We start from the raw sequence: 72,089 nt of genomic DNA on the forward strand, positions 1-72,089 counted from the left end.
TAATACATTTTTTCTGTTCAGAGTCCACCCAGAATAACGTGGGTCCTAGTACAAATAACACCAATATGCTACATCCCCCCCTTTGTTAAATATTAATGACAGACATACATAAAATCACATCATCTCGATTAGTCGGCAAGGCGCTCACACTTGTTGGCCAACTCGGGTGATCTGAGGTGATCGAGGTCCACCCTGATCAGGTAGCGGCGACATAGGCTCAGGCGCTTCAGGTGGACCTGCTGGCCGGGTCGCCCATGCATGGTTTCAGGACTTAACAAGTATCGCAGTAGCTGTTTAACATGTGATGTGTCTCGAGTGATGGATTGTTCCGTACAATATGCTGTCACCATAGGTCCCTTGCACGCAAAGCGACAAAAGGAGTGTTAATTTGTTTGTCTTTGTCTCTGCTTAACCAGTACCCAGTGTCCTTTGTCAAAGACTGTCTCCTCATTTGCATACGGGTTCATTTTCCTTTTCAAAGTCTCATCTCTGTCTCGAACTTTGTCAGTATTCATTGATTGATCCGGTGTCCATTGAAGTAGTTTTGTTATGACGGCTCTTCCAAATAGCAAGGTGGCTAGACTCTCACTAGTTGTGGAATCAGTAGTTGATCAATAGGCCCGGAGGCCAGATCAATTCCCTCCATGAATGCTCGTTGAATGACCCTCTTGAGGGTGCCCATGAATCATTCAACTTCACTATTGGCTTGGGGCCAGAGGGCTGTACTCTTTTGGTGATTAACGTTGAGTCAGACAAGAAATTCTTTGTGCTCTTTGCTGTTGAAGGGCAGGCCGTTATCAGATTTAAGGATTCTAGGGATACCCCACGTTGCAAAGATGTCATCAAGCTGATCTCTCAGAAAATGGATGGAGACAAAAGGGCTTGTCAAAAATAAGACTTTAAGACTATCAGGGACAAGCCCTACAGACTCTGTGCCATCTTCCGGTACTTCTTTACGCCACCCTGCCCCCGAGATCAATTTATTAAGCGCTTCACCAAACTTAGCTCCAGTTCAATTAGATAAATCCGAGTCTACACTGCATGAACCAAATGAACAAGTAGCTGTGTCTAGGCCTGGACTCGAGGGTGGTATTTCTCCGTCTAATGTACTAACAACGAATACCAATTCGAAAATGCCAACAACCAGTATAGATGGACCCACACTAGAGGGGGGGGACAAACCGGGGCCGGATCCCTCTCAACTGAATATTATTCTGCAATTACTAACTAGCCAACGGGCAGAAGCACAGGAACACTATTTACAACTTCGGGGAGATAATAACAAACTCCAGACCTCCCTTTCTGAATTAACCTCTAACCTCAGTGGGGTCTCGCAGGACATTGAGGAGGAGGAGGCTACACGTATGAATTCTGTAGTGAGTCAACACGATGCTCAGCTGCCACTACTACAGATAAAAGTCGAGGATTTGGAAAATCGGCGGCGTCGGTCTAACTTAAAACTTTTTGGGATATCGGAGGGATCCGAAGGCTCTGACCCAAGGGCTTTTCTGGTCAATTTACTATCCAAAGCTTTCCCAGGCCTATCAGATTGGGATTGGGATTCCCAAATCCAACGGGCGCACCGTCTACCCCTCGTTCAAAAGAACAAAGAGAATAAATTCCCTCGACCCTTTCTTATCTATTTTGGCAATTTTTTATTACGACCAGCTATCTGTCAGAAAGCACGACCTAACACTCCAGTAACTATAGGGTACCTTTCTTTGTTCGCGTGCTCCGACCTTAGCAAATCCACTATAGATAGAAGGTGGGAAATGCGTAAATTGATGGACCCTATCAAGTCCGTTGGGGGTCAAGTTTTTCTTCAGGAACCTGCTCGCCTTAAGGTCATCAGGAATGGTCGCACGCACTTTTTTAATGATATCCGAGAGGCCGAGCTGTTTGTATCCAGCTTAACCAAGAGCTAATCTTTAACCATGATAGTACTATAAACTGAAACTTCATTAGGCTTATACAGTAACATGAAATGTTAGAAGGGTTTCTCTTTTTCTTTCTTTTTTTTTCAGAGGGGGTGGGGGGTCAAACCAGGTACCCTATCGTAGGTGCTGCCACAACAGCGGCAGCGGAAACTCAAGGGGGGTCTCCTCCCGGGGGGGTGCGAGACTGGGGGGTGGAGGGCGGAGGTTCTTTGTTCTCCGTAGGGTGGGGGGTGTTGGTGGTGCTGGGGGGGTAAAAAAATGAAAAATTGCTTTGACAACCTGATGGAGGAGCATGCTACTAAAGATAAAATATTGAGCAAACGTCCATTCTTTTGTGGTTTTTGGATATCTGTTTTCCACTTGTCGAATCCCCTTTTTTTTTAATGTATAAACTAAGGTGCTTGGCATGGAATGTTTCGGGACTAAATAGCAAAAAAAAAAGATGTCTTGTTTCAGAGGAACTGAGACTACATAATCCCCATTCAGTGTTACTTTCAGAGATGCATATCGCTGGTAAGGATAAAAAACTGCTGAAACAACTTGGCTATGATATTTTAACATGTACCACCATGGGGGCCTCTATTAGAGGGGTAGCTATTCTTAAGGACAAAAGACTAAGGGCAGAAACTCTCCAAACTGCTCACGACAAGGACGGCAGATGGGCTGTCGCTCAATGCTTATTGACAACAAAAAATATGTCATATGTGCGGTGTATGGTTCCAACCAAGATGAACCGAAGACTTTTGACTACCTAAAGATAAAACTTTTAGATTGGGAGGGGGAACTAATCATAATGGGAGACTTCAATTGTATCTTAGATTATCAACAAGACTCTACCAGACCTAGAAGCTCTCAAAGGATGCGTAAAACTAGAGCTTCTATCTTAGATCTATGTCGCACTCACAATATCAAAGATATTTGGCGGTGTTTATATCCAAATATCCCCGGGTATACATACTACTCTACACCCCATAAATCATGCTCCCGGTTGGACCTGGCTTTAGCTAATGATAACCTATTGAACTCCTGCTCTATGATGGTATGCCCTCAAATTACCTCGGACCATAACCCCATAATGATGATATTCCCTTCCTCACATATTCGTACCGGTCCTAGACCTTTTTCTTTTCCCAGACATTTGGTAGCAGACTCTGTTTATATTACTCAATTAAAAACCCATCTCATTGACTTTATAAATCATAAGCAAAATTCTACAACATGCAACATGGTTTGGGACGCTTGTAAAGCTAGTATACGGGGTTTTACTCAGGCTTATGTGCTCAGACTAAACGCTGAGCGGCGTAAACATGACGAAACCCTGATATCTAATATTGCTGTTCAGGAAGCACTACTAGCTGCCGCACTTCGAGCAGACATGTCAGCGGTAACTGAAATATGTATTAAGCTCAGCCAATTAAAGTTTGAAACCAAGGCTAAATTATTTCAAAAAAATAGTGCTAACATACATAAATTTAAGATTGCGCAATACGATGGAGGGGACAAAATAGGGAAAATTTTGGCATATAAGGTCACCGAGGATAGAGTTAATACTACAATCACGAATATCCGAGGCTCTGATAACAAACTCTATGACCAATCATGTGACATATTAGAACAGTTTGCTGACTTTTATAGGTCCTTATATACTCCGGAAGCTACTCCTAATACTGCCTTAATTCAAAATTACTTAGAAGAGAATTTAATCAACCGTAGTAACTTTACAGAAATCAATATGCTATCTGACGATATAACCAAGCTTGAACTCTGTCAAGCTATTACATCTTTGCCTACAGGGAAGGCTGCCGGGGCGGATACCATCCCTATCGAGATTTATAAAATCTGTCTAGAGGAACTCTTACCTCTTTTACTACAAGTTATACAAACTGTAGGGCTAACAGGAATAGCTCCTCGCTCATGGACCAAGGCTAAAATAATATTTTTTTCTCAAAAAAGGAAAACCAAAGGAAGAGAGGGGGTCTTACAGACCTATCTCACTGATTAATTCTGATGCCAACATTTTCTCGAAAATCTTGGCAACAAGGCTGGCTCCTCTGATGCCCAAAATTGTGAACCCACAGCAACACGGGTTTGTGACCGGGAGAGATACCACTACCCATGTCAATATGGCCATAACCGCTTTTGACGTGGCCGAGACAGAGTCCACCCCACTCGCTATGATTTTGTTGGATGCCGAAAAGGCTTTTGATCGAGTGGGGTGGGACAATCTCTGGCTGGCTATGGCAAAAATGGGGTTTGGCGGGCATTTTTTAAAGGGGATACAAGCATTGTATGACAACCCCAGTGCCTGTATCAGTTATTGGGGGGCTGACGTCGTCAGACTTTTTGTTTACCCGGGGCACTCGTCAAGGCTGCCCCCTTTCACCTTTACTATTTGCCCTATCACTCGAGCCTTTCCTTCATGCACTTCAGGTACATCCACGAATTATACCCTTTAAGTCTGATACACAGACACTGAAAATCACAGCTTATGCCGACGATATCGCCATTTATTCATCTGATGTCACAGAGGCATTGAGAGGAATCTTCATAGAGGCTTGTAAATTTGGGACAGCATCCGGCTATAGGTTAAACATAAATAAGACGCAAATTATAGCTAATTACGCACCGGCAGTAGCAACCCCTGAGATTTGTAAAGTCGCTACATATCTAGGCGTGAAAATAACATCTAAAATACGGGAAATTAACAACATTAATTATAGTGAACTGATTAAATCTACCACTGTAATTTTGAAGAAGTGGCATAGACTCCCCCTGAACTTAATCAGCAGAATAAATTTAATCAAAATGAAGGTACTTCCCAATTTTTTTTATTTATTCCGCTCTGTTCCTTTGGCACTAAATAATCTTTTTTTCAAACAACTAGACGGAATATTCAGCAGTTTTATTTGAGGCTATAAAAAATCTAGAAGATAGTTGAAATTTCTCAAGAACGGAACCGACAGGGGCGGGCTCAATTTCCCTGATGTCAAGTTATATTTTTGGTCCTCGTTTATTAGGCGTATCCGTTCTCTGCTTAACAATGAAGACACTTTTTTTTTTCATTTATTCATGCTAAAAGCTGACTCAAATTTGTTTTTATTTCGAGTAAACGACCCTAACTACTTTAAAAGGGTTATATTTAAGACTGCAAGGGATATAGGGCCAGATGTAGGTAGGACTCAGTTACCGATTCTTAATTACCGAATTTTACCGATTCGGTAATTAAGAATCGGTAAATAAGAATGGGGGACATGTAGGAACATCCAGATGTTCCTTTTACCGAATCGGTAAAAATCTGTATTTACCGATTCGGTAAATACCGACCGGTAATGCCCATTCATTCCTATGGGCTTTGCAGCCCATAGGAATGAATGGGCATTACCGATTCGGTATTTACCGAATCGGTAAATACCGAATTCCACAGGGGTGCAGGGGGTGTCACTTTGACACCCCCTGGCACCCCCAAAAGAGGCTCGGGAGCCATGTGGCAGGCATACCTGCCCTAAGGGCAGGTCTGCCTGTCATATGGCACAGGTGTGCATGCACACATGTGCATGCACACTGGAATCGGTATTTTACCATCAAATATATTTGATGGTAAAATACAGATTCGGTAAGGGTTGTGGGACTCAGAAGAGTCCCACCTACATATCAAATTTATCGAATAGGTAAAAATAACGATTCGGTATTTTACAGATTCGGTAAATTTACCGATCGGTAAATTTACCGAATCTGTAAAATATGTGGCCCTACATACCATTTTGTAAATATCGGTCGGTAACGGCCGAAAATACCGATTTTCGGCCGTTACCGACCGACCTACATCCGGCCCTGTGTGAGGATTTGGACAAATATATTAGCATTCTGTAAGACCACAGTCTTTCATCCGAAACTACAACTATGGGGTAATCCGGGTCTTCCTGGAATCTTTAATGATGGAGCAGCTCTAAGATGGGCTACGCAGGGAGTTAATGTTCTGGGGGACTTATACGGTGCACAAGGGTTCTTAGATTTCCACACACTTAAAATTTTGTATGGTCTGCCGGAAACGTGTAGGTTTAAATATCTTCAAATTCACAACTTTCTGATACGAAAAAAACAAATTTACAACATCTTAGACTGCGATATTTGGAATTGCCTATATTCAACTAAAAACAAATCTATAAAAAGTGATGCGTATAGAAATCTCTGTGCCTTTACATCTGATGATTGCCCAAAACTGGCAAGGAAATGAAGCATTAAAACTGGCTTAAATATTACTCCAAAACAGATAACTCAATCTTTATCTAATATCAACAACTCAGTCAGATAATCTAGTTTAAGGCTGCAACAGTTTAGAACAACATGCATGCTATATTACACACCAGAGAGGATTTCGAAATGGTCCCCCAACAGCAGTTATGGCGACCGTACTAAATGCCCTAAATGTCCAGAGTACGCAGCTGATTTGGAACACATGTTGTTTTCTTGTCCTACTCTGAGGGAATTTTGGGGGGAAGTACATAAAGTTCTGGAAACCAAGAAGATCTATCCACCTCACATCACAGCGGTTACAGTTCTACTTGATGTACATTCCTCCCCTCCACTTTACCCTGCTCTGGTTATGATTCTCTTATCTTGTGCTAAACTGACATTGGCCAGAGCCTGGACTTGCCCCAACCCTCCTAACATCTCGGAATGGTGGTCTTTAGTACTCGAAATACACTCTATGGAGTCAGCTCTGGCAAACTAAGAGGAGCTCGGTCGCAAAAAAATTTGAGAAAATTTGGAGAAACTTTATATGATGTATGTATAATTATTGCAACACTGTTCATTTGGTCAAACTCTGATTGCTTCGTTTACCAATTTTTATGTTTAATACGAATTACTATTTATTTAATTTATTTTATGTGGAAGTTAGAAACTGAATACGAAAATGTAACAAGTTTTGTATGGACAATATAATTTGGCATGTTTCTTCTCATCAGTTTGTCAATAAAAAAATTTTTTTTTAAAAAGAAACAAAAAAATAGAAACAAAAAAGAATAATAAAAAAAAAATCAAAGTCTCATCTGTGTCTTGAACTTTGTCAGTATTCATTGATTGATCCGGTGTCCATTGAAGTCGTTTTGTTATGACGGCTCTTCCAAATAGCAAGGTGGCTAGACTCTCACTAGTTGTGGAATCAGTAGTTGATCAATAGGCCCGGAGGCCAGATCAATTCCCTCCATGAATGCTCGTTGAATGACCCTCTTGAGGGAGCCCATGAATCATTCAACCTCACTATTGGCTTGGGGCCAGAGGGCTGTACTCTTTTGGTGATTAACGTTGAGTCAGACAAGAAATTCTTTGTGCTCTTTGCTGTTGAAGGGCAGGCCGTTATCAGATTTAAGGATTCTAGGGATACCCCACGTTGCAAAGATGTCATCAAGCTGTTCTTTTACTTTGTCATGGGTTGTCAAAGATAGGTCTTCCACCAAAGATGAACGCAAATATTTGTCTTTGACTACTATGAGATGATGTCCATTTTTTGAATGTCCAAAAAAGTCAACTGCATCCCTCTCCCAGGCAGGGGCAGCAAGGTCAGACATTGTCAATGGGTGCTGCGTCACCTTGGGGGACGAACAATTGCAAATGTGGCACATCTTCAGCTCCTTCTCGACTCGCTCATCTAGCCGAAAGAACCATACTCCATCTCTTAAGGCTCTTTTGGTGGCTATGATACTATTGTGTCCTTCATGGGCCAGCGCGATGACCTACTGTCATACGCTTCCAGGTATGACGATTCTCAACCCTTGCCGTATTACACCTTCTTGGGTGACTGCTAGCTGTACATTTTTGAACTTTTGGAATTAAACATCATCAGCAAGGGGCCACTGAGCAACAGGGTAAATGTCTTCATTGATATAAAACTGTACTTTCATTCTCTTGAGGTTTCTCATGCCATGGAACAATGAAGGGAATCAGCTTGTGATCTCAGACTGAGCACAGAAGTTGTCGTTGAGGGATATTAACCCATTACCCTTGGTGAGGTGTAGATCTGCGATTAAATGCAGTGCACGGAACAAGGCGCCAGGCCCCAATGGAGTTCCAACTGATCTTTTTATAGATACTATGAGCTAATGAGCTTCTTTAATTGTTAACGTATTAAGGAGTGCAGTTTCTGTAGGTTCACCCAAGTCTTGGACGAATTCCAAAATTGTTCCAATTTATAAGAAGGGTGACAGAACCGTCCCTCGATGTTATTGACCCATCTCCTTAACTGATTCAACAGCAAAGATATTGGCTAGGATCATACTGGACCGACTGGAGACTTGGGTTACCAAAAAAAGGGCATCCTTACCACCGTTCAGTATGATTTCAGGAAAGGCCTAGGGACTGTTGACCAGTGGCTGAATCTACACCTAATCATCAGCGAATACACACTGGCGAAGAAGGGCTGTCTCTATCTAGCATTCATGGACCTCAGCTCAGCATTTGATTGTGTTAATGGAGGGAAGATCTGGGGAAAAATGCTGGAAATGGGAGTGGAGGCCCCATTAGTGCACTTATTAGAGAATTTGGGTTTGGAACTTAAAAAAAGCAATTTTGCGTTAGAAAGTCTCTGATTTTAAGAATTGGAGCCTTATAGACCGTAAAATAATTTCATACATGTGGGCCTAACTTTTTACCCTCCTATGGAATCTTGAATGATTGTCTTCCATCTATAAAAGGTTGGGAAGAGAATTCCATAACTTCAGTGTTAGGTAGGGAAAGGCTCTGGCCTCCTGTCTAGAATAATATAATCTTGGGATCACAGCCAAGTTCTTTCCATCTAAATGTATGGCGTGCTTTGGAAAATATTGCCTAGCTCTTTCTTAAATAGTCATCTGCCCATTCTCATGGAAAGCTCAATAACACAATCAAAGAGTCTTCAACCAAATTAATTTCTGAACCGGACAACAATGTAAGGTCTTTCTGATCTGACATGTTGCATCCCTGGGATAGGTTTAGTAACAGATTAGCTGCAATGTTTTGTGTCTGTACCTGGCTTGTAACTGCTTTCTTCGGGATCCCTTAATACAAAGGGTTGCAGTAGTCTATGTGGGATAAGATAAGAGCACAAATCACTGCTATTCTACACTCTTCCGGGAGCATGGGGAGCACTTTCTGAAGCAGGAGGACCTGATAGGTAACAAAAGGTCGGGAACAGCCATATAACATAATTGTACAAAATTTCAAAATACTATTTAAAATCATAATTTTATCTATCAAATCATTATCATAATAAATGATAAAATGTGATTTTCGAAATAAACCATGTAGAAAGACTACTCTATCTATCTTGCTTTGCGTGGAGAAATGGGACCCTTGGAGGACACACCTAACTCAGAGGTACTGGACAGCCCTTGCCGATCATCCTCATCTTCATCTTCTCCCTCTTGCATGGGAATAAGCGAGATATCATCCAAACTGCTATTTATGGGGGATCTCTTTAGGAACAGTGGGGTTGCTGCTCATAAAACCTGGTCAGATATGTCAACATGTGATTGATGTATGTACAATGCATGTCCTCCCTTCCCTTGTTCATTCTCCGTTTCCATATGCTTTTTTTGGTATAAAACTAAATAAATATATTTATTTTTTTAAACCCCAACTTTGCTTCTTCAAAGCAATTCATAGCCACATTCATGTTCGACCTATTACCTTGAAATGCAGAACACGTGGTGACACAAGAAATGAAAGAAGAAATACAATAAAGCAAACAATTTGATACACATACCAAAAATGAACACCCAACAATGCTGCTGAGAAGCACTCCCGCGGGAGTATAGGCAAAGAAAATAGCTCATTTTCGTTCGTTAGACTGAACAGTATTAACGCTGGAAAAACGCAATTTACAAATCCCACATTTTCTAATGGCTGACAATTGCAAAGTGTTTTCCCTTACAGTCGAATTTTTAACCCAAAATTGTTTTTAGTTGTCTCATGATTTTACTTAATGCAAAAAATAAGAAATTCCAATTTTCTAAAGTTTTACCACAAAGTTTCAGTCTGAACTTTTATGTCTGCAGAACCACGTTTCAAGGACCCTTATCTTTCATTAACGGCTTCGCTGTGGCCTTGCAATTATACTAATGCAATCCTATAATGGCATTTCACTGTTGTGATAAATTGAACACGTGTAAAACCGTGACAGATGCTTCGCCTTTGTTTCCGACTATCTATCTGCTTCGTGACTCACTTCCAGCGCCTGGTAGCTGTTGCCATTATATATTTGTTCTATGTTTTATCTCACTCTGAGGCCCTCTTCCTGACAAACGCTGTCCGCATCAGTGGTCAACGCTCAGAATTATCAGGGCCGGACTGGGAACCCAAAGCAGCACCGCAACTAAACTACCCCCCAGTAACAAAACAGACCCCCAATGGTGCAAAACCAGCCCCCTCCCATTCAGCCTCCCGGGGGAAAGCCCAATGCCCGCTGGGGCCAGTCCGGCCGGAGTATTATACTGAGGATGCCGGTAATTCTGGAGCATGCAACTGTCACACAAATACAACCTTCCCCCTATAGAATGGGGGTTTACTGTACAAATCTCTGTTTCTGTATGTATATCCGTAGGTTATTCCCGAATTCTGAGCCATTTCTCAGGAAACATATTCGGAATGAGGTCCTTATTATTTTGGAATTCCTGTCAACATCTGAAGAAAGATGGGATAGACTGGACAGTCTTAAGGAGAAAGTGTAGTCCTTTAACTATTTGATAAAACAGCGCCCACATGCCAGAATCATATCGCGGCAAACCTTGGAAGCAGGGGGCGGCAACAGTATTGGGAAAAAGTTACTTTGGGGTCCGGTAACATTTGGGGTCGAGACATGGCAAGTGCCAACACAAAGGGGGTGGAGTCACAAGGGGCAGAGTCTGAGAGACAATGTATACATTTCATTTTTAAAAACTCTACTGCAAAGAAATTGGCCTCAAGGACAAATGTGACTGAAAGACGGTAATTCTGGTGGGTAATGCACTTGCTGGAAAGATCTGTGTTTTGTCTTGTTGCAGTTCTGACTCATCATAAAGTAGCATGGAGGGTTATTGGGCACGGGGAAAAAGCAGTCGAAGTGTATTAAAAAAATATGGGAATTGTTATAGTGAGTGCAATGGAGGTGGGGTGAGTGAACATGGGGGCATGGTCAAAGGAGTGGCTGAAAAAACATTTTCTGTAACTTTTTCGGGTTTTCACCTTCAGTTAATTACATATACAATAAAGTACAGCTTAAATGAAAAATAAATGAAAGTTAAGTTAATCAGTGGGAAATATACTATTGTACATTATGAGCCCTCTGTTAGTCAATTCACTGCAGAGGTCTGTGTCTGTAACCAGATAGCAACAAAATTGAATCCTGGTTTGTGCAGTGCAGAATAGTGACTTGTATATGTTTAGTGCTACGAGGTCCCAGTCTGTGACAGACAGGCCCGGACTGACTGTTGTATAGCATAGCTGCATATTCGGCCCTGTAACAAAATCGGCCGAAAACCGGCCCTGGCAAAGAGCTCGGTCGCACTCCCAGGGGGGCCGGCCGAGCACTTTGCCGGGGCCGGTTTTTGTTCCCAGTCCGGCCCTGGAGACAGAAAGCACTGTGAATATGTAAGTCATTATTTTAGATTAGCAGTACACACAGTATAAAATGGCCTGCTACAAAATGTGTTGAAAGGTTTAAGATAAAAAAGTGCTCCCAAAATATAGATTTTAGTAATACCCAGGCTTTTTGTAGTGCAACTATTTTCTATATCTGTCTTTTAAAAGCACACACTTCACATCTCAGCTGGTAACTCCCTCGCAAATCATGCCAAAAGAATAAATCCCTCTCACCAGGAAGCTTCAAGTGCTTCCGTCATCTAGGTTCCAGGCTCCCTATACAGTTACAGATTAACCAGTTGTGCACTTTTACATTTCTTTCAGGCAAGCAGGCACCCTGGCAAGGAGGATTGTTTAGCTGTCTTTCCCTCCCTCGGTTTCACAGTACAGGAGATTCACTGTCTTACAGAGATTCACTGTCTTACACTTCAGCTGAAGCATTTCAACTCTCGCAATTAACCGTCCAGGGACGGGTGTCTTCTCACAAAAAGTAGGGGAACTGTTTTTCTTAAAGTAAAAAAGTATGGGCACCAGGCACGGCCCGTGCAGGGCGTTATACCGGGGCGGTGACGTCAGGTGGGGGAGGGTCAAGGTGGGGGTTGTAAAATGAGGGATATGGACCATTACAGGTAAGTACCGAAAAAAGTTATTAAAACGAATTTCGTTACCTGAGCTGCATCGCCAAATGTGGTGCAGCGCGGGCAACAAAATATATATATATTTTTTTCCGGTACTTACCTGTAATGGTCCATATCCCTCATTTTACAACCCCCCACCCTGACCCTCCCCCGCCTGACATCATCGCCCCGGTATAACGCCCTGCACGGGCCGTGCCTGATGGGCACCTCGTGCCCCTAAGATCCCACTTACTTCGACCACTGGGTGAAAATAACAAGCAACATGTAAATCACAGATTTGTATTTTATCTAGTTAGCTCAGTGGCTTAAAGGTTTTGTCACAGAGAACCTTTTGTTACCTGCAGTTAATTATTTACAATCCTTCTAATACAGCAGTGTGACCCATGAACTAACATCAAGGAGATGTATAATCCTTTTAATCAGCGCAGGGAGCTATGACCCAACATCAAGGAGCTGCATGCAAACTGCAAGGCATAATCCTGACTTTGTGCTTCTCCAGACCAAGCACTTTTGCATGTATAACACCTACCAGTATGGATGATATGTGATCCTCATTGTCTTATGTAACATTTGCTGTACATTGATTTACACACCTGTATGATCCCTTCTCTCTGTATTTGTGTGTGATGTAAAGCGCTCTGACATCCTACATTGGGATAAGTAGTGCTATAAAATCAACTAAATAACTTTACAAAAGTAAATTAGTGAGCGCTATTAAATTGCTATTAGTCTAATTACTCATACAGACAGATGCATTAGTCATTCTTTCAGTGCATGCATCCCACAGAGGTTACAAAATGTCAAAAACCTGACTCGAAATCATAGGTACTCTAAATCATTTGTGTTGTGATAACAAGATGAGTGCCTTTAGTTTCCTCCATTGCATTGGCATGAACTGTTAGCTTACAGAGAGGTCCAGCCAGGATGAGTCTCCCAAAAAAAGGAAGGCTCAAGGCCGTTAAGTGAGGCCTTTGTTTTGAGTCCAGATGGAAGAGAAAATAATAAAAACATGCTGCCTTCTGTAGGTTGCTCTTCTAAATGGACAGCAGACAACGTTCACGGAGACGCTGAAGCTGTCCTGGTGTGAACAAATGACACCAGGATGAATTCAGCATATTTTACTGGGAGCAGCCCAGATCTGGCACAATAATTGTTTCCGGATCCACCTGGATCCCTTTCATTTTCTGAACTAGCCAGCACATACATAAATTGTACTCCAGTGCAAAAAAACAGAACAAACGCTGTTTTGCACAACTGTTGCAATTGTATAATAGAGACTAGCTCCAGCCCAGCCTACATCACTACTGTGATTTTGCACCAGAGTACAAATAGCAAAATTCATTGATAAAGTTACAAAACATGTATTGCCCAGCTGGCCAAATATAAACCTTTGTTTTCAAAATCAAGTAAACTAGTTTGTATTATTTATGCAACTCTTATAATAGTAAAAATAGAGCAAACTGATTTTGCCTGAATCCTATATTCATCTTTCATATTTTAAACTGTCAGAAATGTATTTACTTTATTGGTGACTGCGCAAACAAGTAAAACAAGAAAGAATTTGCTTAAGATTTTTATCCTTATTTAAAAAGCCATATCAAACGTGGGCTAGAGCAAATCCTGTTTGCTCCATTATCAATTATGCATATGTGTTGGCAGTTTGGTGGAGCAGGGATCTCAGTTAAGTTATCGGTTTACCATATATCAAAGAGAAAATCTCTGCTGTTTAATTCTAAAGTCAATAGGTCTTTGACGTTGGCGGAGATTAACCAGGATTTGCACATCACATTAAAATAAAATTTCAATGGCTAATCTGCTTCAGTTTAGTATGAATTACATGTTTTTTATTAATCAAATCGATTAGTAATTCATCTTTATTGTATTGTATTGCAAGTTAAATTCATCAATCTCAATTATTAGAATCTCATTAGAAATCAATATTCAATAGGTACTTGATAATTGCAGTAAAAGTGAATTAAGCAAGTTCCATAGAGGAAAGAATCCCTATTCTAGTAATAGGAATGAAATAACATGACATTAAGACTTCTAACTTCGAGAGAGGTCAGAAAGCATAAAGCCTTATTTATTTATTTATTTGCGTGTTTGTAAAGCGCTTGAATAGACTCCCGAAGGAGTATCTCCGCGCTGAGAGACAACAGAAGCAAAACCGGGACAGTATAATCGTACAGGGCCAAGACTCACAAAGTAGCAGATCATTAAGTTCTTATTAACTTAACTGATTAGACCTGAAAGAAAAAAGTTTTCAATTGTTTTCTGAAAACAGAGTGGTCAGAACACTGTCTTAATTGGAGAGGGAGGCTGTTCCACAAAGTGGGACCAACCACTGACAGGGCCTTGCCGCCCATTCTAGTCCTGCCAACCCTAGGTATCCTTAGCAGCAACTGCTCACTTGACCTAAGGGAGCGTGTGGGAACATAAGGGACACATTTATTAGCTAAATAGGCAGGGCCTAGATCATGTAGTCCTTTATGTACAATACAGCAAGTCTTGAATTTCACTCTTTGGCGGATGGATAACCAGTGACGTTTCTGCAACAGAGGTTTAGATGAGGATCTGGGGGGAGCATTTAGGACTAGCCTAGCTGCAGTGTTTTGTACCACTTGCAGTCGGTCCAACACCTCTTCGTTTGCAGACACCAGAAGACCATTACAGTAATCAAGTCGGCTGATCACTAGAGCCTGAACCAGAGTCTTTCTAATGGAGTCCGGAAGGAGCGAGAATATCTTACGGAGGAGCCCTATCACATGGAAACAGGACCCCACCGTATTATTTCCATGTTGTTTCATAGTCAGCTCCGGCTCCAGACGTACCCAGAGGTTCTTGATTACTAGTTTTAGTTCGGGGACGGGTCCTAAATCTAAAGGCCACCAGTCAGGGGACCATAACATCTTGGCCTCACCGAAAAGCATCATCTCAGTCTTACCAACGTTACACTGAAGGAAGTTGGAAGACATCCACTGGGATACTGCTTTCATCCCCTCGGAGAAAGATAGTATGACCTCCGGGGTCAATGATTTAAAAGGAAAAAGCAGCTGAGTATCATCAGCATAAGACACTGGACAGAAACCAAAGGCTCTAGTTATATCTGCCAGGGGTGCCACATAGGTGTTAAAAAGAGTTGGGCTCAAACATGAGCCCTGTGGCACCCCTTTGGTGATCTTAACCTCATCCGGCCGAAAATCACCCATGGTGACACTTTGGGTGCGGTCGGAGAGAAAGATCTTTATCCAGTCCAGTGCCTTACCCCCCAGTCCCTTCGCAGTCAGGCGTTCGATCAGGATCTTATGGGAGATGGTATCGAACGCTGCCGATAAATCTAGCAGCACCAGGACAACGGAAATACCTCTGTCCTGGCACATACGAAGATCGTCAGTTATCGACAGCAGGGCCGTTTTGGTACTAAATTTCGGCCTAAAACCAGACTGTGAAGGATCAAGGCTTCCCGATAGTTCCAGGAAGTTGGACAAATGCTTGTTAGTATGCTTTTCAATGATTTTACCCAAAAATGGTAGCAGGGAGATGGGTCTGAGATTGGACAGGTTAGTCCAAGGGATGGCGGTGTTCTTCCGGATAGGTCTAACTAGAGCCTTTTTCCACTCCCGTGGGACACGTCCTGTTTTCAACGAGAGGTTCACCAGGCTCTGAATATCTGGACCAAGCACTTTCCCCACCTCTCCCATTGATCTTGCTGGTAATAGATCAGAAGAGCTCCCACTTTTGATGTTATTGATCAACATCTCTACCTCTGGCAGAGTGATATTCGGAAAGTTAAGAAACAAATCAGAGTTAAAGTCAGCTCAAATAAAGAAATAATTCCTAAAGCAGCACTTCTCATAAAGATAAGATCAAGGAACTCAGTAGGGTCTCAGAGCAACGCAAGCAAGCGTAAAATGGTGCACGCTGGGTCCGGGGAAAAAAAGTATTCCAGGTCTACTCTAGGAACACGCACTTACATAAACAACACATAATTTCACTGTTGCCTTTCATCGTCTTTTCTTCTTAAGACAGTCAATCATCTTTCTAACATCTCATAGGAATAGGATCACTCCTTGTCTTCTCACCAAGAATACAATGAGCTTAAGCAACAGTGTTAAGTGAAACATTTCTTATCAACTACAATGTTATTTATTCATTTTCTCACACAATTCTTATTCTTTAAAAATGCTGCATCTTCGTATGTTAACTTCTCCATTACCCACCAAATGACAATGCTCCATTCGTTATTCAACAGTGATCGTTGTGTAAGTAGAAACATTTGCAGAGTTAGCTGAAAACATTTTTTTGCAAATACTATTTTTTGCAAAAAATCATGTTAATTGAAAAGTCAGAAAATAAACATTTTAGATTATGTCAGCATTCATTAGTCATGTAAGCTTTGGTCAAGCAATGTCCTTTTAGGTTCAGGCCCAGTACAAGTGAGTAGGGTTGTCTAGTACAATTTTCACATTTAAAAACATTTATTTATTAAACCTACATGTTAATTATACACGCTATTGCATTTTTGTTTCTCGTTATTTAAAAGGCGTCTGGAGTAGTCTTGCTATCTTTTGGAATAATTACTCCTATGAAAACAGCAAGAGTCTCTTGGTTACTCCACATGATCTCTTATGGTCTCAGGCAGTTAGATTCTGAAGATACCATGCTCTAGGAGCCTCCTGGAAGGAACAATGATGTAAATATGGATACCAAAGGCCCAATTCACAAACTGCATTTAGTAATATGTGAAATACAAAATGCAATTCATAATCTTCCGCTTCTCTTGTCTTTTTTGTGCATGCACGTAAGTATACATTTCAGAAGTAAATGTGGGAGGGACCAGGCAAGTAAAAGGAAAATAGAAATAATTACTTCTAAATAGGAGGGGGTTAAGGACATTTTAAAAGGTGGTTTGCGAAGGACATGCCAATACAAAACAGACACCCATTATAGAATATGACAATTGCAAATCACAAAATTCACTACTAAAGTTACTACAGCCTTGAAGGTGTCTATACCTATCCCAGCTCAGCCTTGGAGTTAAGTCAAGTACCACACATGGCCACCCGCTGGTGACACAACACACTGACATAGAAATAATGGAAGCAGGGAATTCAAATAAAACCCCAGAGTAGTTAATATTGAATACATTCATTTAGTTTGACATTTAAAATTATATATGTATTTAAGTGATAAAACTATACATATAAATGATGATTCTTTTTCTTAATGTAATAAGGAATGCATTTAAAAACATGAAACATTTTAACTTTAAAAAACATTAATTTAATTTAATATATAATGTGTAAGCAATTTTGCTTAATGTTAACTAAAAAATTAAAAATGTTGGTGAGATGCGTATTTTCTAACATTGTTTTAAAAGTAATATTTATACATAAATATATTTCAACTATTTCATAAATAAATACACATTTAATCTGCTGAGGTGATGTGCTGTAAAATTGTATGTTACTATTTCAACATTAATAATGAATATTTAAAACGTATTAATGTACTATATATTAAAATATTTGTATTGCTTCCTTAATAATAAAATGCAATAATCTTCCATATACTTTCCCATGGGGAGATGTCAACCAACAGGAGAAAAGTTGCTAATAGTAACTTTACACTTATAAATTCTGTTGTAGAAGGCTCCACTTCCTTACTTTAGGAGGGGGAGATATGTAAGTCTACACGTAGGTGCAAATCTTATAGAAGAAATCTGAATAGCAAAAAGGAAAGGAGTTACACCTAAATATAGGACTACATATATATGTGAGTTAATATACGTCTGTATATTTACCTTTGTGAATCTAGCCCCATGTGTGCAGAGGTCATGATGTTCTGAAGCATTCCAGTGGCCATATAGTGTTAGAGGGGGAACTTCACCACTTTCCACCCAGTCCATTTCTTTGGCTGGAGCCACACAGTTGCATTGGGTCTATGTTAGGAATTCCACACTCTTTTAAATTGTAATCCACCCCTTCAGTTTTCTTATAGTCCATCTGAAATCTCAGGAACTGAAAACTGAATTACCAGTCAGCAGGAGAATGTGTAGCTTTCAAGCCCTAGAGTGAACCTATACTGAAGGAAATGGGATCTGTTGAGCAGGATATAAATCAGCTCTGGACACAAGCCAATGTCCTGCTTCCACAGTCATAAGGCAAGAAATTTAATTAGAGTGATGCTGCAAGTAGCGGTGTTGTAGAAATGAGAGCACCAGAATTGACAGGACATGATACGTGTACTAAAGAGACAGCGGTTCATGTGGACAACATACAGAATACTTAATATTATCGATGCACAAGGGCAGTTGCCATTGGTATAATAATCAGAGTCCATCAGCCGAATGAAATAGGCTGACTGTGGCCCTTTCTCCACCAGTGGATAGAACATGACTCAAACAACCACTGCAAACAGCTGACTAATTGTAGCTCTTTTCTCTTGAATGAAGGTGATGATTATTTGTAGTTTCCCGTCTCTCGTGACATGAAGTGGAGCTTGCATTAGTGCTCCAGTATTCACCTATATTTTGGCAGTGCAAAATTGTGAGACACCATAAAAATTGTCAGCTCTTACTCACTGGGTGCCCAGTTGGGCCCCATGTGACGGATCACTCCCTTTGTTTTCACTCACAGGACTGGTATGCACAACTATCCGACAATTCATTACTCATCTATTTTCAGATGTCCCTCATTGTTAGGTCCCGATGAGACCGCTTGCTGGACGTGGGGTCGAAACGCAGCCACACATTTACACGAACCAGTTTACAGCCTTCACAAATGTTGTACAATGCTAGGAATAATAACTATGTATTCAATAATGGTTGTTTTCGCTGATTTTGAAATCTCAATATATGTTATAAATTGCAACTCTGGTGATATAGGTTCTAAGTTTACTTGGGATAATAAGCACCTATTTTCTATGGTTCTACAATACAAATATATTATTTGCACAAATATTACTGTCCTGTGTATTGCATTCTGTGTGATTGGTCTTCTTTTTCAGCGTCACTTTACTAATGGTAACTGCTATTGCACATCAATAATATTAAGTATCCTGTACATTGTCGACATGAACCGCTGTCTCTTTAGTACATCATCAATCACTGTTTTCTTCCCCTACATTTTCATCTCCCTGTCTGTGCTCTCTCCTGCACAGGCTTTCTCCCTCTCTTCCTACCTTTCCAACTCTTCCACCCCATTTCTTCAGATTCAAGTTTGCCCCATGTTGCATATTTGAAATTCACTGACTCCAGCTTTTCCTTTGCATTCTGGTCTGTGTGGTAATTTATTTATTACAAAAATACAAAACTCCAAAAGACAAGATGCAATTAAACACATATTTGAAAAACTCTCCCTTTTTTGCTCCAGTGTTCCCTCTGTTCGTCAGTAACTTCCCTCTTGCTCCCTGACAGTTCTTCGTTCCCTATCATACTCCTCTCTCCCACCATTTCCCTGTTTCTCTTGCCTATCTGTTTCGATGTATCCTCACTAACCTTTCTTTCTCGGTTCCTTCTCAGTACTCTGCTTCCACCTCCTCTACATCAATCTCTCTCTCCCTTTGTCCCCTCTTCTTCAATTTGCCTGTCTCCTTTAATCTATTTTCTCAGTCTCACATTCTCCTTTCTCCTAGTAAAGCACACTGAGAAATTGCATCTTCTGGTAGATTTTCTCTGGCCCCACACCTGTGGACACTGCATCTAAGCCAGTGAAGCTCAGAAAACAGACAGAACTCTCACTGTCCTATCCTAGGCTATTCCATGAGGAGGGTCTGGCCTGGTGATTGCATCAGACTGCTACACCAGGTTCATCTTATGTGGTCTCCTCCACGAAGTTTTTAGGAGTCAAGGAACACAACAAAGGTGTTTCTACAAATCTTTATGAAAAGTTAACCTACTGTATAGAAAATGGCAAGCAATTATTGCAACGAAAAGGTGAATGATAGGAAATTGTACTCTGAAAAATATAAAACTTTAAAAACCACAAACACAACTATAGTAACAACTTACTAGAATCCTACAATATTGCTTTCAGTGCTGAGGAAATGTACCCAGCCCCACACACTTCAGCTGGCTTGCATGTGTGCAGCCCTTGACTTGTTAGTAGTTCATACATGAAAGATGCAAGCATATAAAACTATCATAAGATTGCAAGATTTTATAACATCGAGAAATAAACCCATATCATGCTACCCTACAAAGAGGCAGAGGTTAAGGTCATATGTCATAAATCACCAAAGCCCACAAGACTACCATTCCCCTTCCCAGAGATCTTAAGGTGTCATGTATCAGGTCTAAGAATCGAGTCCACTCCTGATTTTCTTTGAAATAAGAGACATTTAGTTGTGGATATATAACAGAAAATGCATACCTATAAAAAACAGGATGCAGGGAAACCAATCTCACATCTGAATTGGTGCACGTTCAGATGGCTTCTCCACTGACTACTTTCTCTCATTTCATCAATATTAGACCAGCCATCCTTGGTGTGGTATTACCCTATTTTTCTTTCTCTCCTCCTAGTTTGTTGATATTATATTGTGTGCTTTATGGCTGTGCACTTTACCACAGCTACCAGTGCTAATGTATTCGTGCTCTCTCCTTCAAACACAGTAAAATTGGCCTTCACCAAATTGTCACATTTAATTTACTTGAAAGTCCCTAGTAAAGGTTACTACATGTACCCAGTGCCTGTAAATTAAATGCTGCTACACACATTGTACTACACATTAAATTTGCCTTTTAAAATATGTCTCAGACCTGCCACTGCCCCTGTAGTACAGTTTTAAACTTCCATTTCGACCTGGCTAAATAACCCTTTTGCCAGGACAAAGCCTTCCTTTTTAATACATAAATGCCACCACTACGGTAGGCCTTAAGGGTTCATAGGGCAGGGTGCATTGTATTTAAAAACTGGGATATGCGTACTTCAGTTTTGCATGTCTTGGCAGTGAAAAACTCCTAGTCTTTTTTTTACTGTTGTAAGGCCGATCTCTCACATTGACTAGCACTGGACCATTTTATTACATTTTAAAGCAGTAATTTTGGATTGGGAGAAGATAGAGATATGCTGTTTACACACAAATGAACTGTATTTTAAAATTCTCTTCCTTGATAAAGTCAGATTTTAAGTCACAATTCTGAAAATGCGTCGGCAGGTATAATCAATTTATGATATCAAATATACTTTTTCACAAATTAGGCTAATTGAATTTGGATATCAAATACTTGTTTATACATATATACATGCACTAGTAAGATGATGTGCTTTGTGGTATATATATATATATGTGATGAATATGGGTCAAAAATGTCTTTAAGTCATTGGCATATTGTGTATATTATGAGGTTTTTTGTAAAAGATAATAATGTTTCACGTTGTCTAAACACTGTAATGCCATGAATGTTGAATGTTTATTTTTGTTCAACATATGTGTTGTCCTGGGAAAAAAAGAGAATTTCCATAAATAATTCATAAAAGTATTGGAAATATAGGGTGAATAAATAACCCCAGACACCACAAAACTTACCTTGACGCCATCGGGCGCTGCCGTGAGGGGAACGGCGGCTGTAGCCACACGAACCGGACCACACTTCCCAGCAGCCTCTGGGGCAGCGCGCCCGTGACGCACCAGGAGCGCCCGGAGGCGCTACTAAAAGGCTGACCCCCGCGAGGCCAGGGGGGACACCAGACACCGCAAAACTTACCTTGACGCCATCGGGCGGTGCCGTGAGGGGAACGGCGGCTGTAGCCACACGAACCGGACCACACTTCCCAGCAGCCTCTGGGGCAGCGCGCCCGTGACGTGCCAGGAGCGCCCGGAGGCGCTACTAAAAGGAGGACACCCCTCTCGCCCCGCGAGTCGCGCGCGGGAGGCGCCAGGGAGAAGCCCGGGACAAGGGTGGGGCCGTCTGTGGCCGTCCGGGGACGACCAGGGACGGGACGGGCCACCCCCCTTGTCTCCACGTGTGAGTATTACGAGGATTGAACCCCATTGTTTTTATATTTGTTGATTGAGTCCTCTGCATTACCACCCATCATGTCTATCCAATCCACCTTACCAGATAACTACCTACTGAAAGTAGTTAACAGAATTAATACAGACAGAAGGAAGTCGCTAGGGAAAAGTATCATGCAAGATTCCCCCTTGGTTGTGCCTTTGGACCCCAATATTGTTGTTATCAATACGTCTAAGGATACTGACGCTACCATCATAGCAGTTGAGACTGATAACACCAGTATTAACATTGACCCTAAAGAGGTACCGGAGATAATGACTGTACTGGAAGATGATCAGAGTGAAACCTGTGAAGGTACTCCTAAACAGTCTATCAGGGCTACAAGACTTATGAGAGCATGTAGGAAAACGGCTCCCAAACGGGGAAATCATCATTCTGGCAGGAACAATAAAAAGGTTATCACTGACAAGGAGAACATTGAGAACACAGGGGCACTAATGGAAGACAGTTGTGTTTCTATTAAGTCTGACCAAATTGACCTACTAGTTAGTAATTTCGATGATAAACTTAAAATGATTGTAGAGCCCTTGATAATTAAAATTGAGGGTCTATGTACGGAAGTTTTGAGATTGAGGGATGTGGTGGACCGACAATCTGTTACTTTGGATAAAGCCTTATCAATTATTAAAGATTCAACGCGCCCAATTGTAGTTCCAACACAGGAAAGGGTGCAACTACATAATACAAATAGCTCCCCTGTCATCGCGACCTCTAGGAAACAATCATCTAAAGAGTTACCTGCATTGACATGCCCATTAGTTCAGGACATGGGTCAACCATCTCAGCTGCAGGGAGCAGGGTCAACTAGTGTAGTGAAGGCTATCCCAAACCAGACTGTTGGATCATCTTCTTCTTTAAGTAGGGTGAAGACTGTTCGGGGACCAGCTCCGTCAACCATACCAGCTGTTACTGGGGGGACCAATAGGGCACCTGTGAGGACAAGTAAGCGCCCCGTAGATCTTCCTCCCGAATGTGTACCCTATGTTGTAGTACTAACAAATGTTCCGACTATAACTCAGGCCCCATATACCCAAGAGTCGGCGGACTCCTTAAAAAATAAAGCTATCTCCTGGCTTCATCGACACTGTGGTTACCCGGTTGGCTACTCTGATCAAATTATTTCTATCAGAAGAGTCAACTGGATTGGAAACACAAGAAAGACCTGTGGGGGTGACTGCGTGATTATTAATTTTAAACATCCGCAACACGTTGCAACGGTCCTACTTAGAGCGGCCTCAATCACGCAGTCCGATACAGATGTTGTTGCAAGGCCATTGGGATATTTTTATAATCATCTCAATAGGTTGCCATCCGTAAATAGTGGGGAGGGGTCAAAGAATTTTAACAATTACCATCCCAATCACCAACCCACTGTGAACAGACCCGGGTTACCTACCTTTTGTTATGGTCCCCAGGAGGGCACACCTATTACGCCGATGTTTATGCTGAACTCGGTACCCGGAGGGAATAGATTTGTAACACATGCCCCGAATTTTCCATCTGTATGTGAAAGTACCTTGTCACCAGTTAATGGGATGTTTTACCAAGTCCCAACCCAGAATAGATATCAGTCGTTGAGTTGTCTAGATCAAAACGACTGACATAAGATCAATTCAGTTCATGTGAGAGGTGATACTGGAGAATTAACTATGCCTGTAATTGTATTGGATAATCATGCGACTGTGGATTGTATAACTACAGGGGGAGCGGAGGCGAATCTTAATAACATAGAGCTTTTAAATTCAGATGTCAACATGTCCGCTTTTAATGACGAAATGCCTATAGCTAATCATGATAGGGATAGGGTAACTTGCTATATTGCTAGCTGGAATATTGCAGGGTTGATAGCCAAGGTGGAATTGCTGGGATGGAAGGATTTTATTGATTTATTTGACATCATCTGCCTACAAGAAACTTGGTGTAAAAATTTTAAGGGCTGTGATGGCTATGTATCCTATGAGCTCCCTGCCTTGGCTTCACCGCATGGCAGATCTAAAGGAGGTCTGCTAGTTTTGATCTCCGTTAAATTACCAGTTCTGGTGAAAAAGTATGTAAAAGTGGGGGTTCACTCACAAATCCTATGGCTATCACAAGAAGCGGGTAGAAATATACTTTTGATTAATTTCTACAATAATATATTTGATGGCACTAGGCACAAAGCCATTAATGATTTGGAAAAAGCTGTATGTAATTTTGTGGAAAATTTTAATGGTGTTTTTGAATTTATTTTTGTGGGGGATTTTAATGTTTCAGTTTGCCCCTTGTCATCCCAGAAGTTATGTGGTGTGTATAATCATTCAGGGGAGGCAGAGGTACATTTCCCTCATCATATGTAGAGACCCTGAATAACTTTCTGATAGATCATGACATGAAAATCATGGAAAATGTAAAGGATGATCTAGGAGAAAGTATACCGACATTCAAAGGGAGGGGGGCTAACACGGTTATTGATTTTATATGCATGTCTTCCAATCTAATCCCCATGTGCTCTGAGCCCAAGGTGGTTGATGTAATGCTTAGTGACCACAATTGTTTAACTACTGAAACCAAATTTTGGAAACCTGCCACCACAACCAACATTGGAAGTGTTGTTAACATCGAACCCCACAGGATAAATGGAGTTAGGTTGAGGTGGAAAGGAGAAAGAGCCGCTGTAACATCAGATTCCATCATTAACAGCTGTTTGACGGAAATTTCGGCAATTCTCGAACAAGATGAAATTGCGGTTGTCAGTATTGTTCATTTTGATAGAATTAACTCAACTATAAGAAGTTTACAATAGAGGTAGGGCACAAGATTAAACAAAATAGGGGGTGGTTTGACCATGCCTGTTCTAATGCCCGGAGTAATCTTAAAGAAGCTTTAGCAGCTAAACCAAGAGACAAAAGTCTAGTGATTCAACTCAGGCAGGATTTTAAATATGTCCTTAAATGCAGAAAGGCAGAATTGCAGCAGGAAGCATGGGACAAGTTAAGCCAAGCAGCTGAATTAAGGGATTGTACGTTGTTTTGGTCTACGGTCAATAGCCCATTCCTCAAGGACGAGAAGGTGCCAGAGCTCACATCTAATGTGAGCATGGAGTCATGGATTCAACATTTTTCTAATATATTTGACTCCGGTAATAGATTAGTTCCCGTTAAAAAAGGTTGGCCTATCGCGGCCTTAAACATTACTTTAGATGAGGTTATGGCTAGCATAAGAGCCAGTAAGGGAGGGAAGGCCCAAAGACCCGATGGGGTACCCATTGATGTTTATAAGACTGCCCCTGAGATCTGGGGCACACTGCTGGTTAAGATTTTTAATACAGCTGTGAGTTCTAATATACCATCTACCTGGGCAGAATCAATAATTATCCCTATCTATAAGAAAGGTGACCGGTGTGATGCGAAAAATTATCGTCCAATATCCCTACTGGACTCATCGGTTAAAGTTATGAGCCGGGTCCTTTTAGTCAGACTAGAGGAATTGTCTGAGACTAATGACATATTAACCATCAGTCAGTTTGGGTTCAGAAAAGGTCGTGGCACAATAGAACAGTGCCTGAATTTAGAACTCTTGGTCGGGAAATATAGCCAGGCCAAGAAAGGGTCTCTATATCTTTGCTTTGCTGATCTAAGCAGTGCTTTTGATATGGTAGACCATGCCATATTGTGGGCTAAACTGATTGAAATGGGAGCTCCCGACAGTATAGTTTATTTTTTGGCCCGCCTGTATGAAAAACTTAGTACCAGTGTCCGGTTTGGACCTAATGGGGAATGTACGAGTAAATTTAGGATCAGGAGAGGAATCAGGCAGGGGTGTGTTTTAGCACCCCTACTGTTTACACTCTTCATTAATGAGGTGGATTCTGTCCTGAAAACAGTTACGGCAGACGTACCTAGAGTTAACAACCTTAACATCCCTGTGTTACTCTATGCGGACGACGCTGTGTTGCTGTCCAGGACTCCCCTGGGTCTCCAACGCTTGATGGATAAGTTTGTGCATTTCATCAAAAACAGGAAGCTGGTAATTAATAGGTCTAAAACCTATGTGATGGAGTGTGGGCCAGGTCGAGCTAAACCAAAAGTTAACTCTTATTATTATATCGAAGGCGAACAGGTCCTAAAAGTTGACAATTTCTGCTATCTAGGTATTAATTTCTCTAAAAATGGTAGCTGGGATATTGAACATAAAGCAGTAAAAACTAAGATGACTAGGAGTGCCAATGGGGTTTTTGTATTTGCCAAGAAGCTGGGGAATAGACGCATCATGGACATGTTAAAAATCTTTCAATCCAGATGCTTATCTGCTGCACTGTATGGGGCAGGAGTTTGGGGTGTGACATCAGCCGGGTGCCTCCAGGTGGAGGAGAATAATTTCTTGAAAAGGCTCATGTGCTTACCCAAATCTACCTCCAACATCTTGGTTCATAAGGAAACAGGCATTCATTTTTTGAATGACCTAATTATGCTAAGACCCCTATTATTGTGGCGCTCTGTTTGGCTGAACAAAGGCACCTCATTGAATAGAGCTATTATTGAGGATTGCCTTTCTTTGGACCAGCACCTGATGATCCCTTGGATCAAATACAATATCGATAATTTCCAAAATGTTTTAGGATTAAATGTGATCGACGATCGGTATTGTGCCTCTGATATCCCCAAGTCAAATCTGAAAACTATATTTCTGAACTTTTGTGTGGAGAAGCGTGCTTTGGAAGAATTAAATCTATCTACCTGTAAGCTGTACAATAGCATGAATGAGTTTAGTGGATTTCATCCATATTTGACACAGGTGACCAGAGTCTCGCACCAGTTTGTGCTAACCAGACTGAGGATGGGAACTGTACATTATCTGGTTGCGTGCCCAAATGTAAAAATACGCCCTACTGGTCCCTGTGCCGGCGATAATAACACAGAACAGAGCACTATGCACTTTCTCTTGTCTTGCCAACTGTATAGCGAATTACGGAAAATCTTCCTTAAGCCCATCTTAAAAAGATTTGGAGTAAGAACAATCACTGACTCGATGAAACTGCTTTTTAATTTGCATCATCCGGACATTTGCTTTTTTACGGCAACCTTTCTACTTAAGGCCATAAGTGCAAGGAAAAGCATGTGTTTTTAACCATTTTAATTATTTATTCCATCCCGCACTGGATAATAAATGTATTATGTGTTTTCTGTTATTTTATTTTAAAAACTATGAAATGTATGCATATGAAATCATTTGTGCTTTTATGGACATGTTTTTTTCTATGTTCCGAATAAAGCTTTATGAAACTGAAACCCCAACCACCAAAGCATATAGTGTGGTTATTAAAATTAAAGAAATAGGATTCCAGGTTTTTTCTTGTTAATCCATTGATAAATGGCCCTACCTGGGTCCTGTACATTGGACCTAACCCCTATCTCAGTTTAACTTTTACAAAGTTGGCATTTTCTTGTTCTAGCCATTTGTTCCTTCAGCCAGTGTCCTGGCTCACATGACTGTGAAGGGTTCTGCTTTTGGGGTTGTGTGTTGCTTCCAGACAGTAATGCAAAGGCCTTAGGTGTTGCTGAAGACTGGGTGGGGGTGTAACCAGCCCCACTTACATTTCAAAGGGCTTTGGCTCCTGCGCACATCTGACATCAGGCCTGCCCTGACTTTTATCACCCCAGACAGTTTGAAGCCTTAACAGGGGAAGGGCAATACCTTTTCAGAACCAGATGTGGAGGCAAAACAGGGAATCCCCCCACACAAAGACTGGCACCAGGTATAAACATTGGACCCCCAAAAACACTCTTGAGAACACTCCTGGACCGTTGGAAGTTACAGAAAAGTACTTCCTTGCTGCCAAATAACTGCTCTGCTGCTAAATGATTGTCTTGCTGTCTGAGAAGGAAGATTGGACCAGATTGCCATCATCCCAGGCTATCCAGAGTGACTTCAATGGTCTGTTGGCTGACCTCCTATGTGAGCTACAATGATACAACAAGCTTTAGAGACTTATCTGGAACTCCTCAACTGACCTGCTGCACTGGACCTACAACTTGATGACCTGCCTGAGCCCTGCTGCTGGCCTCTACCTGGAGTGATTCTTGATCCCCAAGAGGTGTCCCCCATTTCCTGGACCCTGGCATCAACGTGTACTCCTCCCTGCCAAACTGTTGGTTCCATCTAATCCAAAGCAGTGCAACATAACCTGATGGGGCACCCCACAGCTCCTGATCGATGGTTTCATCATAACTGACACATAGCGATGCATCTCGATGTAGGACCTCATATCTCAGCACCTTCTAGCTCAGAATCGACAGCTTCATCGGAAGTGAAGTAGCAAAATGGAACTCTATGTTGGACCTTGCATCGTAGCCTTCGCATCTCCTCATTGACACTGACACTGTGTGGCACCACATGATGCAGGTCCTCGCATCACAGCCCTTACAGCTCCTGAACCTGAACTGAAGTAGCACGAAACTGAGCTTCACACCAAGGACATTAAGTACAAATTTCAGCAAGATTAACCAGGTCCTTGTATTCGGCCTGTGCTTCATTGGGTCAGCCTGAACTTGTGACATTGTCCCGGGCCAGCGAGACCAGATAACCACTGTTTGCTCTTTGAGCTTTTAGGTGCTACTTTCAATCAAAGCTCTTAAATGGAATATCCCCGGTTCTACTGATTGGAGTTTTGTTGTTCTGGTATCAATTTATTAATTGAAATTTACTCTATTTTCTAAATTAGTTCAGAGTTATCTTGTGTTGTGTTTCCACTTTATTATTGTTTGTGTGCTGCATACGTACTTTACATATTGCCTCTAAGTTAAGCCTAACTGCTTTTGTGCCAAGCCACCAGAGAGTTAAGCACAGGTTAATTTAGTGACTGTTGTGGTTCACCTTACAAGGATTGTGGTTGCTGCCTGAGTGGGCCTTCCACTTCCCTCAACCAATATCCCAATTTCTTACTATCGCCATTCCTTCTGTCAATCACCTTATCTGTGTCTCTCCTCATTTTCCCTCTTGAATCCTCATAGTTCTCAGACTAGCTCTCTTCAGTTCCAATATTTCCTATTTCACTTACAATCTACATCTCTACCCTTCTCCATCATCTCTATTCTGTTGCTTCCTCTTTCTGGCCCTCCATATTTGCCCCTTATCTCCTCTCACTTCTCTTCCTTCACCCTCTCCTGCTCCTCTTTCAATCCTTTCTGAATAGGGCCTGTCATATCCTTTGCACTGGAAACTAGGATGTCCTGTGGGTGAATAGAGGGGATCTACTACACAGACCTCTAATTACAAAAGAAAAAGCAAGCAAGGAGATGTTACAGGACACATGTTTGAGCAAAAGAAAGAGGTAATGACCAGTCTACTGAAAGCAAGTTCCACACAGTAGTAGCCCACTGTAGTTTAGCAAGCCAATAAAGATCCTTCACCTTGACCATGAAGCCATATGCACAAGGCTCAAGAGGATGAGGAATGGTTGCCGAAACAACAACTGCTATTTAATACTGGCTCCTAGTTTGAAGGTGATTTAAGCAACAGCCCAACGTCAGGCTCTGGTTGGAGAACCCTTCCTTCCAAATGGGGAATGGTGCATTTGCCCCCCAGTTTCTTTTCTGGGTTTGGAGAAATCGATCTGCCCCCAGGAGACAGCACCATAGGGAAGAGCACCCATGTAGAAGACACCAAAATATGAGCAGGTGCTCATGGGCAGTAGGATCTGGCAAACAAATCTGATATATGAATCTCCTCGTGTAAGCCTGGTAGAGCCCTGATTGTGTGATTGTTCGGCCAGGAAACATACTAGTGCACTCTGATTGGTCTTCTTTTTGGCATGTTAAGCCCTAACTTCACTTACATTTCCTGATAAATAAACCTGACTCAGAAAAGCAACATGGCACTCTTAATCATCCATCTAATGACAAGTATGAAGGCTGAGGGCAGCCTTCTAAAACCAACCTTTTTTTCAGAATAGCTGAGGAGCCCACGAAGGGATATAGAGCGTGCGACAGAACAAGAGAGGCAGAGAGAGAGAGAGACTATCTTTCCACAACCTGCACATTCAGCAAACCCACATACTCACGACCTCAACATCTCAGGACTATTTCCTTCTCTTAGATCGGCACAAGGGTTGTAGCTAAGAGGCTGGTGAGGAACGCTCGCCATCAACCCGCTGCGATAGACCCCTGCTGACGATGTCACAGCCATTAGTAGTTTATGGAGTTATGTCCTTTTGTGATTTTGCCCTTATTATCTATCCAATTATTTGAATATTAAAGATACTTTTACTGTTCCCACCTGGATGGACATCATTAAACCTAGAGATGGATCTATTTGCAACAGCCAGATAGACTCACTGCTGACTGCAGCTCTTCAGCTCTTAGTTAACAGGACACATGGAGGACATGCAAGATTTGATAACAATACGGCAGATTTCATTTTGATAATTTTAAATGGTGATATTAGATAAGTAAAGAAAACGCTAAGTATTGTAGGATATGTTTGGCATGCAACACTGAAATAGGTAAGCATTAATAAGCATTTGCTGTGTCAATACGTTTGAATTTTTTATAGCTTTTGCATAGAGGCACGCAACATTTGTGCCTACCCACACACAGCCCACATGCACATACAAACAGGCCAACACACTTGCAGATATACTTTTTTGATAAGCCAAGAAACATACGGGCACCTGGTCTATGGAGCATGGATTTAAGTGTAGCAGGGGACACACTGTATGTCATATTCGAGCACAAGCTATTGTGCAGCAAAGGACCCCTGAGTGATATGGACCAGGAGACTACAGAATTACGTGGTGATTCACACCAGCAAATCATTAGGCGGACACCTCGTAGGAGCAATGGGTAATACACCTCAGGGGAGCACTAGTTGATATAGCTCAGGACTGCACTGGGTAATTCATTTAAAGGGGCACTTGTGTGATGTACCTCACTGGAAGATGAGGTGAGGAACCTCAAGAGAACACTGTTTTGGGCGCAAAGGAGTGTAATAATCATTAGAGCATTGGAGTGTTGGGAGCTACACTGAAAGCAATGGAATTCTCAGGCTTTTAATGGCCGGTAGAAGCCCAGATCTCCAGCATTCTAAAGATGCTGTTCACAGCTGTTACTATGGACAAAGGCCTCACAGACCCGAGGGGATTGATGCCTTTGTTTTATTTGTTAGAACATTCTGCCCTCTGGTGGCGGAATGTTCAAATAGCCTTATAGCCCTCCGTAGTTGGGCTATACCAGTGTTAAAGTCCGGTTCCCTTGTTAAAGACCCTCATCTTCGGCTCAGGCCTTTAACACTGGAGCAGGCCTTTAATGGTGCTATAAGGCTATGTTGAATCATCCGTTGCAGTAACCTACCCTGATTTGTCTGGTAGGCCACTGCTGCTATGTGTCTGATGTATCACACGTTTACTGCTGAGCATGGTTTCAAAAGCGTATTGGGTCACATATCTAGCCATGTCCCTGAGGAGTTGAAAATAAGCTTTATTCGATATCACAAAGTGAATCATAAAAGCATACACAATAAAAGAAAATATACAAGATTCAGATTAAAAACTAATAAAACTGTTAAAAACAAATGCAGTTCAGATAAGACAGATGGTGGTCTATTCCCACTAAAGCAGCTTCCTCGTGTGATAACAGCCCATAAAAATCGTGATGGAACAGCGCATGTATACACATCTGGAAGCAATTGTAAATATAAAAAAGCTGGTTGATATTACATAAAATGTAAAGGCTTTAACAATGGCTTAATTAATCAGTTCCTCAAATCTAAGTAAAATGTGCAGAAAAACGCAATGTGAATATTAGTCTGCTTGGATACGTTGTCGCAGGGACAATGCACTGAGTCAAGTGACCAATTATTTATGCTGGGAAAACTAGTTTAACACTGGAAAACATCCAGCCTAAAGCGTGTCAGTACGAATCTATGTTGTGCATTAGGTCCATTTGTTAAATGGGGTTGCATATCAAAGGTGCTCATAATCAGGTGATTTTTAAGTACAGATGGTTCAATCCTTTCAGTAGACAACCTCAGTTACTCAAGCAGTGTTAGACACTCCAATTTTAGTTCTTTCCTTGAAATACTGGTCAGAGTTACTGGATGATCGTAATACTCAGGATGACCAATATTTGTCAGGAATTGGTTAACATACTTTATCCAACTGATTTTGGAAGCATGCATCCCTTGCAATAGCTCGGTTGAGCTCTGTGTGCTCAGAGGACCAGATTTTGTGCCAGAGCAGAACCGGCTGAACCTTAATCAGATCTATGAGGTATGGAACACCCAATTCAGAAGGACAGACAAAGGTGGAACAGCTTTTAGGAAGGGCAAGCAGCTTTCTTAAAAAAAACATTTTCTATCAGCTGCAGAGAATCAACATTTGCATAGCCCCACAACTCAGATCCGTACATAGCAATAGGCCAGCATTTTGAATTATATATGGTCATCTCTCTTGGTTGTTTAATGCTCAGGTTCATGAGAAGTTGAGCAAAGCCGTAATGTATTTAACAAATTGGAGTCTTCTAAAATTCACTGCATTTCTCCAGTTCACCTTCTGATCAAATAATATCCCTAAGTAAGAAAAAGATGGTGTGTGTGTGTTATGGTGGTACTCTCAATTAAAATGTCACTGCATTTTATTACTCCTTTCCCCACTTTGATAAAAAAGGTTTTACTTATGTTGGTTTGCAGGCCCAAGTTCTTCATATAATGAACAAATTCAGTAAGCAAACACTGTAGGGCCAACGGGGTACGAGCCATGAGCCCAGCGTTGTCTGCATAGAGGAGGGACGGTATGGGTCAATGTCCAGGCTGGGGAAGATCAAAACATTTACTTACTAAAGTACTGCCCAAGCTATTGATATACAGGTTAAACAAAAAAGGGGCAAGTGCGCACATTTGTTGGACCCCTCTCTCTATGCTAAACGGCTGAGTGCATTCACCTTTTAGGACATAACATTCCCTAGCTCTGCCAGGCGAATATAATTATCTAAAGACGTTAACTATGGTAGTATCCACACCCATGGTAAGCATGATGGTCCAGAGATTTTCATGCACGACGCAGTCAAAACGGAATACAAATCGACAAATACCATAATCAGATTGCCAAGTTTAATATGCATGTATTTTTCTATCAGTAAATTCATTTTAATTGCCAGCTCAATTGTCCATACTCGTGGTCAGAATCCATATTGTAGGTCCGAGATTATATTATTAGAATCAGCCCATTCCAGTGGTCTGCACAAAAGTATGCAGCCAAGCACTTTAACTAAAGAATCAAGTAAGGAAATAGGTCTGTAATGAGCAGGACAGTTATGGTTGCCTTTCTATGGATAGGCACTATAAGGGATTCTGACCAGGTATTTAAAAAACCGCACTCCGACAGGATCAAAAGATGACTGTCATGAGCGGGCCCTAGAGGTCGATGTTAGATTTATAAAGGTCAGTCGGAATACCTTCTGGGCCCGGTACTTTACCTCCTTTACTCATTTCAGAGTCAAAATGACTTTGTTGAGGGTAAAATTAGTGTAGGTCTGATCTTAAAGAAGTGCCGTCAAGGGAGGGCCAATCATAGAAACTGATGGAAGAGGTTCACTGACACTCTGCACTGTATTAGTATATACTTTAGAATAGTGAGCTACCTCTGAATAGCTACCTCTGTAATTGAAATCTCGATTCGGAGTCTGTCAGCTTCTCTTAAAAATAAAGGGGGGTTGTAGCAGCCGGAGCGAATGGTCGCCTGTTAGAGCAACTCCCCGGCCCTCACCTGATTATCCGCCGCAAAGATCCGTTCCTCGGTGTGGGACCCCCCTAAAATCGAGAGGTCCCCATCGCCTACCCTGTGTGCACATCCTGGGGCCGAGGCGAGAGTCTCAGGAGCAGCGGAGAGGAAGAACAAGCCCGGCGAAGTGCCGTCCCCGGTAGCGTTCCCAAGATGGCGGCCAGTATGGTGTTCTGGCCCGGCGCCTAGGGCCTCGTTGGTGTCTGAGGAGTTTACAGTCCCGCCGGAGTGAAACGTTGCCCACCAGCCATCATCGGAGTGTACCGCATCATCAGGGGACCCCGTGGCGGCCCGGCGGCAGTGACGCGGCCCTCACTGTCCCGACATCGATGTGTCGTCCACGCAACGCCCCGGCTTCAAGGCCTACGCGCCGACCATCCGCGGCACTTCGAGGGCCCCCACACCGGAGCAGCTGCTGTGCCACCTTGTATTGGACACGACTGGCCTCCCCCCCCGACCCCACGCACCAGTTAATTTTGGTCCTGAGAGTCATACCCCCGGAACTGTGACCAACTGCGACTGAGCCGGACCCCTGAGCCCCCCAGGACTTCTTCGGCCGCCATCTGGCTGCTGGGCCCACACTGTTGCCTTCCACGCGGAGCCCTCACTGGCATACACAATGAGCGGCATATCAGTAAGTGGCAAGCCCCACCACCTTTCATAGTGCCATTGTCCGGTTCATTGACTCTGGATATGGTCAGTTATTAACTGCGGACTCCCTAGAGACGCCCATCTAGTGGGGGAGGTGGCTGGGTGCTTCGGCTTGTGTTGTGGAGTACTCCTTTCGCTGCATTGCTGTCCCTGCTTTTTGCCGACGCCCGAAGTAGGGGCTAATATTTGCATTCCTGATGGCCTCCAACAGGGGAAATAGGCCGTCCACCCAGAGGCAGATCAACAAGCTCTCTTGGGGGTCCAAAGGGGAGAGCAAAGACACAACCTGCGATGTGAACTCTAAGGCTGTACCCCCCTCACCTGCAGCGAAAGCACTCACCTTAGAAGACGTTATGGAAGCGATAGCTGGAGTCCGTTCCTCCTTAGAAACCCGCATAGACTCTGTGAACATTGAGGTCACCTTACTACGGGCAGATCTCCGCAAAATGGACTCCAAAGTCAAGGACCTTGAGATCAAAACCTAGCTCTCATAGACGATACCTCCACTCTCCAACAACAGGTAGCCCACCTCCAGAAACAACAGCAGCAGAAGGGAGAGCTCCTGGATGATTATGAAGAACGGCGAGACGCAATAACATCCGCATCCTGGGTGTTCTCGAGCGACTGGAAGGGCCGACTACTGATCTCTTCGTTGAGCACTTGATCCTGAAGCACCTCCAGCCCAAGCATCTGTCCAACTATTTCTCGATTGAACGGGCGCATAGAGTCCCAGGAGGGTGGCCGAAACCGGGGGCTCTCTCCCATCCTATCATCACGAGGGTCTTCAACTTCCGTGATCGGGATGTCATTCTTCAAACGGCAAGGGCGGGACCGCCCTTACACCTGGAAAATGCCCACATTACATTTTTCCCCGACTTCACGATGAAAGTGCAGGCACGTAGGCGCAGCTTTTTGGAAGTCAAAAAGGCCTTGCGGGACAAACACATAAAGCACTCTATGCTATTTCCTGCTAAACTGCGTATAGAATCGGAGGGCAAAGCATTTTTTTTATGTCCCCGAGCGAGGTTTGGGACTGGGTTGATGGCTGGCGCCAGATGGGGAAATCTCCGAACAATCGCGGGACCTCAGACGACCTCTCAAATCAGGACCCTCTGCCGGAGAGTCAAGAATTGTTCACTGACATTAACCACGACTACCAATGAGGTCTCTCAGCTGCTCTGGACTGGGCTTGTGGCGCTGCCGTGATGATGTCTGCAAGCATTGACCTCTTGGCTTGACTCTTGTTTCGAGCGGCGGCAGGCAACTCAGGACTTATCCATGCTCTCCTTGAGCTCTTCTTCCGGTCCAGATGTTATTAAGTGACTAGTTCTAGCACTGTTCTTTGTAGTAAGCTGATGTGCACATTGATACGTTTTTGTTATGAGTCTTACCGATCATTATGATTTCGCTGGCTTCAGGCGAGAGGCACCAACGGCTCACCAGGTACCCCGTCAATGTTTGGGAGGGCGACAGGCACTCTGCCAAGTTGGGGTGTGGATAGTTTAAGGTCCGCGGGCAGGGGGGCAGGACGGGAGGGTGTGAAGGGAGGGAGGGAATTGGGTGTTTCCTTTTTGGCTCAGTTTTTATTCGTAAGTTGCAGAGTCTTCCTTGAAATTGGGCGCAGTAATCGACATTGTCCGGCCCTATGGGGCCCCCCACTTCTGAGAGCTAAGCATCCTCGTCCTCATCTGGGTCTCCCCGGGTCGCACTTTCTCTAACATTGCTGACCTGTCGGGAGTATGGGTCCCCCATATGTGAGGTATTTAGCCATTTTTCACCCCACACACCACCATGACACTCCCCCCGACTAGGGCGCCACGCTCCTGACTTGGTCTTTCTGCAAGAGACACACTTGATGGGTAACACGTGTCAGGCACTCCACCGGGGGGGTTACAAGTTGCTCGTTCACGCTGGATTTACATCTGGATCCCGGGGTACCAGCATTCTTGTTAGAAAAAGCCTTGTACTTACCTGCACGAAGACGTGGGCTGACCCGCTCGGTCGCTTTGCCGTGGTAGAGGCCACTTGGGAGGGAAGACAGTTGAATGTTCTCAGCCTACGTCCCACCGGCTCTAGGTAAGGATGCGTTGCAGGTCCTGGAACGGCTCCTACTAGATCTCCCCCAGGGTTCCCTAATTATTGGTGGAGACTTCAATATGACAATGAATGATGCACTAGATAGGCGTCCCCAGCGCAGTTCCCGTAAGCAGGGATCGCACCTTCTAGACTTTTCCCATGCGATGGGGCTAGAGGACTTATGGCGGACGTTTCACCCAGACACCTCCTATTTCACACATTACTCCAACGCACATAATAGCAGTTCCCACATTGATTATTTCCTCTGCCCTACGGCAGACGTTGGGTTCTTCCGCCATCCAAAAGGACTCCCTCTGGGAATTTCAGACCCCTCCCCACTTACTGTGGAACTTACATATCATCGACAGGCAACCCGGGGACCCATAATCATAATTCCATGGCTCCTAAAAATCCCTGATATTAAAGACAGCCTGCTTGAGCACACAGAGTACTATTTTGCTGAGAATGTTGGGTCGGTACAATCAGCTGTCACGATCTGGGAGGCCTATAAAGCCGTTATCAAGGGGAGGGCACTGGCTCCCAAGACTGGATATTTACATAAACAGAATGAACAGCTTCTCCAGGCTGAAACAGAATTTGCTTGATTTGGAATCGGCCCACAATACTAACCCTTCTGAGGAGACGGCTTGGCGTCTCCGAACCAAACAACTTGAATAGAAAGCGCTGGTCCTGGAAAAGGAACAAGCTAAACTCCTGAAAACTAGCCACCGGGTGTACGAACTGGGCGATAGAGCAGGTAAAATGCTGGCCTGGCTGGAGAGACGCGAGCAATGTTCCAGATGGATCCCGCTGCTGGCCTGCTCAGATGACTCATACATCACAGATCCGCGGGAGATAGCGGAGGCCTTCGCAGACCACTTAAAACAGGTCTACACGGCCAGGGCGCACTATACTGCAGAGGAGTCTTGACTACTCTTAACAGAAATGCATCTACCCACTCTCTCTGAAACTGATAAGGACGAATTGGAAGCAGATCTCACGGCAGAGGAGATTGGGAACGCTCTTTTCGCTATAAAATCGGGTAAGGCCATGGGACCCAACGGCGTTCCCATTGAATTCCTGAAGGGAATGGCACAGGAGGTAATCCCTATCTGAAAGCTATGTTTGAAGAAAGCCGTGATAGAGGCAGTCTACCGCCCGATCAGCGGTTGGCTTTCATAGTCGTAATTCGCAAACCCAATAAGTCGGCGACGGAATGCGGTTCGTACAGACCGATTTCCCTCATAAACGCCGAAGTGAAGATTCTGGCCAAACCTTTGGCTACCAGGCTCCTGACAGTCGTCCCCTCCCTAATTCATGACGACCAGTCGGGATTCCTTCCGGGCCGAAATACGGCCCTCAATCTCCGTAGGGTGCATAATGTCTTGGGCAGGCAGCCTTATATACAGGAGGACGCGGCGATATTGTCTCTTGATGCCACACTTGCTTTTGACTCCATAGAATGGTCTTACCTTTTCGAGGTGCTAGGGCGCTTTGGCCCTAATTTTATTCAATGGATTCGGCTGCTCTATACCGATCTGTGGGGCCAGGTACGCGTCAATGACCATACTTCTAGACAGTATCCCCTGCAGGGGGGGACCAGGCAAGGTTGCCCCCTCTCCCCACTACTATTTGCACTCACCCTCGAACCGAGGGTGAGTGCAAACAGTAGTGGGGAGAGGGGGCAACCTTGAGAGCCAATGCCTCCATTAGGGCTCTCCTGTGGAATGATGACACGGTTGACAAAATTTCATTATATGCTGACGATATCCTTATTTACGTTTCCTCCCCTAGATCCTCCATTAACAGTCTACTACACGTCATCACCAACTTTGGTAAATATTCTGGTTTTTCTATAAACTGGTCCAGATCGGTGCTTTATGGGCTGCGTGGCCCACCACCTGCCCTCCCGAGAGGGTACTCGATCGCAGTGGCCCACGACGGATTTAAATACCTCGGCATCTTTATAACTCCGGATCCCAAGTTATTCTATGATCGAAACTTAAAGGGCCCATTTCAAAGACTCCATAATGATATATCTCACTGGCGTTGGTTGCCTCTGTCCCTCCTGGGCAGGGCGGCTCTCTTTAAAATTCTGGCACTCCCACGATTTTTATATGTCCTACAGAATTGCCCATTTCCTATTGCCGATTCTTACTTTTGCACGCTAGAGGGAGACCTACATCTCCTCTTGTGGGACTGTAAGGCTCCCCGCATTGCTCTTCATAAACTTACGCAAGGGTGGTACGATGGAGGCATTGCCTTGCTGAATATACGCCTCTACTACTGGGTTTCCCAATTGGTGGCCACTAATTCTTGGCTCCATGGCCCACCTACTAACCCAGCTTTTCACCTAGAGCGGTATCAAACGGGACGGGAGGGTTACCTAGGAGCCCTATATAGTAAGCTACCCCGCAGTCGGTATGTGGGGCCCATGACACAAACGATAGCGATTTGGCACAGCGCCAATAAAAGTTTAGGATGGTCTGACATCTTCACAAAGGCCACACCGCTTTGGGCTTCACAAAAACTCGGCTCCCTTTGCCATCATCAGGGTTTTGATAAGTGGGACATGATCGGCATATCCACTCTGGGGGACATGATCCATAAAGGTAAATTACTGACTTTCACTGACCTCCAACAGAAGTACGCTCTTACCCAGGGCGAGGCATTCCGCTACCTTCAAATTAAGCATGCCATCCTTACTAATGTACCCGATCTCACCTCCCTTCCGCAGACCTCACCTCTTGAGGATAGACTGCTCTCAGAGCCCCTCCAGACAAAGGCGATATCATGCACCTATCACAAACTATGCAATAATATGTCTGACTCCTTCCAGACCTTGAGATACAAATGGCAGGGTGACGTAGGACACCTAGAGGACGACGAGTGGCGGTCAGCACTGATGTCCCCCAGGGAAACGGCGATCAACCACCGTTTCAGACTGATCCAGCTGAAAGTCTTACATAGAACCTATATGTCCGCTCCCCTCCTGGCTAGGATAGGTAGGCGCACGGATGATGTATGTCTCCGAGGTTGCGGCCTCACAGGCTCCTTTTATCATATCTTGTGGGACTGCCCCGTAATCCAACACCTGTGGGAGAGGGCGGCCCGAAAAATGACGGATGCACTCGGAAAACCTGTCCCTCTGTCACCTGAGGGAGGGCTCCTTAACATCTGGGACACCACGGACCTCACGGAGATGGAATTCAGTGGTTGGCCCTCGGCTTTCTGCTGGTGAAACGCGCAATAGCAATGCAATGGGGCGCCCCACGGAGACCTCTTTTGGTGGGTTGGGTGGCTGCAATGGACGAATGCATGTTGGCTGAGAAAACTGTATATAAGGTCGGGGGTGTCCTAAGAAATGGGACAAGAAATGGGGGCATTGGAATGTATACAGGGGTGAACTCTGTAGCTCCCCCACAGCTGATGAGGCCATGGCAAGGGCCGGACCTCTATGTTGTCATGATTCTTGATGTACTGTTCTTTACGTAATGCCTATTATGCATATTCTGTAATGTATGGATTGCCACCTGGATGATGAGTTTGCTTTTGTTTCAATAAAATATTAAATTTTAAAAAAGGGGAGTTGATAACACGTCAAAAGGCTGTGTTACCGTTATTGCGACATGCCTCATGTAGGTTTTATGGCTAGCCTGTAAGCGTCTACAGTCCTGGACTTCTTTGATGTTCCTAGATTGCTTGCTTAGATCTCATTTTAAACTCTTGGGGGTGCTAGTTCAAGCAGAGACGAACCAGCCACTTTTCTGCTTTCCTAAGTTTTCCGGATGGAAAATTAACCCTTCTTTAATACTCTTGGTAATTAGTTTAAATGCTTCAATGACTTTTATTGCCCCAGCAGTCTCATCTAGACAGATTTCAAAAGCTCCGCGCTGTTTAATAATTAACTGTTCTAAATATTTGTTAGGATTTAGCATAGACCACTGTAGAGTATAACCGTTTAAACAAGAGATTTCAATGTTGGTCTCAACTGATGATACATAGTGGTTTGCCCCCTGTTCATTTATGAGGCAGATATCTAACTGTATACTCTGGGGAAAATGGTCACTTATTGCAAGATCGTGTAAAACAAATTTAGTTACGAAGGCGTAATAACGATTTGGAAACAGCAGGTAATCAATTACACTTTTCTCCCCTCTCCCATGAAATGTGCTGGTTACTTCAGCCGGGGATAGCTTAATTTGTTACAGAAGTCCAGGTCGTATTTAAAAAGTAATTCATTAAGTGTCTCTCCATAATCTATATGTAGAAAATGGGTGATATCACCATTCGTGGGATTAGCCAGACCTCAGACCTTGTTAGATGGCAGTGGGCACAATCGAAGGTTAAAATCGTCTGCCCCATTAAAAAAAATCAATTCTCTTGATTCATTAGAGGCTAGTAATTCCAGATCATTGTTGAGTTGTCGTAAAACATATAGTATATTCAAATTGTTGTGGAGTCAACCATCAACTCTTTGATATCCCTTGGCTTCTCACGCATCTCACTGCACAGTGACCATTTCAATGTCAACCTCACGTTGTCCATCTTCAAAGATCTTTCAGCTGCACTGATGCTCTAGTGAGGGACAAAGAAAAGACAAGTCAAATAGTAATCAATGACAGAAAAATAGAAAAGGTAAAGAAAAGTGATTAAGAAAAACTACAGAAAAAGAACCGATCTGGAAGAGGACAAAAGAGTAGATAAAAGGATAACAAACAGTAAAAGAAAAAAGATGAAAAAGTAGGTAGATTGAATGAGATAGACAGGTGTGTCAGAAGTGGACAGGGCGGCAGAAGGCCCTGTGGTTTTTCAGGGCCCCTGCTTCTGCTGTAACATTTATTTATAGATTTTAAATCAAGCATGCCCTATTTATCAATGATGAATGAGGCAACTAATATGGATAATACCAATAGATGCTGTTATATGCTGGATCTGAATTATTTTTGTTTTCCAGCAGAACATTTTTGTAATCTTTGAAACATATCTTTGTTCTGTGAGACGTGTGTTTGTTGACCCGTGCACCGCAAAAACATCCGATATATGCCAGGGGAAACAAAACGCAGAACAAAGGGGGAAGAATGAGACAAGTAAATACAAAAGGCTTGAATTAAGCAACAAAATAAATTAAAAAAAGTACAAGTATAGAAGGAGAGACTTCAGACATAAAGGAACTAGACCCTGAATACAAGGGCAGACAGAAGAGATTTAAGAGGAAAGATGAAAGTTCATAGAAAATGGCAGAACAATGACCTGTCTGTTACTGGTTGAACAATGACCTGTCTGTTACTGGTTAAAATGTGAATGCAATACTTTGGGATTACTGCTCCTACTACCAAATTCTATTTATAACCTATCGGCTTATGGTTTGAATCCTTGTGAGATAATTAAGTGGATTAACATGCAAACTTAAGATATCTCTGTGAAGCCTACAGGTCACTGAGCATTGCATCACACCTGCCATGGGATGCTCATCAAAAAGCACCCATGGGAATTATAAACCAGACTAAGCAGCACAGGTGGGATTCCAAGTCTTGTTAGGGCTCCTAACAGGACTGGATGTTCCAGTTCCCGATACTGCTGAAATTTCCAGCACAATCAGAATAAGCATTGGCAAAGCCAATAGATTTTACCAATGCAAGAGTTATTTACTTTGTCAATGTTTATTTAGACATGTTACACAGCAGCGCGGGCTGCTGTGCAATATGGGTTAAAGTAAAGAAAAACAAAGCTTTAAGCCATGTTGCACCTCAGTAAAAGGTGAACAAAGCCAAGTAGCTCTTGTGTGGGTGACCTATTTGTTAATGAATTTTCTGCCTGTCGGAACGGAAGAGGTGAGGTGGGGGCTTGCAACATAATAGACAGCGGAATGGGCAAGTAACACAAGGTACAGAAGAGGGGAGGGAAGGAGGGGCAAGAGGATGTGGCATTACGAGCAGAGCTGCCAACAAATGGGGAACTGGCTTCGAGTCTCAGTGTCAACTCAACATCCTGTGATTCTGGGCAAATCACTTATTCTTCCAGATGCTTAAACAAGAGATTGTAACAGGTGCTCCTGTAAAAGCGCTGCAATACCTTCGAGAGGAGATGGTGCTATATAAAACTGGAATTTAATGAACGGAAATGAAAATTGAAGCAGGTGACCTCAACTGCCAATTTGAGCCCATAGATGCCCATTTTAGGCTTCACTCCATAGAAGAAGACCAGGCCTGGTCAATACCTCAATCGTGAACTTTACCAGCAGTTAAATGGACTCCCTTGGCAGTTCAACTGAATGCATTTGTGAATTTAAAAAAAATAGAACATGGACGGTGGGAGGAGGGTGGAAGCAGCAACATCACAACAGCGGAAGGAGTGCAACAAAGGGAAGTTGGGGCAAGAGCACGGTCAATGGGAGGGAGATGGAGGGGACACGTAGAAACACAGTGAGAGGGAGGATGGACTCCAAACCCATGCACTTTTATAAGACTGCATAAAGTAATGAAAAAAAGTGCCTGCAGAAACCTCTGGCCAATGGAAGGACACTTGCCACAAAGTAGCTGTATGTCTATGCGCTACAGCAGGACAAACACTAAAAGCCCCAGGAAATCAGAGTGACGAATAAGTCAAACAATGGTAAGTAATGGTACGTAACAGGCGTGCTCAAAGCATGCTTTAAACTTTTTTTATGTTTACAAGGGATTTTACAAGCCCAGCGTAAGCGTTGTGCAAGCAAAACCTAAAAAGGAAAGGGCTGTGGCAAGTTTTTCACTACTTATTAAAACGTCTTTATAGTTGTTGTTCTACCCTATTCATTACAAGCAACAGCAAATTAAACGACCTCTGAATTCCTCAAAACACACCTAAGCGGGTCTGAATAAATTAATAAAATAATTCATAAATTCTTCCTGAATGGCCTGATCTGATATCCAGTTTTTCCTTCACTCTTGATTAACTGAATCTGGTCTCTGTTCCATTTAACCTTTGCCTGCAACACCAGCAATTTGCCAGTCCCTCGGCTGAACTCATACCCCTTCTCTTGCTTAGCAATTACCTTCTTTAAAGTATTTTAAATTCCAATTGGTTGTAAGACTACTGGTCTGCACAGACATTTTAGCTAATATCCTTTGTGCCTTTGTATCAAGTTCCTCCTGATGCTCCGTCTGGGTTAGTTCTATTTTTACTGTTCTTTTCCCCCTCTTGGGTATCACCTTACTTTTAGATGGGATTTTGTAACTATACTGTGCAGTCTGCAAATATCTGTATAGTGGCCATATTTTACTAAGGACCTTAATTGTTCGTTGTGTATAATGGAAAATTTGCTAACATTCGTGCCAAGAATTTTCAATTCTATTAAGGACAGGAGGCGAGGATTATGCTTACTCAATTTCTTTACTGACAAACAGCAGCCAATCAAAATGCAGTAAAGAAAAAACTACAATACCCAGAAACACAGGGTAACCATAGAGTATGATAAGGTATAAATAGGGTCATAGAGGTGAACACTTCCTCTTTCTTTGTCCATAGTCAATAATAAGTAAATCAACATCAAGGTAACAGTCCATCAAAGGAGTCCCCCGGAGAGGTCATCGTCCGGCTGACGTGGAGAAGGAACTTCAAAGAACCAGAGGAACAGCAGGAGACCAATCAGGAGAAGAAAATCCCGGCACACCTCATTTAAGGTCGGAGCCTGAGGGAAAGAGACAGAGGCCGTAAAAACTGTTCCCCAAAAGTCGAACATAGTAACCATTACAGGGAGGGAAACATTTCATAAAGAAGAACCAGAGTTATACAGTATAAAAGCAAAATACATTAGATAAAGGCAATCATGAAATAAGGGTGGGATAATCCTTGCCTCCTGTCCTTAATAGAATTGAAAATTCTTGGCACGAATGTTAGCAAATTTTCCATTCTATGGCAGGACGGAGGCTCCGATTATGCTTGTTTAAAGCTTCGCCACCACAACAGATGCAACATCAAGAATAGGTTTAAAGTAATAAGTCTTAAACACAGTTTCAGATGACCAATCCGCAGCCTTCATGATGTCTTGAAGGCAGGCACCCATGGAGAAAGCTTTAGAAGCCATGGCTCCTCTAGCAGAATGAGCACCAAACAGAGAAATGTCAATGCCCGCATCATGCATGAGCCAACGTAACCAACGTGCCAAAGTAGCCGGAGATACCGGTTCGTAAGGTTTCTGCAATGCAATAAGCAATTGGCCTTGTAAATCATGCCGAAAAGGCGCCGTACTTACCTCATAATCTTTAATACACTGAACCACACACAACTGAGGATTGTGGGGAAAAGAAGGGTAAGAGACAGAGGGCGTATTACACTTAGTCCTCCTTGAAATAATAAAGGTAACACCTTCAGGAGAGAAAGACCGACCAGCGAGATCTAAGGCCCGCACATCAGAAACTCGTTTGCAAGAGACCAAGCACAAAAGCATAGTGAGCTTGGCTGACAGTTGTTTGCGTGTCAAAAGAGAATTAGAAGGCCAGGCTGACAGGAAACGCAAAACAACTGAGACATCCCAAAGGGCTACATATTTGGGACAAGGAGGTTTTACCATCCGGATGCCCCTTAACAACTTAGAGATCAGGGGATGTTCTCCCGCTGGTTTACCATCAAGAGGCACATGGCCTGCAGAAATTGCAGAACGGAAGTTATTAACCGTTCTGTAGGCTAGCCCAGAGGATGCTAGGGACGCCAGAAAATTAAGAATTAAAGAAAGATCCGCTGAAACGGGATCCACCGACCGCTGTGAGCACCAATCACACCAGCGCTTCCAACTTGATGAATAACGCTTGTGTGTGTCGGCTGCCCAAGCCTCATTGATTAATCTGGCAGCGTCGCCCGATAAGCCCTGGATTTGCCAGCGTCCCCCGAAATTCTCCATGCTACCACAAGGAGTTGACCGGACAGCACCAGTGGGTGAGGCTCGCAAAGCGGATCCAACAGGAGGTTCCACATGTGAGGAAGTAGAAGCGGCGTCGAGCAGCTCATCTCCAGAAGAACTGGAAACCACGCTTGAGCCCTCCAAAGAGGGGAGATTAGAATCAATTCCGACAAGAAGAGACGTGCCCGGGCCAGCACCCGGGGAATCATGAGGAACGGCGGGAATGCATAACACAGATGACGAGGCCACGTCTGGAGAAATGCGTCTGTGGCAAGCGCCTCCGGATCCGGACGCCAGCTGTAGAATCGGGGAAGCTGGGTGTTGAGCCGGGAGGCAAAGAGATCCAGATGACAAGTCCCCCAAAAGCGGGTCAGCTTGCGGAACACACGAGGATGGAGTCTCCAATCGCTGAAATCTCTCAGGTGACGAGAGTTCCAGTCCGCGATCAGAATGCGAGAACCCGGCAGGTATTCCGCAATAATCGTGATCGTGCGCTCCAGACAAAGGTGCCAAAAATCCTTCGCAATCTCCGAGAGGAGCTTGGATCTGGTACCCCCCAGTTTGTTCACATAACGAACCGCCGAAACATTGTCCATTCGGAGAAGAATGCAACAATTCGTTGTCTGAGGGGTGAGGCACCGAATCGCGAAGGAGCCCGCCAGCAGCTCCAGGCAATTGATGTGTAGGGTCAATTCCTCCGGAGACCAACGACCCCCGGTTGACACTGATCCGCAACGGGCTCCCCAGCCCCAAAGGCTGGCATCGGACTCTATCACAACATCGGGAGTCCTCCCAAACAGAGCCCGGCCGTTCCAGGAATCCATGTGGTCCAACCACCACCTCATTTCGGTTTTGGCATCCTCCGAGAGGAGGATGTGATCTGAATAACGAAGACCCTTCTGCAAATGACGGGTTTTGAGGCGCTGAAGAGCCCGATAGTGCAGAGGTCCTGGAAACATCGCTTGGATGGAAGACGATAAGAGACCTACAATCCTGGCTACTGACCTGAGCGAGACAGTCTGTTGAGCAAGAAACGATCTCAAGTCCCTCTTGATGGACCTTATCTTCTGACCTGGAAGAAGAAGCTGACAAGAGACCGAGTCTATCTGAAAACCCAGGAAAGACATAGATTGGGATGGAGAAAAGTCGGACTTCAGGGGATTGATAAGAAAACCCAAGGATTGCAGAAGGTCTATGGACCAGTGCAAGTGAGACTGCAGAAGAACAGGACATTGAGCCAGAAGGAGAATGTCGTCTAGATAGACAATAAGACGCACTCCGCGTGACCGCAAAGACTCCATCACTGGACGAAGGAGCTTTGTGAAGCACCACGGAGCGGAGGACAGGCCGAAAGGAAGAACCTTGTACTCGTACCACTTGCCCAACCATTGGAACTGAAGGAATCTGCGATGAGGAGCATAAATCGGTATTGACAGATAAGCATCTTTTAGGTCGAGACGAACCATCCAATCCCCTTCTTGAAGAAGGTCTCGCAGAAGATGGATGCCCTCCATCTTGAAATGGCGATAAACCACATTGCCGTTGAAGTCCTTTAAATTGAGGACTAAACGAGATCCTTCCCCTTTTTTCTCCACGAGAAAAACAGTGCTGACGAACCCTTGGGGATGAGGAGAAGTAAGAGTGATGGCTCCCTTTGTCAAAAGAGAGGAGACTTCCGCAGAGATGAAGTTCTGATCTAGTTGGGAAAAAACAAGGGGGCGAGGCCGAAGATCTTGGTGAGGGCGAGAGTAAAATTCTATTTTGTACCCTGTCACCGTCTCCAGAATCCAGGCATCGTTTGAGATCAAACGCCAATTGTCGTGAAAAAATTTAATCCTGCCCCCCAGAATTACATTTGAAGCTGAAATCAAGCTCACCTGATGGGGAAGAGTCTTGTCGTCCTCCATGACCTCCGGAGTATCCACCTTTGCCCGGTTGACCTCTATTCCTCTTAGAGGGGTAGAAGGAAGACTTGTTTGCGGAATATTGCTGTTGACCACGTTGGGACTTGTTCCCTCGCTGGGGAGCATTGTCGGAACCACGGCCGGACGAACGCCCCCTTCGTCCGGCCCTGCCAAAAACCGGCCGGAAAGCCCGTTTCAAATTAGACTGGGCTTTATCAAGGCCACTAAAGGTGGAAACAAAGTTTGACAATTCCTTCAGGAAGGGGGTACCAAAAAGTAAACCTTGGGCAAAAGGGCCCGACTCCGAAGAGGCCAAATCCGTAAGTCTTGGATCTAGTTTCATGAGGATGGAGCACCGGCGCTCAGTGGACAAGGCACAATTAGCGTTGCCAAGCATACAGATAGACCGCTGAGACCAACCGACCATATCATCGGGGTCAATGATGGAACCAGATTCTTTGGCTTGATAGGCCAAGTTCAGAATTTTCGTAAGTGGGCCCAAGAGATCCAAAAGTTTGTCCTGGCACAAACGCCACGATCTATCTAGGCCTTTGGTAGGGTCCTTTGAATATTTTCTCATGTAAGTGATCATAGTAGGATCCACATCAGGAGTAGCGGCCAACTTGCTTGATAAATCAGGATGTGGGCACTCAGAGCGCAAACGCGCTCTCACATCCTTGTCGTAGGAGTGACGGATGTGGGACTGAATGTATTGAGCCACCTCAGGGGCAGGCATCCAAGAAGAAGAATGTGGGTGGATAATGTCAGAGGGATTGAAGGTTAACAATTGCGGGGAAGAAGGCGCGTCAACAAAATGCTCCTTCCGTGATTTTTTGGAAGGAGGAGGCTTTGAAGGCTCGGAGGAAGAAGATGAGGACGTATCGTCATCCGTGTCAGACGGAGGGTCAGAACGAGAGGACACCTTGCGCTTCTTTGCAGAAGGAGCAGAAAGGGTTTTTGCAAGTTTCTGAAAATGACTGGAATGTGGATTTTTTGGCGATTTTTTGGAACGCCCTGAGGCAGGAGGCACCCAGCCATGCTGCGCAGCATAATCTACCAGATGTTTCTTCAGAGGCGCAAATGCTTGAGAAAGCGCCTGACCCATGAAATCATCAAATGAAGTAGAGGATTCCTCCTCCTCATAATATTCATAACCTTCTTCGTCGCAGTAATCTGCCATGGCGACAATGTCCACCAAAAAATTGCCCAGTGAAGGTTAAGACTTTAGAGGCAAAGCCAATGAAATTGGGGGAGTGGTACCCCTTGCGCAAGTCTGATAAACACAGAAGTCTGTGAAGAAACAATAAATTGAATGTGGAGGGAGCAGACCTGCACGATGAAAAGAATAAACAGAATAATTTCCACCACTCCAGGCAAAGCCTAGTCAAAATTTTACAACCCCCAAACTTTTATGTGGTTGAGGGCGTCAAGGAGCTCAAGCGGCAGCAATTAGGGCGCAGTGAAATCCAGTCACCAATTCTGTGAGGCTGAGGCGCAGGCGGCGTCTGAAAGAACACACGCTCGAAGACGTGTAAACAATCCGGCACGCATGCGCGAACAGTCGCTGCCACCTAGAAGGGTTGCGCGAGAGACGCGCGTCCCTTCAGCCCCGCTCCCGCTCCACAAAAAGACCGGGTTAGGAAGATAACCCTGTCGGGAGGTGCCGCCCACGCTCCCAAAGCACCGGCACAGAAGCCGAGTAAAGGTTGTAGAACGCGTTAACACAACGCACAAAGCGAGCGCAACAAAGCGGCAAGGCTAGCGCTGCAATAAGCACAGAGCGCAACAACAATTATCAATATAAAAGCAATGAAGCGGTAAGTAAACACATTAACAATAGAAAGCGAGTAATGTAAAAGCACTTAACTGGCTGCGAAGCAGCAAAGAAAGAGGAAGTGTTCACCTCTATGACCCTATTTATACCTTATCATACTCTATGGTTACCCTGTGTTTCTGGGTATTGTAGTTTTTTCTTTACTGCATTTTGATTGGCTGCTGTTTGTCAGTAAAGAAATTGAGTAAGCATAATCGGAGCCTCCGTCCTGCCATAGAATGGGAATTGCTGATCTGGCATCAACGATCTATTAAATATTCACTGGCAAGCTTGCCTCTCAAAGCCTAAATCCTGAGTTATCAAATTAATCATTGAATGATGAGCTAAATATCGGGCTGCAGTGACAAATTGTCATACTTTTCCTGACAATGATTTGACGACCAAACTGGTAATATTTTCAGATGTCTTTTTCTGGAATCAAAACAGGGTCCCAATGAATCAGCTGGTTGTCAGCATCCACAACAATGGCTTAGATTATTAACTTTAAATGACTGAGGACCCAACAATGTGCATGTTGTTCCTCAAGACATTCCCGACTGAAGTCTAGCATCACGTTACTTTTCTATATTTTAGCTCTTTTGTGAGTGATTGGGTTGTGACATGCAAATAACCCCTCCAGGATGCTAATGTTATTTTTGGAAGTGCACATGGTAAATTCAGCCTTGCTGCTGCCGAACTGACGTGGTATGCAGCAGGAGCAATTGAGTGAGATGCATTGCTTAGCAACATAGCAAACACCCTGACTACTGCAACGCACACGTGGTAGGCAGGAAGGCTCCTGTCTCGTCTCTTTCTTGGTGGTCATTCCGCGATGACACAGGTTGAAAGGGAAACATCGAATAATAGAATTAAAAGGGGAAAAAAGTATCCTTTTCTGACTCATAATTTTAAAATGTTAGTAAGGAGAGGCAGTGTTGCAGGGAAGCAGCTATTGTTGGAAGCACCTTATCTCAGCTGTTTTGTTATTCATATGCAATAAAATAAGAAAAAAAAGAAAAACACTTGAGGCATTAAAATCCTCAGTTACGAAGCAGTTATACTTATTCATGCTGGTCATGGAAGGTATGACGGTGCCAGTACCTTTTCTAAACGCCCCTGTTGAGCCCATCACAGCTTGGGAAGATTGGAAGAAGGGTTTCCAGGCATAAGTTGAGGCTGTTAGTGGAAATATATTTACTTGGTCCCGCAAACTGGTCATGCTGAAGCAATGTTTAGGGGCTGAAGGACATCAAGTTTTTAAACATCTTCCACCTTTGCCAGAGGAGGATGATTATAAAATAGTGATGATTATGAGATAGTGATGGAAAAACTAGATTTGAACTATGGAAAGAAAAGGTATGAGGAGGTAGAAAGATTCAAATTCTTTAAAAGAGCTCAACTACCTGGAGAATCTGTCGACAATTGTGGTGCAGAATTGCGTTTTTTGGCACCTGCAGCTATAAAGGTTTTGTAAATGACAGTCTTTAATTCGGATTAGTTCCCTATAGGAGATACTCTTTATGAGATTCACTGGATGGCTGCTTCGCCCATGTAGAACAAAGTTTCCGGCCCTGGATTTACGGTACAGGGCTGTTTGGATGACGTCTGAACTAACAAAACCCCTAAGATCTAGGAAATTTACTTCGTTGGTACTCGTCTCACTGGTGAATTTCAGGTTTAATTCATTATTGTTGAGGGCAGAGATATATTGTTCAGCTGATGTTGTTGACCCCCTTCAAATGATGAAGAGATCATCGATATACCTCCGCCAACAAATCACTTTCTCCACCCACTCATTCTTGTCGTCGGTACAGGCCATCTGCTTCTCCCACCACCCCACGAACAAGTTTGCATAACTGGGGGCGAAGCAGGTGCCCATCTCCGTGCCCTGTATTTGCCGGTATATCTGGCCCTGAAAAATGAAATTGTTATTATTCAGACAGAATGAAATGAACTCTAACAGCATCTCACTATGTTCCAGGTACCTGACTAGGCGATGTCCCAAAAAGTTCTTAACTGCTGTGAGACCATCCTGATGCCTTATGCTTGTATATAAATTGCAGATATCAAGCTTACTCATAACAAAGTCTGTTTCCCATGCTATATCTTGGATCTGCTTCAAGAAGTCCTTGCTGTCCTTTGTGTACGAAGTTAATTGTGTGACGAATGGTGCAAGAAAATAGTCTATAAATGTGGACATATTCTCTGTTAATCCTCCTATCGATGACTCAATTAGTCTTCCTGGTGGTCTAGCGGCATCTTTGTGGATCTTCGGGAGGTGATAGGAAGTTGGAATCTTAGGATGTCTGTTCTGTAAGAATAAGAATTCTTCTCTTGATAGCATTCCTTTCTCATACCATTTGCTAATGAGATCTGCTTAGTCTTGAATACTCTTTTTATATTCTTCCTCTATATAAATATAATTGTTTATCTTATTTTTGTTGTATTTAATTTTATGGTATGTCAGCAGTGTTGTATTTCTTTGAAGGAGGGAGATGTGTTGCATTTTCCTTTTAGAGAATGCTATGTAACATTTTCCAGGGAATATTGTGGAGATTCTCAGGCTTGTGGGGTGAAAGGAAATTGAGGACTGTTGAATGCTGTCCAGCAGCTCCCTCATTGTTTGCTGCAACTTAACTTTAAATAAACTTATTTTCACCTAGCATTCATGCGTGGATGGATCATTATACTCCTTTATTTTGGTAATCTCTTCCTGATGTCTTGCTTCAACTTTTAGTACCGCTTGTTCCATTGAGCATTGAACCCTTTTTGAGACTGCCATTATTTTACTCCTTGAGATCATGTCTATATTATATGTGGCGGAGTCTGGCATGGAACTAGAGGAGGCCGCAATACCAGGATCAGTAAATCTGGACTCAGAAGCAGTGTGGAAGTACATTCTGACGGTATGTCTTGGCCAGGGTTCTTTGAAGCATCTGTTGCATTCATTATTTCTGCACCAATACTTGGTGTTACAGGAGCCTTGATTTCTAAGAGACGATGGAGAAAGGGATCTAGCCAAGGTATTTGAAAGCAGTTGGTTCTTTACTGCCTTCGCTGATACTGTACCAGTATCCAGTAGTTTCTGTGTCTCACCTTCACCAGAGTTAGCTCCAGACAACTATTTTCCAAGCCTACATTCCTGCATACCATTACCCATAGGCTGTTCCAAACCTTTTTTTTTTAATTATCCATAAAACAAGGACCGTTTTCTGGAAGAAGGTTAAATGGGGCATGTTAAAGAGAAGAACTGCACTAACTAGACTGACAGGCTGCAAACCTGTGCAAACAAATAGTACGATGTATTCATATACCTTAGCTCCCTTCCTTCTTGGCTATCTGCCCAGTGCTCCTCTTCTCGTCCCCTTTGCTTAGTCTGCTATTTGCCTGGTTGAGAAGAGGTGCATCTCAGCCCTTAGCCATGTTGTCCCTCTCAGGTGCACCTCAGTACCATTCTGTGAACATTTCTTCAATTCCGGCATTGTCTGATATAGATCCTATAGGATTACAGCAGACCTATCAAAGTCCTGGCAGAAACAATGGAAACCAGTGGGCTCGATGGTCCTCAAGCTGGTAACAAGATCCTCATTTTGCTGCTCTTCTTTAGTCCTTCCTTTCAGTCTACTCTTGCAGGCACCCTCCCCTCTGGCTTCAGGCCCCAGACCAGAGCAATTGCTTCTTGATAGATCGTTCTACCCTCATTCTGCAAATAGACAGAAAACAAGAAAAAATGCAGGCATACATAATCTGGTACCAATTGAAATAAACAGTTTTACATTGCTTCACTGTTCTCTTCACTTGGATATTGTCCTCCTGTTCTATCTGGCTTTCGTGTTTCTACACTCAGCACAGGAAGAAGCTAATTTAAACCTTAGCCTCCTACTATGCAGAAGTGAAATCACTGACCAGATTCAAGCCTCCATCATAGCCATGATCAGTGAAAGGTAAGTAAGAAATTGTTTTGATATGTGTGTATGAGTGTGTGACAGAGAGAGAGAAAGAAGGGGAGAGCAAGAAATAGGAACAGATAGCATGTCAGTGTGTGGCTGTATCATTTGTGTGTGTTCTTGCGTGTGAGTGGACCCTGTTTAATGTTTTTATTTAATTCCTGGCCCATGGGCCCCTCCATTGAATGATGACCACCGATTGCCAAACACTAGAACTGATGTACTGGAGGTCTTGTTTGCAGTATGAGAGGCATCTATAACAAAATGGTTCTCATCTTAGATAAAGTATTATCTCTGGCATATTGGTTGTAATTCTTGGCATAGGTGTTATCCAAGGCATGATGATGCCCACTCAATGTAAAATGTTGGAAGTGGCTTTGGGAGGTAATTCTTGGTAAATGGGGAGATCCAGGAAGTCTGGCAGCGCACATTCCATGCAAAAGTCTGGGTTTGCTATTCTGGTGGAAATTGTGACATAAAGGGGCATCCAAAGCATTAGATGGTGATACATGGGCCTGCAAGGCAGAGTCTATCCAAATTCGGCCAATACTACACGGGGAAACTTGATGAAAATGACAACATGAAGTATGTACAGAAATGAATAGGACAGGCTTTTGTTTAGAGGAATTGAGTTTGGTTATTTAAATGAAAAGTTGTTATGTAATAAGCAAAAGGTGTTTAATTTTATTTTTTTCACCAGCCGGGACGCCGAGTGACCCGCAATAGGTATCCCCGCAGAGGACACTCACCAAACAAATCAGTAACGGGAGTGCCTCTCCCCCGCGCCCTGAATTACTGGAACAGAAAGTTATAGCGATGATTTTTCTCGCAATTGTCAAGTGTCTGTAAGTATATAGACACTGATTTTACTTTTCACTTTTTTTCTACACGTGTGTGTAGGATAAATATCACCCGTGGCACCACATTTTGCCACACACTTCACCTTTCTCATGGTCCTGAAGAAAGTCCGCCTACTTTTTCCAGAAGGGACTGAAACATGTGGGATGGAGAGTGTGTGAGTGAGGGCAGTATTTTCAAAACAATCACTTTTGTTTTGTTGTACGGGTTGCTTTGGGTTTTATTTTGAGTCTCTCCATCCCTCTACGTGTGTACATTTGGATATCAGGGTGTTCGGGATGGCAGAGTTGTAGATGTGGTTGACCCTCTCCCCTCATTTTGTGTTTAATGACTGAAACATGTAGACCACATAAGCCAACTCTTAGTAATAATTTTTCTAAATGTAGTTGCATCACATATTTTTAATCAATACCCTGGGCCACCAAGAATAAAACAGTAGGTAAGGATTCCCAGAGGTATCTTTTAAACTCACCTTCATCCACATCACACTGTTACACGACACCTGCTCCGCTGTAGTCAGGCGTGGAAGCACAACCAGGCGGCATTCGGCAGCCTGGTTGGACCCCGATGATGAAGCATGACACCAACCAGGTTGGTGTGTGAGGGGTTTATTAACAAGACCCATCGGGTCCAGTCATAAGGCCACCGTCACAAGTGACCAAGAATATCAGTGAATATTCCAACACATAGTGGGCTGGTCCACATTGATTCTACATAATTTTATAAACTGACTGATGTTTAGTCAAAAACGTATTGCATTTCCAAACATATATTTCAAGCAGATATTTGAGTAATAACTAGTGCTGCTTATAAGAGTGATCTGAAAACTGGATTGGCCCATCTGCTGTCCAAACCTGTGAGGTCCCAATAGCATGACCCTCAACACTGCTGCATGAGCCTTTTCAATATGATTGCGACAATTGTTTTCTTTTTGTTTTTTCACCCTGCCATGACGAAGGAAATTGTAAGTCATAAAGCATGATTAAGAGTTTATGTGAAAGGATCAGGAAGGAAAATGAAAAGACTTGAATTGAAGAGTATATAGATGTCATGATAAAAGATAGGCCTTGTGAAATTGCATTTTCCAAAGTACCTGTCTCACTAATGGCGGCTAGAACTTTTGTACGGAAATCATGTTGAAAAAGACCTCATTTTACCACGTTCTCTAAATTATCTTAGATCGGGTGCATGTGAGTCGGTTTTGTATGTCACTCAATGAAAGTCTTGAATATGTGCTGAGTTCTGTTTCAATGTTTATGTCATTATTAGCATATATATATATATATATATATATATATATATATATATATATATTATTCTCCAACTGGTAATGTAGCAGCGCCTCTGCCACTATTCACAGCGCGCAAACAACAATAATATATATAAAACATACGCTCTGAAATGCACTTTTTGACTCAGTTTGCTTCAAAATGTTCCAGGGGCAGAACACTTCAGAGCTTATCTTAATGCTCACTTGCTGAAATTTGGGGCAGGTGTTACACTCCACCACTTTTAAAGATTACCAGCCACTCTGGTGTGAACCCCCAAGTGAACTCTCCTGTAAAATTATCTTGATAGCAATGTTAAAGATGCATTCTACTTTCGTTCAACAGTTTGGAGGAAATAAACAACATATTCATCTTCATTTTTAAATGTGTTTGAGTAATTTTAATTAAAGGGCTGGGATGTGCTTGTGGGAACACTTAGTACGGGCGACGCGAGATAATATGAAAATTCTTGTCCCTTTACCTGATTGGTGAACAGCAAACCGTAAACAGGACAGATTGAGCTGTTTATCGCTAACTTTTGGTGCACCCAAATCCTATTGGTCAAATAGCTAACCGGAAGTAACGACAACCGGACACAATAGGATTGAGGGCATGCACTTTCCCTTTAAACTGGGAATCGATGTCGGATCAGAAAGGGCGCTGCATTTACACATGATTGGTGCGTTTACGTAAGCGGAAATCAACGGACTTAACGGGAGGTAACATTGCGGGCTTAGCGGAAGGGATTGAGTGCGGACCAGAGAGGGAACCTATTGAGATACTTAGCGCGGGAATAGATGAATGGGGATTGGATGAGGGCTGTTCTGGCGTAAGCAGTACAGCGCGGACCTGAGAGGAAAATTATTAAGATTTTTTAGCGGGAGATCGGAGCAATGGTGATTGGCTTAGGGCCGGTTTAAATAACGGCAACCCAAGGAGGTTAATTGCACGGTTACCAGATGAGATGCCCGTCGCCATGGATCAGGACTTCCCGTAGATGAACTAACAGAATGGATACAGGTAAAGAGGGGAGGAGGCAGACATACTCGGCCTACACACTGGTTGTTTTAAAAAAATAGTTGGGGTAAAAGTTAATGATTTAGATTTCTTGTTTATTTTATCTTTTAACAGAACCTTGATGAAGGAATTTGATTGAGAACAGGTGAGGTTATGGTTGTAGCATGGTAGCAGAAGGACTATGAGGTCAAGCTTCTCCGGAATATAGAGTTTTGTTTTCAATATATTTTTTATGCGTACTTCTTTTCACAGACACAGACTTTAAAGAAAATAGTTGAGTTCTCTTGGGATTTGTCAACACTTGTTGGGATTGGCTGACAGTCATAGTGGTAAGCAGTTTTTTGTAGAAACGTTAAGAGACAACTTGATATTGGTTGGGGAACAGCATCAATCTGTAATTTTTGGCTGGACTATATATTGTGTTTTTGCAGGATACAGAATAGGACACATTGGAAAGGGAGGTTGAGGTCCTGCCCCTGAATAGACCTTAAATATAGGTAAGAATTTGCAATAAGAACTGGTAAAAACAACAATAAGGGGAGCTGATACAGTGAGTCAGGAATGTTTAGATAACTGCAGAATTTGGGTCAGGAGTAGAATCAAGATGGAGATTATGGGTCAATGATGATGGGATCTAAGAATGTGAAATGCTACAACTTAGTGTCTACTAGTCCAACATAAGTTTTACCAAAGATAATAGATTGAATGCCAATAGGAATATATAGACCATGTACCTTATATATCCATATGATGTTTTTCAGGCAATACTGTGGCGCATTTATTTTGACGTGAACTGGAAAGAGGGAAGTGTTTAGAAAAGCCTTTGTAAGGTAGGCAGTACTGTGGATTTGTAATGTATATAGAAGAAGTCAATTGTATCTGTGATGGATGTTGTTTATGCAGGTCTTTTTGACAAAATTTGAAAATTCTGTGAGCTATATGAAATTGTTCAAAAATGTTGTTATGATGTAAACCAAATATTGGTTTGGGGTTGAATTAAAATAATGGGTGAGGATATTAGATTGTGAAATAGGCAGGTGTCAAAATATTGTAACTATAATTAAATATCTGAATATGTGATTACAGTGATGTAATGAACATTTTCTTATATCTGGTTTGTTTTTCAACAGCCCTGATGATGTCCTTCATTAGACGAAACGTATCGGCTGTTTGATGTTTTTTTGATCCTCTTGGATTTACTTGAAGTATTGGAAATAATTCTGGAAACTGTCGTCAATGTGTGACGGACACTTGAATAATAAAGAAAAATTTGGGAATCAAGAACTTTTTGAACCTGTGATACTTGTATGAAGTTGATTCCACTCCCTCGAATCATAGAAGCAACTTTGACATACAACCACCATTTCCTGTGAGGCATATTTACACATTTCTGAGTTTATGACCGGCAACGGTAGGAATGCTGGAATTTTAACGTCAATTCTTGGAATGGTAAAAGCAAACCTACAAGTGCCAGATTACAATGTTCTGTGCCCTGAAAGAATGGTATAAAGTGTCACGCATGGCATGAGCGTATTAGCAGGACGATAAGTAGAATAACACAAAATACATGTTTCCTCATTATGTGACAAGTGTAATTATTTTTCCTTTCCTGCTTAAAAGTGTTCTCTGATTTTTTTCTGGTGGTATTTCTAAAAACAATTAGATTTCAATTAGTTTAAGTTTTGTTGCGTCTTGAATGTTTTCCTAATCGGCGTTTCGTTTTAAACCCTGTCACATACCATCTCATGGAATAATTTGTTGCAATGAGAAGCACAAAAGATATCCAACTTCCTGCACCTTGTTCAGGAAATTCACTGCCTTATTTGAATGCATTGCTGACTTTGTGATAAAATAAGGGCAAGGGCTCTTGTCAGGAGGCCACTGCAGCTTGCACCACACATTGCCCCTGTCAGCGCTCTTAGTGATAGTAACAACATCAATACTAACCATCACACGCCTACAAATGTGACAATTCGGACTGTTTCAACCCCCAAAGCCATAAGAATGGCTTGGGCGGCAGGTAGTAGTCAGTTTTAAAGTTTATTGAAATAATAATTAGCTGTTGTTCTGGTCATCTCTAAATTAGCCAGACAGTGTCACCTTCGGGCAGACTGTCACAAGTTCCCATACTGACAAATAAGTGCCGGGGCTGAGCACCGGAAACCACGGCTCAAATTAAGCACTGCTTGAATGGATTCTGGGAAGCCACAAGTTACTTTTGACAGGTGCTGAACCAATGAAAACAACCAATCCTTTTGAAAGAATCCTGTGAAGAAGCGATAGTCCAATGACAGTGCATTACACTGTCAGCCTAACCAAATACAGAGCCAGAAATTCCACTACCTGCTTCACATCCTACATAATCTCCATTAGGCGGTGGCATGCAGCAGTCACAAAGCCAACCCTAAAATGCACGGTTTGAGGCCAGTGAGTGAGGAGAAAAAAAAGTGAACAATTGGATTTGGTGGGAAGACTGGTTGAGAAATAATTCAAACCATTGGGAAAGTAAGGTCAGACTGCCTTTTAAGCAGCCAATGTGTTCCATTGTGTTCAACACCACACAGGGATTTAAATGGCAGAGGATCGTTAGGTTGCCATCGCTGTTTCAGAAAAATAATTCTGTATAGTGTGCAACCTATGAACAGAAGGCATTGTGCATGATGTTTAAAATACATGCTAAAAACAATAAACTAAAATGTTACGTTTTCCATGAGTGTGTTTGCCTGCTGCAGAGGAGCACATGGTTAAAAGGTTGAATGTGCTATTCACAAGTCTATGAAGTAAATTAGGACTTGTGTTTATTCAGTCTGTGGCATGCAACTGGCTCAAAAATATATGTTTATAAGTATAGCAAATTTGCCTTTCTGTATGGTCACCTCACCTTTTTCTTCTTTTCTAGACCCTAGTTTTGCTAACTGTGCAAATGTATCTGCAGCACCCTTGGAGGGCAAATCACCATTGGAGGCCAAGAAATCCAGCATTATGGCACTGAGAGACAACAGCTTCAGCAAGAGTGTCAAACTTCAAGGGACCCTAACTAGCCTTGGACCTTGCCCCGCTCGAAGATCTTCACTTCTGTTTCCAAGACTAAAACTGAAAGTAAATACTTTGACAGTTTGAGGTCGAACAACTTGGTGTGCTCAACCTCTGCCCCGCTGTGTTCAGCCTGATACTGCACCAGGACCAGGTCAACCACAACCTGTTGTTTTTCAATGGCGCTTTATTTTTTCTAGGTACTTCTTGACTTAAACATTTAAATTCATGTCTCCAGTTCCCTTAATCCTAGTTTAATGATCTTGGTGTCCTTTTGCGTATTGCACCTTTCTCTATTTTTCTGAATTTGGTTTGAACATTTTATTGTGTTGTGTTCTTTACTTTAGAATTGTTGGTACAAACTGAACTTCTCTGTGGATTACATGCTGCTTGTGCCAATACTACCTGGGGTTGTTCAGAGATTCCTCAGAACTGTGCTTTCACCTAACCAGATTGTGTTTATTGTATTGGTAGAGGTCATCGGCTTCCCAAATGAATAACCAAAGTTACATACAGACCTAACATTTTAAGGCCTGTAGTGAGTGTAACACAACACCTAATTTGAAATGAAGGTCTTTGTCCTGGTTAAAGGTCGAGTTTTTGGGTTCCATTTTAAAAGACCTTATTCATAGCCGCAGGAAAATTCCTCTCATTGCAATCGATTTTTTTCACATAGCATAGCTTGAGCCATGACATGTGGCAGTGCAGCATAGTGAAAATATTATTTATATCTGGTTATAATAGATAATATTCCGATGTCAGTCTTTATTATTAGAGATGATGTTGGGGGTTTTCAGAGGTATAGTAGTGGATTCCCTGAACATGTGATGAGGATAAAGATTTTATAAATCTGAATATAGGAAATATTGAAAATACTGGTATGATCCTAAATCAATGTAAAATGTCACATGACAGTAGAGGTCCCATTGGGGGGGTAATGCCATCTTGTCACCATTTTGACTTTACTATGAAATTGGTGACCGCTCTTGCAGGGTTGTGAATTCGCTGACCCAGAGAATTCTACATCACTAACTGATTATGATTCATCTTAAAAAAAGAATTCTATAGTCTATCCCTACCATCTTATAGCAGTGGAGGAGGAAAATTAGTCTGCATCAAATAAAAGGTGAAATAACATCACCATATTTGCCCTATAAACAAAGAGATATAAAATAGCTGAAAGCACTTCGTTCTTCGCCTTATTTAAAAAGCGCATATAACATTTCATACTCCAAGATTCAACTTTTCAGAAATGTATTCCTGCAAGGTCTTTTAACACAGATGCAACATACCTTTCACTGAGGCCTCTTCCCTATTGTGTCTGGGAAGAAAGAGAGTAGAAAGTTAGATGGTGACATTTGGTGATTTGTTTGCTGCATTTCTTTATATTCACCCTTGATGTTAAGGCTGTAATTGCCTACACCATTTGCCATTTGACATAAGGGCACTTATCTGTGTTGAGCAATGCATTTGGCCATAATTGAAAACAGACAAATGATACCTGCTCACAAATTACTGAAGTTAATTAATGTCTCATTCAATTTAGCTATACGCAAACACCTTTATTGGCACGCGAGCGGTAGACAGGCTTAAACTTCTGATTTACTATCTGTCAAATATGTGTGACAAATTTTATATGGATTTGGGAGGTTAAATATTCATTCTTCCATAGATACAATGAGTGTCTTTTGCTGATATTCTTATTTCTTAAAACAGGTATTGGTAACATAGTTCAGCACTGGCACATTGAGTGAGTTTAGGTCTAACTCTATTTTTGTTCTCTTTATTTTAAAAGCACATAACTTTTATCTCCCGTTCTGCATACTGTTATTATAATTTGCAAAACGAAACAGTGCATTTATGTTAGTCTTTTCTTTGCCTGACATGAATTCACGTTCCTGTATTTCCCTGGACATACATCTATTCAAAACCAGAAACCACTGTTTCAGGTTCCCAGTGTCAAACATAATCCAATATTCCTGCAGGAGAGAATCCTGCCACCTGCTCATTAGATATGCTTTGCTGAAAGTAACTCGTTTCTGTTATGATTAAGTTCCACGAACTTATATTGAAAGAAAACATATATAAACTGCCCTAAATGTCATGTATTTTAGCATTAGTCTCCAACTGACCCTTTTCAAGTGAGAGCTCTAGTCAGTTGAAATGACAATTTTGGTTTATTATTATCTGTTACACTGCTTGCTATTTTGCATTAAACACATTAGACTGGAGGATTTCCTGACGTGTGGGATTTGTTTTCCAAATTGTGGTGCATAAAACGCGAGAAATCAGGCTTTCATTAACTCTGGACAACTTTGTTCTAATGTCCATCTTGGATGCGACATTGTAGTATACGAGGTGATCATTACTGCTGCTATTATTTTGCTGGGATGAAGGTTTTTAAGCTTTACTATCACAAATACCAGGACTTTCTTAGCTGCGCTTCACAAAATTACCTTCTTCAAGGACAATCTAACTGTCCCAGACTGGACAACATACTATGTAACAAGTCATGTTGCATTTGTAGACTCTGGGAACACCCGAGTCTAATGTAGTAGAATGGTGAGAGAATCGCCAAATGTATTCTGTAATGAAAGTTTCTTTTTTGCTTGCTTCTTTTTTGGTGAGAAGTCGGTGAACCTCGTACACATGTAGTGAATGTATTAAATCCTTTGTTTAACGTTCCATGAAATAACGTTATTCCTCCATTTTATAGTGAGACCCTTTCCCCACTCTTTGAAGGCAAATCTATGCTGGAATTGCTTATACCAGTGCTCTTAGAGTTCTTTGATTTATACTCACTATTGATTTATATGCTGATTGAACTAATTTATTGAGAGCTCATCTTATACATTTCTATAACTGATATCTCTTAAGCAAATCTTTGAACGTTATTCCTTGTCTGTCATTCTTCAATCAATCAGTGTCTTATAGAGTGTGGGTACTTACCCGTAAGGGTCTCAAGGCGCTGGCGGGGCGGGGACTGCAGGTCCGTCGAGACACTGTGGTTCAGACAAAGAGCCAGGTCTTGAGGTTTCTTTAAACAGAAATGTTTCCAATATAATATCCCATGTGTAAAATTCAGTGGGGAGCACCAAAGTGCAGTAAGGACTACACTGCTCCAGTCGAGCCGTTGGTGTGTACAAGAGGGTAAATGGTATACAGGCTTGCACCTGACACATGTTCCTAACCCCATGGAACCCACATGTTCCTAACCCCAGTAAAGGTTAAAACTAGCACTGTGTCTACATCACGTATGTCAAAGTCAAAGATTATAGCCAAAATTGTATTTGGATTTGTCCCATGCGTCATTGCCACTGTTATTAGTATTTGGAATCAAATTTGTTCAAAAAGATTTGTAATCAATAGTGAGAGTCTTTCATTTACTATATAAGAAGCTTTTACTTAGTTGGTCTAACCAAATTCACACCATTTAAAAGACAAGATTGGGGCCATTTAATTGGGGCCAAAACTATTTTTGAGAAAGGAATTATGCATCTCATTTTCATTACCTTTAAGCAGGGGTGTGTAAAATGTGCATAATATGCTTTCGCATAGTTACTCAACACTTCTTTGAAACACAGATGTCATTTTGAGCTATATTTTACTATGAAATAAATCCTTGCATCAAAGTTTGGAACTATGATGCATTTAAAGAAGAGCACCGGAACAACCTGCACACGTTCGCAGTGTTTTGTTCCAGTGCATTCATGGCAACTTTTTACTGTGAATTGCGCATAATTACATGAAGTGGTGTAATGGCGTGATTTGGGGAATTTCAAGTAACAAGCGTAACTTGAAATTCCTGAAATTATGCAAATTACATTGGCATTATTTTAATTTTGCCCAACTGTACTTTTAAGCTGAATTGCAGCAGAAATTAGATGCAAGTGTCTTCACTCACCATCACTGTTCAACACGGCTCCATTAAGAAGTAGTGTTGAGTTGTAATGAATGTATTCCTTTGTGTTGGGCATTTATTTGTGTTTATTCACTTAGTCTTTTTGGGGTTTAAGTATAGTAGTTGATACCCTGTACAGAAAAAGTGTTTATCCTTTTATTTATTTATATGTTTTCTTTAGCATGGCAAAGTCCCAAGGTCGTTTGAGAGCTATAGCAAGAAAGCATTTTCATAGCATTTTCATAGTACAGAAAAGTGGTGCAGTGAAAAAACATTTACAGTCAGATGAAGTATGCAAAATGTTAGAGGCAGTAACTGGAACATGTTCAAATATGTAATGAACTACTGGACATGTAGAAGTAAGTTGCAGTTCTTTGCATGAACGAAGCATGGTAAGGTATATCATTAAAAGATATATAGAATTTTCTTGGAATAGGTCGGTCCGTACAACCTAAAATGAAATAAACACTGTAAGAATTAAGAGTCATGGAGTGTAGGAATAATAGTTAATATTAATGTTGAACTCAGGCATTATGAACTATCAAACAGCCAAAATATTTATCAGGTTCACACAGTCAAATTGATTGTTTCTTGGAGACATTACACCATTGTTAGAAAATGGCCATGTTACTTACCAGTAATCTTCATTACTCCAAGTTCAGATCTTCCTCGTACAGTTCTTACTGGGTGAGATATCATCTTTAGACACAGAAATGGTTACTATCTAAGCTAACCAAATATAAAACTACTAAGATTGACAACTTCCACTTTCTGGCCACACACTATATAAAGGAACCCAGTCCACATCACATCCTGACCATACCAAGCATAGTCCTCAACAAAAACGTTACCATTGGTTGCACCCAAAAACCCTCGGACGGTGGGGAAAGCAATGTAGGACAGTGACAAGAAAGACATGAACTCATAGTAATGAAAATTACTGGTAAGTAACCAGGACATTAGATCCTCATTTGTCTTCCTTGTCCTAGTCCATAATGGTTGAGAGCATGCCCAAGGAGTAAAAGGCAACCAGAAAATACAATCAGTCTGAAGAATACTACAATGGGAAATGAATTCAATGACAAAAGAAATCATGTGTTAAACATTACCACATCAAGCCCCTTTTCCACAAAAATGGAAGAAACCCCACCTTTCACCTGGAGATGGTTATGTTTTATAAATGTATGTGGGGTGCCCAGGTGACAGCCATACACACTTCTTTCATGTAAGCACTTTTTAAGATGGCCTATGAAGCAAACATACCATGGTTGACCTGGTAAAATTCAATTCTCCTCATAAGCTAAAATGAGTTTCTGTTTTAGCTGTTTACCCAGAGTAGCCATCGTTGGTTGCAAACCCTGGCCAGATAGTCCAAAAGTCACCAAAATAAACTATACTGTTCCAAAGATAGCTATGAATATAAATTGAGCAAGTTCTAAGCAGGTCCAAATTATAAAGACTTTCTTCTTCCGGAGAAAGCATGAAAGGAAGAAACATGTGTAGAACAATATGCTGTGAAGCATGAAAATCAGATGCTGCCTTGAACAGAAAAGAAGGGCTTGACCTAAAGATCACTTTATTTGGAAGCAAATTTAGAAAAAGAGGATCAGAACAAAGAAGTGCCCCCAACCCCCCAGTTCTTCCAGAGCAGATTGCACTCAAAATTATACTTCAAGGAAATAAATTTAAAATCAATAACATTTAATGGCTCAAAGGGTAGAAAATAATGGCATCCCATGAAGGAATAGGGGAAAGATCAAAAGGTCTTTTCAGTAGAAACCCTCCTTAGAAGCCTTGTAAACAGTTTTCAATCCTTGCACCTCAGTTCTCCTGATGGCCCTAATTGCAGTCCACTGGTCTGTTAGAATGGATACCACCAAACCCAACAAAAATTCATCCCTTACAAAATCTAAAATCTTAATCAGGTTACAGGTGGCTGGTTCCAATGATTTTGAGTTACACCAGATGGAGAAAAAAATCTAATTCTTCATATAAAGTCTTTCAGTAATTGGACATCTGGATTGCTGGATCAAGGACGTGATGATGCAAGATTTCCAAAATCCTAATACACAACACATTTACTGATTTAAGACATGAAAAGCTGAAAGTACAACTTGCACACGTTAGATGCAGTAACACATGAAAATTAGACAGGTGTAGTAGAAGCACCGTAAAAGTGTGCTTCAAAATGAAAGATGAAGAAACATATATACAAAACAATGATAATACTCATAAATGAGTTGCATTAATGAGATTACTTATGAAAATCTTGTTTTTTATTGACATTTTTCTGATTAAATAATGTGCTATTAATAAAATGACCTATTTTTTCTATTGCTTTTTAATTTTTCTATTGATTTCAATCAGAAAGCCTCATGTAGCAAAGTCAGTGAAAAACTGTGAAAATACTTGATAAAAACTTGAAATTAAACTGATAATATTAGAGATTATATAGTTTATACAAAGTTACTTAGAAAATTGTATACTCACGTGAAAGTGGAAAAAAAGTATGGTAGTAGACTATTTCTAATATTAGTTATTTTAATGTGATAATGCTTGGCGAAAGTTCTGCTTTAATTCCTATATGAAATTATTTTAGTGCATTATATTTGATATAGATTTAGAGTTTATTTTATTTAAAATTGAGATGCAAACGTAAGGCTTTTTCTGAATTTGCTCTTTCTTTAAAGCTGCCTCATTCCTAAGCCTAATACAATGGTCCGCTGCAGTTTTGTAAATGTTACTTTATATGTTCAAGTACATGTGAAACCTTTAACTTTGCTAAATGTTTCTTTATTGTTTGCAGCAAAATGTTCTTGTGGGAACCAATTTTTAAGCTGCTACAATAGACTAATACTTTGGATTCTTTTCCAATGTTGTTAGGCCTCTGAGGACTTTACATTTCTCATTTTGCATGGCTACCATGGGAAACCATCCTATAGTCACTAATGTCCTAGGTGGCACTATGTGATTCAGAGCACATGACAATCACACAATAGTGGTGTGAGGGTGCCTCACTAGGTCTGTAACAGAGACATTATAAGAAGAAACCCCAAAAGAGGGGCAACACCACTTGATTTTTGTCTCTCGATGGACCCCATTCTGATTTTTCTTACTTTGAGACCAGAGCGCTATGCTGATCGATTTTGATGATTTTGAAACCTATTCTATTTGGTTTTTAACATTTGGACTGCCTTTGTTGCTGCTACAGTCGGTAGCAGATGAACTGAAACTGTTCTTTTACGAACCATTTTCATTTTCTTTTTTTCTTTTTGTCCCATGCTAATGGACTCCCCTTTAGTGGACTTTAAATCTGAATCCTTTCCCCTTCTTTTTTAGGATTGTGAGCTGTTAGATAAATGAACTATCCTTCTACCTTTGATGAACGTAGGACTCTGTAACTCTGTAAATTGATTGGGTCTTCCTATTGCGATTCTTTACTTCTACAAAATGGTCTTGCGAGTGGTATACTTAAACCTGATTACAAATTTGTGAGTTAGCTTTCAATTTATAGTCCTCATTGGACAGCTAACGTGGTGTTTTGGTCACCCTAATTTCCATCCCTCCTATCTGCAGAGAAAGATTCATCAGAGGATTATTGTCTCTGTGGTAAATGAGAATACTGTAGATTGTCTAATCGTAAAGGGCCCTGTATGGTTAGAGTAATATGGAGAGACAGAGTACAGAAACTTTTTACTATGCTTGCGCTGCAACAGAAACAACCTTTGATAAACACTCTAAGCCTTGCAGATTTAACGTTTCAAGCTACAGACCCCCAGCTAATAGTGAGTCAGAGATAACCTGGTGCGGATCCAGGCCATCAAGGGAGATAGATCCTAAGGAATAAACCAGTCTGGGACTCCTGATAGTTAAAGGAGGAGCGAGAACCAAGATCATCTGGGTCAACCTAGAACCACTAACAAAACTTCTGCCTGGTCTGACTGGATCTTCTGCAAAATGCTAAGAATTAGAGGGCTTGGTAGGAAAGCATACAATAGTCCTTGGGGTCAGGTGATTAAAAAAACATTAACTGCCCAAGCCTCCAGAGTTTGGAACATACTGCTAAATTTGTATTGTTTATAATACTCCTTGGTGGCAAAAAGATTCAATCATGAAGATCCAAACCTCTGGATTACCTGCAGAAACCTCAGGATGAAGTGTCAGAAATGTTAAGGACAGGGAGAAACAGATCAGATTACCTAAAATTGAATTCTCCGTCTGCAGAAGATACAGAAAGCTGATGACTCTCTGCCCACAAGCAAATCGTGCATGGAAACTGAGTTAGGTATGAGGAACCTCTGGTGATAAATGTAAGCTCTGACCACTCGATTGTCTGAACACATCCTAACTAGGTGATTTAGTAAACCTGGGGCAAAATGTAATAGGGCTAACTGAAACGCCTTTAATTCCTTCCATTTGGAAAGCTTTGGGAGGACTTAAAAGTCTCACTCTGTCCGTATTTGATTGTTTTCAAAGGCTGCAGCCCAACCCCTACCACTGGCATCTGTTGTTACCACCTTTGAAGAGTTAAGCAGAAAACTGGAAGCCCTGTTCTGAGGCAGAACTGAGACCAGGAGATTGCAATTCTCAGATGAAGGGACCCAATGAGTCAAAATATGATGTACTAGGGTGTAAAGATTAACACAACCCAATGGGACGATTGCTAAAGTAGATGCCATGTTGCTGTTCACCATCAACCATTTCCAAGCTGATGTATGAGATTTCGCTAACAAGTTTCACAGGTGAGTCTGTAGTTTCAAACTCCTGTGATTGGGCAGAAATATCCATCCCAGCAAAGTACTGAAGATAACACCAACAAACTGAATTCTCTGTTATGGAGTGGGGTTGGACTACTAGTAAGGAAGCCAAACTTGATCAATACTCTGAATGCAGTCATGAAGTCTACAGAAAGGGCATGGGCTCACTTAGCAAATCTCTATGTGTATATGTTCTCCAGGTCCTCCAGCTGATAGAAAATCTCCTGATTCTTGTCCCACAGCTCCAAGAGTTCTCCCTGGTGCCCATTCAGTTGTTTCTCTCGGGAGTCTTTCAATTCTGTGGCTTTGTTCTGCTTGAGAATTGTTTTCCAAGAAATTACCTAGATTACCTAGATTCCTTTACGGGACTTGAGGGGTTTATGCCAGTTTCACACATTTTTACAGCTGCCTGAGATGTTGGAGAGCTGGAGAGATGGAACGCTGGGGCTTTTTACATGCAAGGCTGTTACACTGTGACCTTGGCTTGTTGATGCTACTTAGTTGTGCTTTTTCTAGCCCTCGCAGCCCCTGTTGCCTGGCAGATGATGGCCCCTCCTGGCCCTTTGATCTTCAGAAGACAATCTGGTGGAGTGATGCCTGTGAATACTCCATGAAGAAGCGTTGCAGGTGGAAGCACTGGCAAGTTGGGCACAACCGCCTAAGCAGCAGGCCGCACTCGGGCCTGACCATACTGCCTCTGCTGCTTGCCGGAGCTCACTCTCTGCAAGAGCAGAGGCTCAAGAGCTCACAGAGCTCATTGTGCTGGTAGCTAGCTGCTGATGATGTTCGTGGATGACTGGTGCTGATGCCTGGAGATGCCCTGAGAGGGCCCTGGTCAACACACTTCACCACTAGCTTCCTGCCTTGTCGCCCTCACTGCCCCAGTGATAGTTTGAGCAGGTGACCAGACAGTCCCGGTAGGGTCCTGGTTTGATCCACCAGCCTGCGTAACTCCTGCTTGGGCTGGGTGAAAGATGGAAGGAAATGCTAGGTGGGCAGGGTACGAAGGTGAGAGCTGGTCGCTCCCTTGCTCCTACAAGAGGCACGCCCTGATTCTACCCCTATGCTGGAAGTTCTTCGGCTCGACGTGTTGCCCCACTGGGATGCCCCCACCACCAACACTGCCGCTAGCTTACTGCCTCCTGCTTGCTAGCCGCTTACCGCTTGCCCCCCTGTCCTACTTTGTGGCACTTCACAGCTTTCCGCGGCTTCACAGCAGCAGCAGTAGTTGCTCCGGTGCTCCACAGCACTTCATGGCTCCAGCGGCTCCTGCTGCTCCTGCAGCTACCACGTTTTCTCAGCAGCAGCAGTGGTTGCTTCGGTGCTCCTGTCATATAGATATGCTTTGCCTTCACACTGTGTTAAATTAGCATGAGCTTATTTGGAGTTTAAACGCCATTTTACCTTTCTGCTGCTTCTGCACACGGCACATATTGTTATTAGAGCTTTAAGCCTAGTAGAATGTTTTGGTTCACACAAGAATAATATGTTTTGCTATTGTATCAGCTTTGCTTGGTAAGCTATGTCTGTACAGTGAGTGCCGAGGCCTTCAAGGTTATTTCAACACAGTGGTTTTGTGAGGTCTGATCTTCGCACGTTCTAGACATAACATATATGCAGCTGCGTCCAACTCTGGCTTTAGGCGCGTTTAATATTGTACTACACAGAGCATACCACACACTTGATGATGTTTTGCATGCAGAGAGCTGGGGGAAGATGATGTGATCCCTTTCCACTAGGATCAGAGGTATGGGGCCGCCCTTCTAAAACCCAAAGAGACCTTCTTAGATACAAAATAATATACTAGCAAGGGAGGGTAAGACTTAGGTGCTATTTAGCCTTCTTCCCTCTAGCATTTTAACATGCTTTCTCCCTTTGTATTTTATGGACTAGTAACTATGCTGATTACTTTGTTTCTTATAATATGTTTGCTTGTATTAGCTAAGATTCTGCGCTTGAGAACACTATATTAGAAATACACATTTCAAACGAGCACGTCTCTTCATTTACTCCTCGTTCTGGATTGATATGTTGGTATAACAAAAGAGTGTTCATGTGTTCCCCGTGACCTGAGGTGTTCTAAGTCCATGTTCTGGGTTGTCTAAACATTGGGAGTTTGTAAGAACCAATGAGACACTGATTGCTAGTCTGGTAGGGGATTTTGGGTACTAAGGTGAGTTTTGGCACACCCTAATTCACTGAGGTTCCAAGTCTCTATGCACAGTTCTCTGTGAGAGCAGGATCCCTGCGACATGGCACCTAACCGTTGGTGGTCTTATTACATGACATTTGAGTAGTGCTTCACTCAGTCCTTAACATCCTTCACTAATGTTTCCGGAAGACAGTGGTGTCGGACAAACCTACCTATAGTTATATAAGTCTTTTCAAGCTTGATTCTTTTCAAACGGTTTCTTTTGAATTACTACCCAGTTGTGCTACGTAGTTTTTGTTGTACCTCTTTCTTACTGTGTTGCTATGGCCGTTGATATTCCATAGCATAGTTGGATTGCAGTACGCAATCATTTACAGACTTATGATGCCCCTGTGGATGGCATGGTTGTGATCATGGTGGTGAGTGTGGAAGTAGCTTACCCTTACGAAATTTTTTACTCGTGGGTGACCTTCCCGGCTGTGAATGCAAATACTAATGTGTTCGACACGTACGCTCCGACTGCCATGCCACAGGAATATGTTCCTTATAAGGCACAGGAAGTTCCTATTAATGCTTGGCAGCACTGAATTTGGTTTAATGGCGCCCTACCCCACTCTTTGTTAACTCCGAGGTTAGGTCCTTTGTCCATTCCAGGCGCAACTTGGCCTGTTTTGGCTGGATTTACACTGCATCCTAGACATGGAGTGGTTCCCGTTGCAGATTTACGGCTGTTACATACAGTGGCAATTAGTGTAATTCGGTCATTAGTGCAGTACATTACCCGCAATCTCCCAGGCGGGGCCCCGGGGGTTGCGGCGCTTCCTGCCGGACAGGGCGGAATGAAGCTCAGTCCTGTGATGGTGAACGCAGTAATGGGCAAGCGCCCCCAGAATAAGGATGATTTTCCTTTCTGGCTTGCCGAGAAGTTTGACCAGCTGGAAGCAGTATTTCCTAACACTACTCCTGGTGAAAAACACGGGATTCTGACAGTTAGCATGCCAAAAGAATTGGTCCCGGAACCTGGTGACTGTGAAACATGGGGTAGGACCTTTGCGGAGGTGTATACGAGGTGCTTCGGCACTCCGTCAATGACTGTCCTTCTAATGGTCCTTAAGCGTGTTCAAGATGAGCACGGACCTGAGGCGGCGGTAGAATTGGGTGTGCGCCTATGCGGCACTTTTGACGTAGTTTCCGATCTCGTACTTGTGAATGTCAAGGGGGGTGCAGTGAACTTTCAGGTGTCTAATGCTTTGCAGGCTGTCCCCGATGTCGACAAACCCCGACAGTTAGCGAGAATTATTGTGGCGGCTTATAAGACCGTAGGCTGTAATAGTTTGGGACTCAAGCCTTTCTCAACAAAAGAGAAAAAATAACCGCAAGGCCACAGCCTCAACCACAATATCCCATCAGACGCGAAACTAAGGCTTCCGTTGTGGAAATCCTTGAACAATTGGAATATCAAGGTGCAATTGAAACATGTGTGTCGCCGATGAATAACCTTTTTTTTACTGTGACCAAGCCTGACGGATCATATCGTTTGGTATTGGATTACCGGCATTTAAACTCGCATTGCCGTACCTGTGCAGTACAGAATACACACAGCTCTGCCTTAGTGATTAGTCTTGTGCGTAAGCGGTTTAAAACCACGCTTGACATATCCAACGTTTTTTTTTTGCCCACCATTTGGATGGTCTAAGTTCTCAATGGACCAGTTTTACAAGCGGCGGCAAACAAAAACAGTTCAAACATTTACCAATGGGCTATAAGAATAGTCCAGGCATGTTTGCTGCCCGCATAGTCTCTCTCTTGGAGACAGTGGACCCAGATGCGTGTTCGTATGTGGATGACATTTATCTCACAGACGACGAACTTTGGGACCATATGTGTCGCGT

The sequence above is a fragment of the Lissotriton helveticus genome, chromosome 1_2 (genome assembly GCF_964261635.1).
Source record: "Lissotriton helveticus chromosome 1_2, aLisHel1.1, whole genome shotgun sequence".
Taxonomy (NCBI): Eukaryota; Metazoa; Chordata; class Amphibia; order Caudata; family Salamandridae; genus Lissotriton; species Lissotriton helveticus.